The 72089-nt window shown below is 36.7% G+C and overlaps 7 protein-coding genes across 7 annotated transcripts; 1 reads left to right on the forward strand and 6 right to left on the reverse strand.

The window, feature by feature from the left end:
• Positions 1–4555: 4555 nt before the first annotated feature.
• On the reverse strand, positions 4556–5500 carry LOC119058838 (olfactory receptor 51A4-like). The gene has a single exon (XM_037158308.2). The coding sequence runs from the start codon at positions 5498–5500 to the stop codon at positions 4556–4558; it is 945 nt and encodes a 314-aa protein (XP_037014203.2).
• Positions 5501–22325: 16825 nt separating this feature from the next.
• Positions 22326–23279, reverse strand: LOC119055742 (olfactory receptor 51V1-like). Its single transcript, XM_037154014.2, has one exon. The coding sequence runs from the start codon at positions 23271–23273 to the stop codon at positions 22326–22328; it is 948 nt and encodes a 315-aa protein (XP_037009909.2). The 5' UTR covers positions 23274–23279.
• Positions 23280–30265: 6986 nt separating this feature from the next.
• LOC119055728 (olfactory receptor 51V1-like) lies at positions 30266–31321 on the reverse strand. The gene has a single exon (XM_037154000.2). The coding sequence runs from the start codon at positions 31319–31321 to the stop codon at positions 30266–30268; it is 1056 nt and encodes a 351-aa protein (XP_037009895.2).
• Positions 31322–35335: 4014 nt separating this feature from the next.
• Positions 35336–36286, forward strand: LOC119055741 (olfactory receptor 51V1-like). Its single transcript, XM_037154013.2, has one exon. It carries the CDS (start codon positions 35336–35338, stop codon positions 36284–36286), a length of 951 nt encoding a protein of 316 aa, XP_037009908.2.
• A 4537-nt stretch (positions 36287–40823) lies between these two features.
• LOC119055740 (olfactory receptor 52A4-like) lies at positions 40824–41738 on the reverse strand. The gene is given in 3 exon segments (XM_037154012.2): positions 40824–41060; positions 41062–41444; positions 41447–41738. Coding segments are annotated over 3 exon segments (912 nt in total).
• A 7579-nt stretch (positions 41739–49317) lies between these two features.
• LOC119055739 (olfactory receptor 52A5-like) lies at positions 49318–50344 on the reverse strand. Its single transcript, XM_037154011.2, has one exon. It carries the CDS (start codon positions 50272–50274, stop codon positions 49318–49320), a length of 957 nt encoding a protein of 318 aa, XP_037009906.2. The 5' UTR covers positions 50275–50344.
• Positions 50345–63698: 13354 nt separating this feature from the next.
• On the reverse strand, positions 63699–64673 carry LOC119055738 (olfactory receptor 52Z1P). The gene has a single exon (XM_037154010.2). The coding sequence runs from the start codon at positions 64668–64670 to the stop codon at positions 63699–63701; it is 972 nt and encodes a 323-aa protein (XP_037009905.2). The 5' UTR covers positions 64671–64673.
• Between the last annotated feature and the right edge of the window lie 7416 nt (positions 64674–72089).

The raw sequence follows: 72089 nt of genomic DNA on the forward strand, positions 1-72089 counted from the left end.
CAAGAGCTAAGTGAAGAAATTAAAGCAAAATAACTATGTAAAACTGTATAATTCCCTTTTTATGACATTTTTGTAAAAACTAAAACTATAGAGTTTGACATTTTTTAAAGTGGTTTCCAGGGCCTAGTGTTGGTGGGGAGAGTTCCTCAAAGCAGCTCATGGGACATTTTGGGAGTAATTTAATTTTGTGCATTTGGACCTTAGTGATGTTTACATGAAGGTATGCATTATTTGTTAAAACTCAGAACAGTGCATCTAAAAATTGTGTAATTTACTATATTTAAGTTATACTCCCCCCCCCAAAGCATAGATACAGAAAACAGACTGATGGTTGTCAGATGGGTTGGGAATCTGGCTAATTAAGGTGAAGGGATTAAGAAGTACAAATTAATATTTACCTGAAAGAACAGCAACAGCAAAAGAAAAAGAAAAACAGATAAGTAACTGTGAACTATGACTCCTATGATCTAGTAGCCTCCAGAGTAATCTCGGATGCAATATTTTGTCAAAGTGGAGGCAAAATCAGAACATGGATGTAAATAGTGTTAAGGGCTCCTTTGAAGGTGATAGGGGACTTAAGAGTTGGAAAATTTTAGTTTAAGGTAAATCGTTATAAGCTTAGTAAGTAATGTATATGTTAAAAGCTTTTGATTCAGGTCTTACAAACGAGGCCCATCCTGACTCCTGGGAATCAGTCGACCTCCTGGGGCACTGCTAAAGATCACCACCTGGGGACAAGTGGAGGCATCCAGACCTTTGTGTTCCAGTGAGAGACAAACGACTACCCACCCACCCACCCCTGGGAATAGCTAACTGCCCAGGGCAAGAAAACTGCAGTTTTTTAAATCTAATTTTCTCTGAATTTCAAACCCCCTCACTGCACTTTGTTCTCTGTTATAAAAATGCTGGCTTTGAAAGAAAATGTAAGATGGTCTGTTAAGGTATGAACCCACGATCTTCTCAGATCACTGGCCATCTGAATAAAGTGCCCATAAAGATTCAATCTCTGTCTCTGCTTATGGGGTTTGGTAGTGACAGGCAGCCTGAATGCCAGTGTGTTTTCCGGTTTCAAAGGGAGCACTGGTTTAGAAGTTTTGATTTAATGTGTGCCCCAATGGAGTGCCTACATGGATTCAAATTTTCTGAAAAATAATTGGCTTGCCCTCTATTTTATAATAGTTAAATCTGAGTAAAGACTTCCTCGGAAGTATTCACTTGGCATAATAGTTTTTTCTCCTTCTTCCCACCTCCACCCAGCTCCACCCCCTCCTTTCACTATGTCAATCCACATTCATTGTCTGTGTCCATGGGTTGTACATAAACATTCTTTGGTTGATCCCTTCACCATCTTTCATCCAGTCCCCTCTCCCCTCTGGCAGCTGTCAGTCTATTCTATGTACCTATGCTCCTGCTTTTATTTTGTTAGTTAGTTTATTGTGCTCATTAGATTCTACATATAAGGAAGAAGTTGAAATACTTTGAAATGACTAATCGGCAGTTTATAAAAGAATTTGTACAAATGTCCAACAATACATGAAAAAGATTCTTATGTGTATTAATAATTAATATAACAATGTATATTAAAGGAATAACAAGGTTTTGTCTAGCATGATAGAAACTAAGAGATTGGTAAGTGTGAAGGAAAAGCTGACATATTGTTACACCTCTGTGGATGTAAGTTTATGCAACAGCAATTTAAGTATATAAAATTAATATACTTTGGACTACCAAAGTATATTAATACCTTGGAATTAATAATTTAAGTTGAGGATCTCTTCAAAGAAATGCATATATAACTACACAAAATGATATGTAGTAAGATAGTACAATTGTTGATATTTGAGAAATATCAACAATCTAAAAATCAGAGACAGTTAATGTATCATATTACATTCCTATTATGCAAGATTAAATAGCTGTTTTAGAACACAGACATTTTGGGGTTTGTCATAGATATATACCTCTGATAAACTCATGAGAGAAAAACACAAGGTACAGAAGTACACAGGTCGATGTCATCTACTAAATTAATTACTTTAATGTATTTTATTTTCTATTCAAAAAGATAAATTCAGTTTTGTTATCACTGGGGGAATTAATTGGTTTCTCTGACCCTAATTACAGAGAGCATTTTTATGAATTTTAAATTTTGACATTAATGTACATATTTATATTAAATACTTTTAAGAAGTTAGTTTATTGCTAAAAAGCTGAACATTTTCTAAACAATCAATCCTACCATACATAGTTCTGGTTTATATGCTTTCACTTCAGCTTGGTTTTCATAAAATAAAGAAAAAAATTACTCAGGCCTGTATTTTAATACAATTAAAACTTTCTGGCCCTGGCTGGTGTAGCTCATCGGATTGAGTGCAGGCCTGCGAACCACACGTTTGTGGTTTGATTCCCAGTCAGGGCACATGCCTGGGTTGCAGGCCAGTTCCCAGCAGGGGACCCACAAGAGGCAACCATACATTGATATTCTCTCCCTCCCTTCTTCCCTTTCTCTCTAAAGATAAATAAATAAAATCTTAAAAAAAACTTTTAGTTTTTTTCTGTACCAAAGGATGCTCTAAGATACACAATATCTAAAATATGCTCTCTCCTTTCTCAAACCCCTTTTGGAGAAAATAAATTTAAGGTCCTTGGCTATGATAGTTTGGAACTCCCAGAGCTTTTACAATCTTGACAGAGCCTTTGAGGCACTTGGGAGACCTCTCTTATAGTTCAGGCACCATGAAAACTGCCATGCCCTTGGAGTCAACTCCTCTTTCTATGCTAAAAAGGGGAGTCCTGTGTCTTTCAGGGAAAATCAATTCTGTCAACAGATACACCTGAAAGTGCAAAGGTCATTCATCCTGCAGTGAGCAAAGTATTTAGGACATAAGTAATGTTAACAGCTACCATTGTAAACATAAATATATATATATATATATATATATATATATATATATATATATATATATATATATATATAATCTTATATTCTGGGGAAAAGTCAGATTTATCAGAATGTATGTGTTCTTTTTATATAAATGTGATGCTTTTATTTATTTTTTAAATTTATATATTTGTATTATATTTTTCCATTACCATTTAGTCCTCTTATATCCCCCTACTCCACAATTGCCACAAAAAAAATGTAACTTTTTAAACCAGAGCCTAATCATTTTTTATTGAGGAGATACAGGCAAATTATTTAGTATCGTTTAACTGTCTTCTTTTTTAAAAAATAGAGCTAATAATACACCTCCCTTGATTTAAGAAAGGCTAATTTTAATAATGTAATTAAAGTTTAGAGATTTAGATAGTTGTTAAATAACTCTTTTTCTTTCTTCAAGGATAAAGTATTTAAAAAATTTCCCTTGCTTATTGTAGTTACATTTTAACATGCAAAATCACATTGTTATAGGTACAAACCAATGTTATCTCTCAGTTGATATACTTATTAACTTATCCATTTATTCTTCAATATGTATTTATTGTACACAATCTTAGAGATATTTCATAAAGCCCTGAAGATGCAATGGCAAAGACAATAATGATCCTTTTTTTAAAAGATTTTATTTATTTAACTTTCAAGGGGAAGGGAAGGAGAGAGGGAGAGAAACATCATGGTTGCCTCTCGTGCATCCCCCACTGGGAACTGGCCTGCAACCCAGGCATGTGCCCTGTCTGGGAATCGAACCTCGATCCTTTGGTTAACAGGCCCGCACTCAATCCACTAAGCCACACCAGCCAGGGCCAATAATGATCCTTGACCGTCATTTAACAGTAGTTATATTAGCATGTAACAAGAGTTGTGATTGTGAAATGCATCTATGTCCATAAGCATTCATTCATTAATTGCAGATGACAATTAGAATTTACTCTGGCACTGAATACCAGAGATTCAGAATAAAACAACACACTGCCTTCTCACAACGGTTCTTAATTTACTGAGGATGATAGACATGAAAATGTAAGTAAAACAGTGTTTTATTATAATAAAACAAATTATCTATGGTGTAGTAGAAAGTGCCAATTCTACTAATATGTTAAAAACATTCATAATAAAAAACGTTCTGTGTAAGATTGGTGATGAAATTTGAAGTGAAGCAATTGGTAAAAACTTAGAGTAATGTGAAGGCTGGTATACTTGTGTAAAAATGTGTTGAGTCATCTAGTTTGAGAAATGGTGATCTGTAGCTGGAGCTGAGGTTGGAGAGAAGAGAAAGAATAAGAAAATAAAGAGCTTTCTAAAACATGTTAATAACTTGACCTTTACCATGTAATTAATTATAAATCATTTAACTACTTAAACTTAAGTATTGAAATAGAGAAGAAACATAAAAATCATTTCAGGATGATCTCTGAGGCAAAACTATGGATGATGAATTGGATTAAGACAATAGCCAAAATACTATCATCTTGACAGACAAGAAAAAAAATACTGAAACTTTCGCAAAACCATACTGTTAATTGATGACAAATTCCCAAGAGGAAAGCTGACAGATAAAAGGGGAACAGAGATTCAGGGCATCATTTTTGCTAAGGCCATACTTAACTATTTGAACTAGTTTTTCCTGCCCTTAAATATCTTGTGTACTGCAGACCTTATCTGTTTAGTTTTTAGGCTGTAAATTAAGGGGTTAAGAACAGGGGTCAAGAAGAGGAAGAGATTGGCCATGGTGACATGGAGAAGAGGAGATGCAAATGTACCAAACCTATGAATTAGAGCCAGCACAATAAGTGGCACATAAAAAATGCATACAGTGAAAATGTGGGAAACACAAGTGTTAAGTGCCTTGAACTGGCCATCTTCAGAAGCAATACCCAGCACTGTTCTCAAAATCAGGATGTATGAAATGACAATGAAGATAAAGTCAACTCCAAAGGAGCAGAGGACAAGGAACAACCCATAGATTATGTTGACTCTGACAGGGCCACAGGCCAGCTTCATAACATCAGGGTGGTAGCAGTAACAATGAGATAGAGTAACACCTTTGCAGAAGGACAATCGCTTAAGCAGGATTGGCAAGGGTGCCATTAATAGCACACCCCTAACCAAGGCTGCAAGCCCCATCCCAGTAATCCGAGGAGGGGTTAAGACCACAGTGTAGTGTAGTGGATTTCGAATAGCTACAAATCGATCAAATGCCATGGCCAGTAGGATGGCTGACTCCATGGACGAGAAGGTATGGATGAAGAACATCTGGGTTAGGCAAGAGTGGAACTCAATCTCTCTACGATTTAGGAGGAAGACATCGAGCACAGTAGGCAGAGTTGATAAAGACAGACCCACATCTGTGGCTGCCAGCATAGACAGAAAGATATACTGAGGCTCATGAAGACTAAATGTGGTTTTGATAACAAAGAGGATGGTGAAGTTCCCTAATAGGGCAATTATATACATGACACACAGTGGGATAGAGATCCATATCTGTACAGCTTCCAGTCCAGGAATGCCTATTAAAAGAAGAGTGGGTGGCTGGAACCAGCTATTGTTTATAAACCCCATAAAGATATTTCTTGAAATCCAGCCCAGGTCAGCTTCTAAATGTTCCTATTGAAAGAAAAACATACGTTTTAAAACAGAAGGACATAATGCATGTGACTCCCCTGGACAGTGCTAATCCTGGGCATCTTTAGGTCATGGACTGACCTTAAGAATAATTCCAAACCTATCTGAATAACTACCTAAAATTAAGGCAATAGGTAACTGCTTTTCAAATGTTAGAGCTAGTAGAGTTCTTTTGGCTTATAACACTAATCGTTGATCAAGTAACAATGAAAAGTATGAATATAATTTTGTTCTTATCCAGTATTTAGAAAATTTTTATTCTCAGAGCACTTTCTATTTCTTTATTTATGTTTGCATCTACTTTTATATTTAGTCACATTAGCTGAACCTCTAAAATAAGTTTCTGCACTTACTCCACGTCAACATCATGCCTATAAATATACAAGGATCTGGAAACCTGGACAATTTTCCTATTACATATGCACAGAAATAAAGCACAGGATATTACAATAACCCACATAAATCCCAAGGCATTAGAAAATTTATGTGATAGCATTTTTTAAAAATTAATTTCTAGGTTGTTTGATATGCTCTTTTTAAATAATATATTAATTTTTTCAAATACAAAAAAAAGATAAAATCAACAAAGTGGATGTTGTCATTACTTCTCAGCTGGTACTAGAATAGTATCAAATAATAACAATTAATTTCATAAATGCAATTCAAAATATCTTTATTCAGTATAGAAATATATGTAGGGAATAATAAATATCAATTTTCAGTAAATATCTTAAAATAGCATAATTGAAAGAAAGAGTATTAGAACTTAAGCTTCATAGAATAAGTAGAAAGATTATATATGATTAATTAAATATAGTTCAATTTAAATCTTCTATTTAAAATTGCAAGCAGAAACGAAATAGTGATGTAACTACATTTGAACATGAGTGATCGGGAAGAAAAGAATATAACTAACCTTATCTATAAAAACATGAAATCAAAACTCAATATCTACAAGGGGACAGTGACCAGAGGGGAGAGGGAATTTAAGGGGAAAAAAGGGGAGGGATTTGGAGGAACAAGTATGAAGGACACAACGACAATAACTAAGGGGGGTGGAAATGGGAGGGAGGTGGGGAGCACGAGGCGGGGGAGGCTGGGATGGAAGAAATACACAAAAAACCGTACTTGAAAAATAACTGAATAAAATTAAAAAATAAATTTAAAAAACTCAATATCTTTATAAAATCATAGTACTTAAAAATATGAGTATTTAAAAATACTTCCAAAAATAAGAACACAAAAAGAAGAATTAAAGATTAGTGAAATATTTCTTCTTAAGTAAACAGCTATAAACAGGGAAGATTAGAATAAAAGAGTAATGCTTTGCTCTCAGCCAAAATTGAAAATATGCAGTTTTGAAATTATATAAATGTAAAAAAGCAACACTATTTTTTCACAGATGTAAGTATATCTTTGAAGACTAAATCCCAGATGAGTCACAATGCATACATATCCATCTACTGATGTATAGACATAACTTGTTCAGTCATCTATTCAGATGGTCGTGGCAGTGAATGTCTTCTATAGTCAAAAAGATTTGTACATAGTATGCCTAGTAAAGAGTATTTTATAAACCATGTGTTTTTAGCTGAGTTACTGAGCTAGCCCCTCATAAGTAGTGCTCCTAATAAGGAAGCCAACTTCTTATGGACTTACTATGCTAAGCCTCATTTAATTTTTTTTAGCTGTTCATGTGGAGTATGAGAGTCACTCATGCTGAACAAAAAAAAATGAAGAACTATCATAGTTTATAATACACTGGGGCATCCAAATATACTCACATTCAGTCACTCAGCACACTGAATTCCATACAACTCTCTTATAAACATAACAATGTGACCTACCACAATGCACCATGTACTTCATACACAAATGCATACATTACAGATTTGTATATACACATATAACCAACTTTTCTCTCTTTGCTTTAACTATCTTCCAGAATATCTTGGAATTCATCCTCCTGTGCTTTATACATGTGACTTGTCTTTCCCTTATGTTTTTGGCACCAATCCAATCAGTACAACCACCAAAAGCATTAATGCCGCCATCAACACACCTGTAGCCACCCATGTAAAACTCAACTATATACTCAGTTCATATCATTGCCTATCATTTTTAATACTTTGTGGTCCTATATGCCTAGCCCTTTTCAATGAGAATGCCTTTGTATCAACTAACTTAATTTTTTTCTAATCATGCTCTACTCTAACCAGGTTGGTTGCTTAACACCACCATGTAATACTTAATTATTTCCATCTCAGAATATTTGTACCTCTCCTGATGTAATCTCAAATGTGATCATGCTTCATTTCAATTGATAGTAAGTAAATTCATTGATTAAAAACTGATTTACATCCAATATTTTATAAAATCTTTCTATGACTATTTCATATTAGAAAAATGCCTCCAGCTATTAAATCCCTATGGATTATATTACTTTTATCTTAACGATTGTCACTTACTACATATGGTTTGATATTATATCCAACTTTTACCTGAATGAGTTTTCCTTATCCAATTTGACTTTAAATGCCTTTAAGATTTGAATTTCACCCTTCACACAGTACATAGTAAAGAGAGTCTAATACTGTTTGGACATGGAGGAAACATAATAAATTTTGCCCAAGCAAGTAAATTACATAGTTAGAGATTCCCATTGTAGCATATAGTAGCTAACATTTAGCTACTAAATATTTAAAACTCACCAGTGATCAAGGCTTCCTTTTAAACTTTGATATAAAGATATTTCCATGGGATAATTCTCCCCACTGGGTTTATTTTAGAACTGAAGGGTAGATTTCACTAAATTTGAAAGGAAAGCAAGAAAGACATATATCAGATAGAGAATATGAACTCTAGTGTTTATCAATCTGTTCAATGTCCAGGTGTCCTTGTGTTGGGTTTCCACTATCTATGCTAGACTACCCATGCTAGCCAGAAAGATATTTTGCAGACTATTTCTGGAGAGCCAAAAGAAATTTAACTATTCTAATTAAGTATATCTTACTTTCAACCTCCTGAAAAATCTTTTTAAGACATATAATTTCTTCAGTCTTGCCCCAGAGTTCCAAACAAAGCTTTGGTTTCTTGTGTATGTACTGTGAATTCCCATCAGTTAACTGTGAACTCTGGAACACTTTTCTTGGCTCTTCAATTAAGCTTCTGTGCTCTCACCTTTTTCAATTCCTCGTTTTGTGTCCTTTCTACGGACACTGAGGTTCCATGATGGTCACTCTGAATCTATGGAAAATTGCTGTTAAACAACTCTTAAAGTTGATGTCACCTATCATTTTAAAGAAAACAGCTCCAACAGTTATTTTTATGTGTTGTGTAATCCCTCCGTGAAACCAGAACCCTCAGTATGGGTCGACAAGTGAGTTCAGCAGCACAGTTCTTCTCCTTTGGTTGCACCCTCCTTGTAATAGACAGAGAATGAGTGGTTTCTTTTAAGATGTTAGAAGCCTCTCAGAGAGGTACCTGTCCAGCACCAGAGTTATTTATTGCAACAGAGGATCTTCAATGGAAGGTGCCAGAGGGAGGTTATCAAGTATTCCCATGACATAGAGGTTTTAATGATCTACACATGGGATGTCACAAAACAAATTATTTGGAGGAAAGGACAATCCAAATTTGCTTTTCTCAACACTCCAGGGTCCTTGTAATTATTCACATATTCAAACATGAAACCAGTTGCATCATTACTATTCACCATAAGTATGTGATGAGCTCTCCTTTAAAAGTAATGTTTCCTAAGTGACCCTTAACTATCCAGATTTAGTTTTGACCATTTTAAAGGTAAATCATTTAAAAATGTAATTCTCTACATTCTTTTGCAGAAGCTTAATGCTGGGAACTATTTTTCTCATTACCATTGTGCATGTCCATTATTATATTGTATGACAATATTGTGATGCTGTAATTTTTTTGAGAGATATAGAATAATTTATGTTTGGTTGAGTTAGCATGGCCTCATTTTGTTTTTCTCCCCCATTTTTTTCTGTAAAGCTGTTCGCTATGAGCTATTCTCTATTTTAAAGACCTTATTAAGTTTTTGTTGTGCTTATAACTTTTTTCCTCTCAAAGTTTTTATCTTTATTTCTTTCTTTATTAGGAAGCCTAGAATAGTACTGAGTGTATAGAAGGTGTTCAGCATATACTTGATCAATGAAGAATAAGTGGTGCTGGGGACTTTTGTTTCTGGTCAAAATGGAGTAAGAGAGATTGAATTTATCTTCCAATCCAAAACAACCAAAATAATTAGATGAAATGTATAAAGCAATAGTTTTCAAGAAAATGTACATCTGGAAATGAAAGAACTATAATCCCTGAGAGAGAGAGAGAGAGCACAAGACATACAAAATAAATCCTGCAATTGCCTCAGCTTACTGCTTTGACAGTTTGCAGGCCATGGTAGCAGAAACCCAGACAGAACCCATGGACTCCCTGAGTGGAAAAGCAATGACTGAGAACCCAAGGAGACAGAAGATTGTAAAATTCACTGGAAAGAGTACTGAAGAAGAGAGAACCAACAACACAAAGAGAGAGTTTTGAAAGTTTACAGAGTTTCCCTACAAAGGTTCTGACACCAATTATAATGTGGGGGACAGGGAGGTTTCTCAACTGACATGGAGCAATTATCCAACAACTCAACTCAACTCTTGTGGAACACCTCCATTCTGCAGAGCTCTCCTGGCCAGCATGGATGAGAATAAGTCATTCTGGACACAATCTTGTTTTTCCAGCAGGAAAGCAGGTGGTGATTCTCTTTAGTGGGGAACGCCCTGAGCCCTTTTCCCAAATGGCTTTTATTGGGAATGGTATGTGTAGGTGGACACAGCATACCTACATAGCTCAACGATCAATGTCAAAAGACTATAGTCATTCAAAAACAGGTATTATCTATAGATAACAATTGAAGAAACACAGAGATTTGTCATAGGTCAGGGTCTATAAGACATGCTGATGCCAGATGGTCTTTAAGGCGTTTTTCATGAGATAAGGAGTTTACTCCTACTGCCTTGAACTTAAATATCCAGTTTGTATCAAAAGGGCTATGCTAGGCAGAGCATGCTTCAAGGAATAAAATGTACATTTCAAGCCTGATTCCCATGGGAACCCTCAGCTTTAGAGTCGGGTCATGCCTGCCCCCTGTGTTACCTGGTTTTCCAGGGAAACTTACTAGCCCCTTTCAGAGCTTGCTCTCATGGGGCTACAGTCTCCAAAATCACACAAAGTGGTTCCCAACAAATTCTGACACTTTCTACCTAAAAATAAAATTAGATTTCACAGATTAAGAGTCCAATCCCACAAGACCTTCTTGCACTTAAGGTTTCACTTGCAAGCTCAGGTGTTATCTGTGCTTTTGACCAACTGGATGCAGATTAGAGGTTCCCACAGTAATTCCCTCTCCCTTCACAGATTTAATGCAGACACCAATTTTACAAGTCCAGGTTGATGCTTGTGTTTCTGACTGATTGGTTATAAAGTAGAAGTTCCCATTATCTCTTCCTTGGATTCAGTTAATTTGCTTGAACAGCTCACAGAACTCAGGAAACCTGCTTACTCATTAGATTGCCAATTTATTCTAGAAGAAAAGAATATGACTCAACAGTCAGATGAATAGATACATACGTCAAGTCCCCAATCAAAGGAACTTTTCTCCTTGTGGGGCTTCGGGCCCCACACAGCAGCATATGGGAGTGTTCTGGTTCTCTAACCTGGGAGTTCTCCAAATCCCTTCTATTTGGGTTTTTATGGAAGCTTCATTACATAGGCATGACAGATTAAGACATTAATTGTTGGTAATTGATTCAATCTCTAGCCCCTCTCCCCGGAAATCAGGGGTAGAACTTAAAGTCCCATCTTCTGAATGCTTTAGATGCTTTCAGAAAGTCACCTTATTAACATAAACAAGAGTTTTACTGGAAAAAATAGTCTTGTTATGAATAACAAGCAACACTCATTTTACACTTATGACTGAAGTGATTTCAAGGAGCTGGGGACAAGAGTCCAAATATAACAGATGTTCCTGTTGTTCTTATCAGTCAGCAATATTTAAGGGTTTGGGAAGCTGTGAGGCAGAAGCCATGAGTAGAAATAAAATGAATGAAAAATATATTTGGCCATCTGAAAAACCAAATATATATATATATATAACCAAATTTATATATATATAAAACCAAATATATATATATATATACAAAATCACTATTGCAACTTCCTTCAAGTGTTTTCCAGACTACTGATTGTGCATATGAGTAAAACAACTGACTAGGTTGGAGCCAAAGTAAAAGCCAAAGAAATGACCATAAAAGTAAAGGAGAAATCAGACCCAATATTTACACATAGCCTTGAATAAGTGCATGGTTCCAGCCAGAATGAAATAACTCATAGTTCACAGGGTATTGGGCAGAAAATTTAGAAAGATAGAAGTCCCAGTAGTTGGTAGTATTAGTAATTGGTTTTAGGTTAAATGTTGTCTGGTCATGCCTGATGAATATTAAACAGGTAATTTAAATGTGTTATTGGAACAAAATTTAAGAATCTTTACAACAGGTTCTGGTTAAGATGGCAGCAGGTAAATGCAGTACTCAAATGCTCCTATGACCACATCAAAATTGTACAGTTATACTGTGGAACAACTATCTCTCAGAAGCCACATGCCACCTCGCTGAACAGTAGTCCTAAATCTAAGGATATAAAGATGAAGCCACACTGAGACTGGTAAAAGGAGCAGAGACAAGGAAGGGGCTTGTCCCACATCCATAAGTGGCAGGGAAAAAATCTGCAGGGATATATCTCCTGGTATAGAGAAAGCTATAGAACCAGTCTCTGAGGCAGCAATGGGACTTAGACTAAGGAGATGCAGCCTATCTCGTGGGGTTTCCGTGAGTCTGCAGCTGTAGAATAGAGGAGTTAATAAACACCTGGTATTCCATACTGGACAGTAGGTTACTGCTGAGTTTAGAAGGTGTCCTATGTTTATCAGGTTTTAGATTAGACACACTCCTGGTACAGAACAAAGTACCTGTGACTTTTTCCCTACCATATATATCCTTGTTGTGGCATGTGCCCAAGGCTATCGCCTAAACAGATCCAAGAGTGAACATGGAGGCACATCCTGTGCTTGTGAAATGACATTTATTATCTTATTGATTGAAATGTCTGTCTACCTGGCTAGATCATGTTCTTTTGGATCAACAAAGTGTTAGTTGAAGGGTGACTTATGACTCTTGAAATAGCTGATCTCTGTGAAGAAGAATTATTTCAGAATGTGAAAGTTGGGGTGTTTTTTAAAATGGGGATCAATAGAAGAAAAGGGCCTGGGATTTTGTTGTCTTAACTGTAGTAAGACTTTCTGTAAGTGAAGAGAGATCACTGAATTTTTATTTTTATTTATTTTTATTATTTTTTAGGTTATACTGCACGGTATTCTGTGTGATTTTCTGCTTGCTGACTAAATCTGTCTTTGGAACACCTGAGTTTGCTTCATTGCATTTAAAACAGTAAAGAGGTTAAGACACAAGGCTAGGTGTGTGGGTATAGAAGCCTGTTTCACAACACAGCAAGAACTGGAATGTCAGGAGGCTCTCTGGGAAGCTTCTACTTCTTGATTTTGTTAGAGTGAGGTTCTTATTTATCAGTTTGGGTCAGAATAGAGTTATGATGGTAAAGAAAATGGAAAGGATAAACTATGACATAAATTGAAAGCCAAAGGTATGAGAAAGATAAATGGTTGAGGAAAAGGAGGAAAAACCCAAAGGAGAACATTTAGTGAAACTTCCTTCTTGGTAAGTTACACTCATCACATTAGTGAAGATCTAATATCTTTCACTAGAAATTAAAGTCTAATACTTGTCATTCAAATTTTGCTTTCAATACAATAATTAGGAAGTGGAACTAAATAACAACAACACTGGAAATAATAATAATAAGAAGAAAAACAGCACTGGAAAAAGGGCACAGAACTTTGAAAATGTAATAGAAAGACAATACTATAATGGTATCTAGAAAACTAAAGGAGAAAGTTTAAAGAAGGAGTTGCTCACTGGTGGCAAATGAAACAGTGTGTTAAAGGCATGAGGTTTAGAGCAAGATGATCTGAGTTAATTTATTTAGATATTCTTTTATTTATTTTTAGAGAGAGGGGAATGAAGTGAAAAAGAAAAGGAGAGAAACATCAAGGTGTGGTTGCCTCTCACATGTCTCCTACTGGAGACCTGGCCCACAACCCAGACATGTGCCCTGACTGGGAATCAAACTGGCCACCCTTTGGTTTTCAGGCCGTGTTCAATCCACTGAGCTATGCCAGCCAGGGTGACAATCTGAGTTTGAATTTGTGCTTGATTAGATGCTAGCTGCGTGAACTTACACAGGTTATTCAACCTACTCATGCCATAGTTGCTGAATGTGTTAAATGGAGATCACACTAGCAGCCATTTTACTCAGTTATTATGATAAGTAAGTAAAATTTTGTGAGGATTAAATTATATAAACTGGTTAACACAGGATATAGCCCATAATAAATGCTAAAAAATTAGTGTAAAATATAAACAATATGTGGACTAAAATATGTTATTTAGATTGAAAAGCCCATATGAGTAAAGATGGGCACTATGATAAAACGTACTATGTGTTTGAGATACAGCTAAGGAAGAGATTTAATACCCAGAACTCTTCTTTTCTTCATTATCCTTTGAATCTAATACATAGACTTATAACAGAATTAAAATAAGCAGCCTAAATTTTTAGAATTTTTTTGTTTTGTCTATAGTTTGTGTGTGTGTGGGGTCATTGTGGGCATCAGGATTATGTTCATCTCATAAAATGTGTTTGAAAAGTGTTCGAAAGTATTGCCTCTTCATAAATTTTTTTGGAAGAGTGTGATAAGAACAGGTATCAAATCTTTTTTTCCACCCTGAACATGACTTACCTCATCTGCTTTCACTGTTAAGGTCATGTTTCTGTTTCTGATTTGGTCTGTTGTAAATGCTTCCCAGAGTAACTCCTGGTGGCTGCCTTCATTCCCATCAATCCATCTTGCTGTCTTTTAAACTATATTTACTCAATAAAAATGTATTATACTTAATATAAACTCATAGCCATCATGGAATTTGACTTACTGGTGAAAAATAATACAAAGCATGTAATTAGAAAATTTATAGGTGTGTTATTGGGAAACAGAGAATGAAAAACAAGTATACTGCCCATTAACAAGATTCCTTTGAAAAGATAAATATTAAATTTTGATTATATTATGTCTTCCTAAACTTTGGTAAATATTAGATACTCTATAAAAATTTTGGAATAAGAAATCAATTCTTAATATAGAACTAAACTAAGCCTAAAGCCTTTAGCTTCACTTTTGAAACTGAATTTTCAAAGTACAATCAACTTTCTGGTCATATTCCTCAGGTTTCTAAGATATCAATATGCTAGATGGCTTGATTTTTACAGTGACTTACATTTCTTAATTTAACTTTTTAACTACTGGATTGTTCTTTCCAGAGTTAGCTCTTCAGATGCCTAAATATTTTTATTGTCTTTCAACAGATCTAACAACAACACCTTCATGAACCTTTGCAACATCTCCCTAGTTAAAGGTAACGTCTTCTGTATTACATACATGTAATTGAATATCTCCTATCATTCTTATCCTGATTTGATCTGAGGTGTGCTATCATGTGTTCATGTTTCATGCCTTGCAATGGCAGGATATTCTTGAAATAGAGAATATCCAGTTTATATTTGATTTTTTCTTTAGCATAGTATTATACACAGAGTGAGCTTAAAGAAATGTTCTATAACTTATTTAATTTTTGCATGTGTTTGCAATCTTTTTTTGTTATTTTGTTATATAGTGAGTTTCCTTTTCTTTTTCTCCAGTTATAATATTCAAGTTTGAGCAAAAAAAAGGATAAAAAGGTAAGGTAAATACAAGAATTTGAACACAAGTAGGAAGAAATATACAAGAGGGAAAAGCAGAGTAGGCAAGAGAGAATTAAGAGAGGGTGCTGTGAATGCTGAATTAGAATGATGTTACATGAGCGCTTGCTTTGTACAGCAGTGGTTTAACTGGAGCACATGTGCGATGGAACCATGCATAGAGACAATGAGGTTCTAATGCACACATTAAGTGAATACAGCACTATGTCAGCCAGGACTATCTACACTTCTATTTCTCTTTTGTTCCAAGTTATTTTTATTTGATGATGAAAGGCTTCATATTAAAGGAATAATAACTGTTACTGATTCAGAGGTCTTGAGATCCTCAAACCACACCAGTAGTCTGAACATATTTTTGGCATTACAAGGAATAAAGTATGACTCACTGGAAATGACCAGTCAGACAAGGGGGGGGAAACTGTGATGTGCTAGAACTTACAGGGGACTTTCATGTATGATGAAAGCTGGTAAGTCAGTAAGTATAATGTATTGACTGTAGGTAGTGCCCACACCAAATACAAACCCATTAAATGTTGATTATTGCTATAGTTGTTACCATTATCATTACCAGTAGTATTAGTAATGTTGGCCCTATAATGTTGGTAACTTTCATATCAGTGAAGCCTACCTGATTTATTATCCTTGAATCATTACTGATTACCAATCTTTTCATACAAAAGTTAACTTTCAGGAACATCTATAAAGGACACATGAGCTAAATCAAAGGGAGTGGAATCAGGGGTGGGAGGTGGGGATGGATGGCTGGGGTGGGAGGAGAGCGGTGAGGGAGAAAAGTAAGACAACTGTACTTGAACAACAATAAAATTTTAAAATTAAAAGAAGAAAATTAACTTCATTGCAATGCCCAAATTTGCATTCAACCTGATGAAAATAACTTTGATTCTTCTCTTTCAATCTCTCTCTCACTCTTGCTCTCTCTCTCTAACTTGAGCTCTTCATTCAGGGTTCAATATCAGAGGACAGGGTACAAAATGACCACTTCAAACCATACCAACCTTAGAGACATATGGCACAACATGACTGGAATCCCAGGACTGGAAGGTGTACATACATGGATCTCCATCCCTATCTGTTCCACGTATATAGGTGCTTTTGTAGGCAACACCCTTTTATATTCCTGATCATTAAGCATAGTCTCCATGAACTCATATACCTTTTCCTCTCTGTGTTGTCCCTGGTAGGTATCTTTCTTTCCATAGTTACCACACCAAAATGCTAACCATCTTCTGGTTCTAAGATGAGGGTATTTCTTTGGTAGCTGTGTGTCCCAGATGTTTTTCCTCCACTTCGTTTTTGTGGCAGAGTCTCCACATTATTGACTATGGCATTTGACCTTTATGTAGCCATCTGTTACCCACTAAAATGTATATTACCATTCTAAACCTGTCAGTCTTTATAAAAATGGGTATTGCATCTCTGATTAGGAATTTTTTCATCTGATCCCCCTTGGTTTTTCTGGTTTATCAGCTTACATATTGTGGGAAGCATTACTTGTCACTCATATTGTGAACTTACGGATATTGCCAGGCTATCCTGAAATAGCATCAAACTCAATATCCACTAGTGAGTGATTTTACCCCTATTTCCACATGCCTGGATGTGGTGCTTATCATCATATCCTATGCACTTACACTCCATACTGTGTTTAGAATTCCTTCCCAAGAAGCTTGACTGAAGGCTTTGAGTTTTTGTGGCTCCCCTGTCTGTTTTATCCCAGCCTTGTTTTTATTCTTTGCTCACCGATTTGGGAACTAAAACATACTTCTTCATGTACATATTCTTGCAGTATTTATGTGGTGTTAACACCCACCTTCAGCCTCATAATTTATGGTGTTAAGACCAAGAATATTCAGGAGAAGTTTTTCTCTTTTCTTTGAGCAAGAATTTTTGATAATGTAGACTGAACAATTCAGTCTTCACTTTTTTGTGTGTATAGCTCCACTAATTGAAGGGTGTCTACAATTATATTAAGCATCTTAAATCATGCCAGCATTAGGAGAGAATAACAACAGTAAAATTTTAATTAAATGAGCCCTGGTTGATGTGGCTCAGGACTGAGCACTGTTCTGAGTACTAAAGGGTTGCCTGTTCAGTTCCCAGTAAGGGCACATACCTGTGTTTCAGGCCAGGTGCCTGGTGTGGGTATGTGAGAAGCAACCAATCAATGTATCTCTTACACATCAGTGTTTCTCTCCCTCTCTTTCTCCCTCCCTTCCTATCTCTCCAAAAATAACTAAATAACATCTTTATTTAAAGTTTAAGTAAATAAGATCATGAATAAAATCTTATTCTCTTTGTGATTTTCTTCAGGACAATATTAGACCAAGAACACCTTAGATTCTGTGTAACATTGAGTTTTGTTCAACAGCATAAAGTATAATTGATTTAATGCAATTATATATATTTTCATGCAATTAATCAGGAAATACTAGTTTTATGCATTAGAATACATTGTAAGCTCATTGTCTGCCCCCCCAATAAAAAAAGAATACATTGTAGGCTTGTGACTAAGATGGCAATCTCTAGGTCACAGTGCCAAAAATAAAAATCTCTGCTCCAATTCTAAGTATAAAATCTTAGCAAAATTATTCTATCTGTCAATCTTTTTAAAGTGAGAAAGTATATGATGTCTGAAATGTAATGTGTTCAATAAATGCTAGTAATCACTTGTAAATATAGTAATAAAATTTAGTTTGCATACTTTCAGGGCCATGTTAAATTGGAAATTTATTTAAATGTGGTAAAGTAGAAAAAAACCTAAATTATGCCAAAAGAATGTTAGCATTACTCTATTAGTGAAAAGTTGTCAAAATTGGGACACATTACCATAAAGAAAAAGTTAGTTAGAACCCATCAGAATACATATATATATATATATATATATATACACACACACACACACACACAAATTCCATACATATTCTATATATTTAAATACTATATATACATATATATATTATATATATATATGCCAAGATACTTTGCCTTCTTAAATTTATTTATTTATTTTTTTCAATAGAGTCCTAATGTCATTATATCATTACATGCTTCTGTTAGAGGGTATCAGCTAGAACAAGTGTAGGGATGAAGGAGGCTGGGATGCAGAGAATGTTCCTTTTATACACAAGAGAGGAGTAGTGGACCCCTTTCAGCATGAGATGGGGAGGAGAAACACAGATGGAAGGGAAGAATAAAGAAGTTATGATCTTCAAAGATCCCAGTTTCAGCTGCACACTCTCAGGCCCTCATTCAAAATGTCAGGGCCTGAAAAGATAGAAGCCCGATGTGTTGTACTGGGAAGCTAAAAGCAGAGGGAGATTAACACCCTATTTTCTGCATAAATATCTGAGAAAAATGCCCTTGTAAGGTATTTCATGCCAATTTGAAGAATAGAAATTACCATGTGGCTCGTTCAGTCAGAAAAGTGTTTCCTTTTTCCTCCACAAGGCAGAAAATGGGTTTAGGAGTTCTTATGATAGCACTATAAAAAACACAAATATCATGGCCAATGCTGAGTAGTGTAGTTGCTAAGACAGTTGCTTTGGGTAGGGAAAAATGATACCATAGACAAGGGCCATAAAAATGAAAGAGAAAATGAGTCAGGTTTCGGGGCTTAAGGAGTGAACACCAACAGTAAGGGTGGGTCACTAAGTGGATTCAAGAGAAAATAATGAGTCCATATCCAGCAGAGGGTGCAGGCTCAGTGGAGGTAAGGTAAGTTTCATTCAATCTAGTCAGCCAAGCGTTACAGATTTAGACCAGGATCTTATCCAATTCCTCAGGGACAAGTGGCTTCCCCTTTAATGAAGGTGGTAAGAAACTTGGATGAGGTGGGAGTGAGCAGCAGAGACTCAAGGAGAAAAGAAACAGTCTATCAGAGGATATCAATTTCCAATTAATAGAAAAGTTGTTGAAATAAATTGGGTTACACTACAGTAAAGATACTTTTTAAACCAAACTTTAATTGATTTTTTAAGTGGAAGGTTGGATATTCAGGCCACTATTGACAAAGATAGGGTCTCTTGGAACAAGATAATGCTGAAAACGAAAACAAAAACAAAACTCATCACATCTGAATTTTCAAGTATGGAGTACAAAACCTATTACAGAAGATTCTGATATATTGTAATACTGGCCGAGAGAAGAATGGCCTATTAAATAATTGCTTCAACCGGTAATCATTTGAAAAACATGTTTGCATCAATCTGTGATTTAAAATCCTTCACTCCCACCGTGACCACCAGCACCAACAGAAACACACAGGATGATGGGGAATTAACCATAACATAAAATAAAAGAGTAATAGCAACAGCAAAAATCTTTGAAGCCAATGTTTTCCCCTAATTTAAAATCCATTTCCCTCAACTTTCTTATCTTCACAATTATATGACTATGATTTACCTCATAAATTTGCTCTGAGAGTTAATAGGAAGAATCAGTACTGAGTGCTTCCATGGTGACTGATGTATAATAGGCATCTATAAATGTAAACTAAGCACTATTTATGACTGTTACTATTACTGTGATAATTGTATTATTAATTGTAAAGATATAAACATTAAAATAAACAATGCCAATTTTGAGGAAATACATTGACATTCATAAGCTGTGTATGCTTATAACAGCTTTATTCAAAATCAAAATTATTTACCACTAAAATGCCCATCAATTGGTGAATAAATAAATTTGTAGTATGCGAGACAAGGTAGGATTTAACAATGAACTGTGAATACAGACAACAAAAATGAATGTCAAAAGCATTATTGCAAGGGAAGACTCCAGATAAAAAAGATTACATTATGATTTAATTTATATGATTTACTCTTTTTTTTGGTATCTGCCAATTATGTTTTTTATTTTTAAATTACAGTGACATACAATATTAGATTCAGATGTACAACTCTGTGATTAGACATTTATATAACTTATGAAATAATCAACCCCAAAATTTAGTACCCATCTAGTTATTATTATAGTTAGTATAATATTATTGACTATATTTCCTATTCTGTACTTTACAGCCCATGTTCAGTGACTATTCTGTTACTACCAAGTTGTACTTCTAAATCCCTTCACCTTTTACAGCCATTTCCCCAATGCCCTCCCATCTGGCCACCATCAAAATGTTCTTTGCATTTACAAGGTGGGGAAAAAGTAGGTTTTCAGTTCTGAGTATGCAAAACACAGAGTTTATTCTTATCTTATTATTTATTAATGATTTTATTATTATCCATACAAACAACTGCAAACTTCCTTTTGCCTCACCTTGTGTAACTCTGTTTCTGCTCTGCTTGTTTTGTTTTTGTTATTTTTAACAAAAATATGTTTTTGTAACATGCTTTTGTTACATTGCACATGTAAGTGAAATCATCTGGCATTTGTCTCTCTCTGACTTATTTTAACTCTGCATAATGCCCTCTAGGTTCATCTAAGTTGTTGCGGAGAGCAAACCTTTTTTCTTTTTTTAAAAATTTATTTATTTATTTTTTAAATTATTTTTCAACTACAGTATTCTGTCTTTTACACCCATCCCAGCCCAACCCCTGTGACCCCCACATCCCTCCCCTTTCCACCCCCCCCTTAGTTGTTGTCCATGTGTCCTTTTCTTTTTTAAAAGATTTTATTTATTCATTTTTAGAGAGAAGGGAAGAGAAGGAGAAAGACAGGGAGAGAAACATCAATGTGTGGTTGCCTCTCCCATGCCCAGTACTGGGGACCTGCAACCCAGGCATGTGCCTCAACTGGGAACCAAACTGTAGACCTCTTGGTTCACAGCCCATGTTCAGTCCACTGAGCCACACCATCCAGGGCTATATGATTCAGTCTTAAAGACAAACTATATGACAAAAATTACACTGTTGTCTGTATCCATGAAGGGTTTTTTTTTATCAATCCTTCCACCCCACATACCCCTGGAGCTGTCTGCTCTCTATCTATGAGCCTGCCTCTATTTTGCTGTTAGTGCAGTTTGTTCATTAGATTCCGCATATGAGTGAAATCCTTTAGTGCTTGTATTTCTATGACTAGCTTACTTAACTTGAGACTAAGCTTTAAATGAGAAATGGGCTCATAATAAATATTTTAAAGTGGTTTTCAAATGATAATTGCTATTGGTATTATTATGTAAATAAACAAACTGACCACAAAAGTATGTTTTTTTTCTACTCTGGCAAATACTGGTTGTCTACTCCAGTTCAGTTACTATTCATATAACACAAGTGATGAAAGAGTGTTTGAGTGGTGGGCAAATAGGATCACATTAGCTTTTTGTTGTTAGTTTGTTCCACTGCTTTATAAATCATCCAAAGAGTCCAGTCTCCCTGTGATGCTTACTTACTCCATTACATTATCATGTGGCAAAACTGGATAAACAATGGGTGATAGCTAAACAATAAACAAGGATGTTGCCTAGAGTAGTAAAAATGGACTAAGATAATCACTGATACTGTAGTAATTACCTGAAAGACATTAACGTGTAAAATTTACATTTTCCATATTGAATGAATCCAAAACTATCCTCACTCAAGTGGCCATAGCACAACATGCCTGATACATGAATATGATTCTCAGCTTACTATATACATATATGTATATAATGATTTATACAATTGATTACAATATAACCCATGCCAATGTCACTGAATTATGACGGCTGCAGAAAAAAGTGAAAGTATTTGCAACATAGAAAACTTTGTCCAAATAGAAGTCATTAAATTTATTTTTATTTATACACTGATTCTTACCCTTTTGATCTTCACTTGTTGACTTTCAAATATATGCACGTTTGATCTCAACACATTTCTTTCAAGTAAAACAGTCTCTGGATTCTCCTTCGTATTTGCTGGGTCTTGATGCTGTAAATAATGGGGTTCATCAAGGGAGGGAAAAGGATATAGATGTTGCCCATGAACACATGAACCAAAGGTGAGAGGTGCTTCCCAAAGCGATGCACCATAGTCAAACCAATAATTGGGATGTAGAAAACGGAAACAGCACAGATGTGTGATACACAGGTCTGCAAGGACTTGAGTCTCTCCTCCTGTGATGCAATAGCAAGGACTGCATGCAAGATCATGACATAGGACACAAGTATGAGCACTGAGTCCAAGAGCAGGTTGCTGATCACCAGGGCCAGACCATAGATGCTGTTGAAGCGGATATCTGAGCAGGCCATTCGAATTAAGTCTTGGTGCAAGCAGAAAGAGTGAGAAAGGATGTGAGGACGGCAATAATTTAAGAACTTTAGGCGAATGATGACTGGAGGTATGAGTAAAGTACTTCTACATAAGATTGCCACCCCAATTTTCATGATTTTGTCATTAGTCAGGATGGAGGAGTAGCGCAATGGGTGGCAAATGGCAATGTAGCGATCAAAAGCCATAGCTAGGAGGACAGAGGACTCCATAAAGGACAAACCGTGGATAAAATAGGACTGGGCAATGCAGGCATCCAGGCTGATCTCTTGAACAAACCCCCACAAGCTCCCGAGCACCGTGTGCACTGTGGACAGCCCCATGCCCAGGTCAGTGAGGGCCAGCAAGGCCAGCAGGTAGAACATAGGCTGGTGTAGACTTGGCTCGGTCCGGATCACATGCAGCACCAGGCAGTTCCCTGAGAGAACCACAGCATAGATGATGGAAAAAGGGATGGAGAACCAGAGATAGTTGACTTCTAGGCCAGGGAAACCAGTGAGAACAAATCTAGAACTATTGTGTTTTGAGATGAAGATAGCAGACATTAAGAGAGAACTGAAATATTTTGAGAGATGTGGCAAATTAGATTGCTTTATGATTCTCTAATTTCTAGTAATGTTTGTATGATTTTGAAAATAAAACAAATAATATAAAATAAAATAAAATTTCCTTTAGTTTTATAAACCCGGAAAAATAGAGACCTGATTCTTTATCTTTTAGGGTAAAAATACCTTCTTTAGATACACATTTTTCCACTTCTGGTGACAAGCAGTAGAAAAAAGCCTGGAGAATAAGGAGTTTTATGCAGAAACAATAATCTCAATGTGCATGTGGGATTTAGATTTGGGGCTGGGCTTCTGGGAATGTCTATTTATTTCTAGAGGAAGATAATGTGTGATCACAGGTGTTTACTGCTTTTATGGCTGGTAGGATCCTCAAGAAAGTGTGAAGTGGGTAATTTTTCTCTTGAGTACCATAGCTCTTCTTTTCACTATCCCCAAAGGGTTATAACACCCCAAATGAAATTGACTGGTTAATTCAATCTAACTTTGCAGACCTAAAATTTAGGTAAGAGGAATTTAACAAAGTAGAATCAGAAATTTTTTTGTACATCTCACATTGCCCTTCTCTAAATGATTTACCCTAGTACAATTGTTTTAATTACACTTTTTCTTCTCTATATTCCATGCTTTTCTTCTCCATTTTCATCCATGTTTTAATATCTTGTACAGACTTCTACTTTTTCCAATCCTCACAACAACTTAACTCATTGTTTTCTATATTATATAAATGGCATATATTTTTTAAACTGGAAAATAGTAGACCAATATTTGATCTTAGGTAACAGCTTGAAATGCAATGACCAGATCATATGATGAATAGTTAACTTTTTAATATAGTGTCAACCTGTATTTTAAAATAACTGTATTATTTGACACTCTGACTAGTAGTATATGAGAATTAAAGTTCTCCTTATCTTGGCCAATATTCGGTATGGTCAATATTTGGTATTTTTTTATGTTTGTTTTATTTCGCTTTGCTATATTAATAGGCAAGTAGTGATATATCATTGTTTTAAATTTGTACTTCCCTTATGACAAATACTTTAATACATTTTTCATATGCTTATTTGTCATATATCCATCTTCTTGGTGAAGTACCTGCAATAATAATTTTCTTTTTTCTGGTGAGGTTATTTCCTTCTCAGTGAGGTTGGAGAGTTCTTTAGATATTTTAATTACAAAACCCTTAACAAGTAAATAATTTGCAAGTTGTTATTTTCAGCTTGTAAGTTATCCTTTCTTTCTCTTAACTGTGACCCCCAAAAAGCAAAAGTTTAATTTTTAAAAATAATTTGACAGAGTGCAATTCATATTTTTTAAGTATTGTGCTATTTTTTTATATCTATAAACATTGTCAAATGCAAGATCACAAGATTTTCTCATGTGTTTTCTTCTAGAAGTTTTACATTTTCCCTTTAGGTCAATTATCCATTTTGAGTTAATTTTTATATAAGAGAGGGAACCCTCCCAAAAAAGGAATCATCTTCTGGAGGGTGGGCCCCTTGTAGTGCAGGCTTCCCCTGCTAGATTAGTGTTTTAGGAACTCATCTGTATCAGCATACTAGCTGGCATTATTGTGAGAGACTGTGTTTGGCTTCAGTGAATATTTTTTTAAGATTTTTTAATGAGTTGGCCCCTTTTATGATGGGCGATTTATGAGTGCACCTGCCCACACCTTGCTGTTTGGCAGTTTTTGTTCAAAACCAGCATCACCCTTAAGCCTCACCCTTTCTACTCATTTGATCCTGCCCTGAGCAACTTTCTGTTGCTGTTGTTTTCCTGGATGAAAAAGTCCTCAAAGGGAAACAGTTTGCAAATGCAGAAGAGGTGAAAAAAATAATTGCAGAAGCACTAAGAGTTGATCAAAATCGATGAGTTCAAAAACTATTTTGAGCAGTGGAAAAATGTCTCAGTAGGTTTAATGCATCAAATGGAGAGTATACTTAAAAGGTAAATGAAGTTTAAACATGTAAGAATACATACACAATTTTCTATAAATAAATTCCATTTTGTGGTTCCCTCCTTATAAGGTACCAAGATTATTTTTAAAAGGCTATCCTTTCTCAGTAGAATTATTTTTACACTTTTGCCAAAAATTAGTTGCATATGTTGATGTGGTCTGCCTGAGCTGTCTATTCTGTTCTGTTAACCTACATGTTTCTACTTTCACAAATACTGCCTTGTTTCTGTGTCTTTAAAAGTCTTGAATTGAGTAGAATGAGTCCTTCAAAATTGTTTTTTTTCCCACACTTGTTTTGGCTACTCTAGTTCATTTACCTTTGCATATAAATGTTAGAATACTCATCAATATGTGTATAAAGGTTGCTGAGGTATTCATTAAGACATGGCTGAATCTAAAAATAAAATTGATGAGGATTGACATAATTTCCAACCCATGAAAATAAAATATTTTCTAATTTATTTGCATGTTCTTTGATTTTTCCATTGGAATTATGGAGTTTTCCTAGTCCAGATTTTGAATAATTTTTTTCATATTTAATTCTAAATAGTTGACTTTTCATGCAATTATAATGGTATATTTAATTTCAAAACCAAATTGTTAGATTTCTGCCTTTAGTTATGATATGTAAATACTTTAGAAGTTATCTCTCCCATTTTTACAACAAAAATAAAAACTAAACAAATGAAGACTAATGACTTTACTTGAACCCATCAGAGAATTAAAGTTATAGGGTAAATCACCACCTAGAATTACAGAGAGAAAATTAAATAAAGAGAATGTCAACACACACTAGTTTATCTAGAACAGAGGATGAGGGAGCCATAAATTGGGAAGAATGTTTAAGCAGAATTTTTAATAAATTTCTGAGTACTCAGTATGGAATAAGATAAGAGTAAGAAGCTTTTGGAGACTAATATTGTGGTGGGATGCTATAGACAAGAAAAGTCCAAATGTGTACAGAACTTCTATTTGAGTCAAACTGACAACAGTTGTGAGGAAGCACAATCTCAACAGATTGAGAAAATGCTCTGGAGAATGGCAGTTTTGTAGTCCATTTATATATTATGATTGAAAGAGGAAGCATTAGGGGTGGTTTCATAAAATTTATTGGTAATAGATGAGTTAGGTGGGAGAAAGTAAAGTGGCAAAATCTCTGAGACTGGATAAAGAGTAGAATGAAGAGATGCCTGTTGCGTTATATTAGTGGGTATAGGATGGTTAACAATGAACATTTACAGCATATAGAGAAGGCATGCTCTAGAACAAGGTAAGGATGTGGGCAACTCTGGTGCACTGGTGGTAGGAAGTTGGGCCTTGAGGGATCTGGAGAAAAAGGGGTTACTCTGATATTCCAAAGGTACATATAAAGGTGGATATAAAAAGACAATAGACAGGCTCAGGTAAGGTAAAGATTGACCTTTGTCAAGGAATATACCAGCCTAGGACAGGACCACTTGCCATGACTCATTTTTAGTTGAGAAGTTTTAATTTTAGACCATCCTGTGTGGTTGCTTTGTATCTCTGCGTTTGTAAGGCCTTCAAGGTAGGCCTCTCTGAGCTTGTCAGGGTTAGTGTGTAGCATTTTTTTTGTCCACATTACTTTTATAAACTCTACCTTCAAAGACTCACCGCGCACCCAAGAAAATAATTCTAACAGTGAAAATCCAAGAAAAAATAATCTTCTGTATCTAGCAGGTAGAGGGTAAAGATAACTATTTTGAAATACATGAGTATTTTCAGTGTGCTGTCCGTAATAAAGCCTCCTCTCCAGTGACAAAGACTTTCCCAGAGCCTTCCTTAGTTAGAAGACAGAAGGGGAGTTACTCAGCTTCAGACCCTCTAGCCTTCCTGTGTCACTTTAATAGGGAGGAGGAAGCAAATAAACACAACTGAATGTCACAACCTGAAACTCACTAAAAGATAGAGATTTATTGTAAGGTTATAAAAAGGTTTCCCTCCTTCCAGTTATTATTTTCTGTCCCTTAAGTAGCCAGAATATCAGAAAACACACTGTGTACCTGAACAATGTTATTAATTAACTTTATCTAATTGGTATAACTGATATTTATTTTTAATTATATTTCATCAATTATGCTATTACAGTTGTCTTGATTTTCCCCCCTTTCCCCCCCTCTACCCAGTTCTCTTGGTCAATTCTCCCACCATTTTTCATGTTCATGGGTCATGCATATAAGTTCTTTGGCTACTCCATTTCCTATACTGTACTTTACATATGTACAGTATAAGAATTGCTTTACTTTGTCAGACCCTCAGAGTCTTGTTCTGCATAGGTGCAGCTCACAGATTAAGCGAACTCTGATGTAAATTTCCATAGCACTTTACCTGGAAACTTTATTCTTCTCCATTTCCCTGTCCTGAAAATTACAGCTACCACTGTTATTTCATATACCAATCCCTCCTCCTTGTACCTGGCACAGCTGAAGCTCTGTTTGTATTCTGCTTCTCTATGCAGTATATGGGAAATTTTATGCAAGGAGAAATTGGGTAATAATGTACATTTCACCTCATGTATTTCTCTTTATGAAAGACCAATATTTCAAAATGTAAAACATATGTTACCCATTGTCTGAAAATATTTTCTTCATATAATTGTGTATAATTTTATAGTTACAGGTACTTTTGGAATAACTGTGGATGTTCTCTGCAGTGAAAATTATGGGCCACAGTGTGTTGCGTTAATTTTTGTGTACTGTTATATTTTTAAATTTAGAAAAGTGAATTGTTTTTAAAAAATTAAATAACAAAATATGTGCCTTTTATATTTCCATTGCAGTGCTTTTTATTTTTTGTGTAGGTTACATTTTGGCAAAATGTGGAACTGTGGACCATATGCTGCCTGCCTCTAGTTGTTTTTGCAAGTTTTGTAAGTTAAGAAAGCTTTCTTCATGTATAAAGGGGTTATAACACAAATCACAAAGAAAATACATGACAGAGACCATACACAGACTAAAATATTTACTATCAAACCCATTACTCAAAATGTTTCTTGGAAATGTTGATACTTAAGATTAGAAATAAAGAGTTTTGCAGGTATTAGAAGATATCTCATCAGTTGTAGCTGTGAGGAACCATAAAACATTTTTACAAAATTAACATCCACTACATCTTTTTTGATTTGAACAAATTTTGAATTTTTAAATAGAAGGACTCCAAAGTTAGTAACAAACCCACATTTTTCCTAAGTAAGGTTCTTTATCTAGTCTTCTATCTCTATTATACATGTTCTGATAAAGGTTAGAATTTAAGAGTTATTAACTTGTATATTTATGTATTTGATATCAGTCTGCTTGTCTCATACCTATCTATGTGCCTGAATATATTTTATATTTATGGCAAAATAGGACTGCTTCTTTAGAATACATGCTATACAATTCGAATATACATGCTCTAATATCATGAGACTAATAATTCAGAGTTTTTAGTATAGAAGAGGAGAAATGGCTGTAAATAAAAATTAGAATATTTGGAGAAGTCCTTTAAGAAAATTAAATGGTTACCAAGTTTGGTTGCAGAAATCCAGGGACATAGTTCTACAAAGGAATCAAGATCTGCCTAATGTAGTAGCATATATAGAATTATTTTTTCTAATCTGGAGATAAGAATGATGAAGATTATATATTGCTAGAGATAAAAAGACGGCATCTTCTCCCTTTGAAGGTCCTCATAAATGAAAGTTCCACAAGGTCTTCAGTAATACTAAGCTTTATTACTTTCCCAAATGGTTAGTCATCTGACATCACATTAATTATCAAACAATATATATTCTTCAGCAGAATAAAATGCCCCTGCTGAAATTTTTTTGACTTGTCAATACTTGTCAAATCCAGAAAAGATAAGAGAAGATTCAATGAAGCACATATATGAAGCATTCATTCTGAACAGTACAATACATCAATAACTCTAAGACAGGAATTATGTTTGTGAGGGTTGTAGCCATTTATAGATATGTAAAATATAGTGATAAAATTTCCTCTGAAGCAAGAAACAGAGATGTCTGTTGATGAATTAGTGAGAATGGAAGGGTGATGATGATTTGGAATGGCTCTTAAGTGAAGTGTTAACCATTCTGAAAATATCATTTAAGGTTAGAGACCATTTGTAACTCCTGCGATTAACAAGGCAACTATTCAAATGGTGATAAAATTGTGCTTCTGTTGATGAATAATATCTGTACTCGAGTAATTTTCTTGTAGCTATTTCTTGCAAGATGATTGTTTCTAGACAGAAATGAGAGACATGTGATGAGTGACTGTGCTCTCAAAACTTCCAACACTATATTTGATATTATATACAATGGGTTTTATTTCCATTCATGAATCTATAAATCTTTTAATGAATGGCATATCATATAACATCTTAATGTTCAATTACCTTATGCATAATTTAAATAAACATCCCTTTCCTCTCCCTGCCCAAAGGTTTCTATGTCTAAACAACTCACTCCTTTTTAATTCAAAGTGTTTCACTTCTTTCTGTCTGCTGCATAGAATTCCATTGTGTATATGTACCACAATTTTTTGATCCATTCATTTACTGACGGGCACCTAGGTTGCTTCCAGCTCTTGGCTATTGTAAATTGTGCTTCTATGAACATTGTGGTGCATAGGTTCTTTGAAATTGATATTTTGGGACTGGAAAGCATTATGCTGAGTGAAATAAGCCAGGGGTTGAAAGACAAATACCATACGATCTCACCTTTAACAGGAAGCTAAACAACAAAACAGACAAGCAAGCAAAATAAAAACAAATACACTGAAATAGAGAACAGGGGAACAGCGACCAGAGGGGAGAGGGGAGGGAATTTAAGGGGGAAAAATGGGAGGGATTTAGAGGAACAAGTATGAAGGACACAAGGAAATTAACTAAGGGGGGTGGAAATGGGAGGGAGGTGGGGTGCATGGGGGAGGGGTAGGCTGGGATGAGAGAGATAAACAGAAAACTGTACTTGAAAAATTACAAAATAAAAATTTAAAAACAAAGTGTTTCACTTCTACATGGAGAACCACTTCTTAATCCTGCCACGAATCTGTGGGGTCTTCACACTGTAGATGATGGGGTTCAGCAGGGGTGGGAAGATAATGTAGATGTTTCCCATGAGAACGTGAATCACAGGAGAGAGATGCTTCCCGAAGCGGTGCACCATAGTCAAACCGATAACTGGAATATAGAAAACCAGGACAGCCGAGATGTGGGAGATACAGGTCTGCAAGGGCTTGAGCATCTCCTCTCCAGATGCAATAGCCAAGACAGAGTGCAGGATCAGAATGTAGGACACAAGAATTAATATGGAATCAAGCAAAAGTGTACAAATCACCAGAGCCAAGGCATACAAACTGTTGAAGCGGGTGTCAGAACATGCTAGTCTCAGCAGGTCTTGGTGAAGACAGAAAGAGTGGGAGAGGACATGCAGATGGCAGTAGTGAAAAAACTTTAGGCGAGTCGCAGGAGCAATGATGAATATGAAACTCCTAACTAAAATACCCAGTATAATTTTGATGACCCTGGCATTGGTTAATATGGATGTGTACCTCAGAGGATTATAGATTGCCGTAAAACGATCAAAGGCCATGGCGAGAAGGACTCCAGACTCTGTGAATGATAATCCATGAATGAAGTAAATCTGTGCGATGCAGGCATCCAGGCTGACTTCCTGGCTGAGCCCCCACAGGATCCCCAGTACTGTGTGCACTGTGGACAGTCCCATGCACAGGTCAGTGAGGGCCAGCATGGCCAGGAAGTAGAACATGGGCTGGTGCAGGCTTGGCTCAGTCCGGATCACGTGCAGCACCAGGCAGTTCCCTGAGAGAACCATAGCATAGATGGAGAAGAAGGGGATGGATAGCCAGGGATATTCCCTTTCCAGACCTGGAAAGCCTGTTAGAAGAAACATGGAGGAATTGGTGTCATGAGCAGAAAGAGGAGGCATGGATAACTTGAGATGCTTTTTCTGTGAGTCTGAAATTATATCCATTTGGTAGGTCACATTCAAACAACCTATTTTTTCATACAGGAGCAAGGTGAGTAAAAGGGAGATACCATGCAGCATAGAATTCTTTAAATCATATTAAAAAGTCACAGTTGCTGTTCACATTCATCATCCAAGAGCATTGCAACACTTAAAAATCTCACGCTATTTCTACTTGGTAGAACATTGAGGGTAGAAAAAATATCTAACTTATTGGCCTTTTCTCAAGCAATTTTAAACTCTGAAAGGATTTGATTCCCAAAATGAATATTAATCCTTCAGTGTCATTATAAAAAGTCACTACCTTCACCTTCACAGGACCCTTTCATTCATCCTGTAATTCAGTCTGTCTCCTCTCTCCAGCAATCCCTGGTCCTTGCAAAACTTCAAAGATATAGTTGTTTCTCTGTTCCCAGGAGAGTAGATAGTATCTTTTTAAGTCCTTGCACAAGAAAGAGCCAGAGGGCTATGATTTATAATATTCAGAAGGAGGCTAATGGGTATAAATTGACCTCAGGTCCCCAGGGACATTCTATTTACATTTCAAAGAGAATGATGAAAACAGCTATGCCTGACTGCAATCTGGAATTATCCAAGATCAGTGAATTTATTTTATTCAGCAAACACATAGTCCATTTGACATTTTGGACTCTTTAAGTACTCTTTTAGGCATTTTTGAGTTACAGGTAATTTAAGCCTCACACCAAGGCTGAGCCATAGGTGGTATACCAGAGGGGAGGTGGAAGAGGAAAATGGGGGGAAGGGAAGAAGGGTTTTCAGGAACAACTACAAAGGACTCAAGGACAAAACCAAGGAAGGGTGAAATCAGGGGAAGGAGGGGGGATGGCTGGAGGAGGAGTGGTGTGGGGGTAAATGAAGACAACTGTACTTGAACAACAATAAAAGAATTAAAAATAAATTAAAAAAATAACTATGAGACAGTTACACAATAGAATACTATTGTATTGTGTAAATACTATAGAGAATTGTTGTTAAATTCCTAAGTGTTTAATTCTGCTTAGCAGAACCTACATTTTCCCATCTATCCCCTGCTTTCCAAAAATATACATCATGCCACTTTGCTTTATGAAAGACTTATATTAGTATGGTAATGGTAATTTCTAGTACAGAAACCAACTAACCTTATTTAATTACAATGAAAAAGGTCATAAAAATATTTAGAACAATAACAATACCATTATAGCTATGTAATAAGGGAAAGTTTCCAAGTACATATCTCTAGGTCAGTTTATCCATAGAAATACAATGTGAGTCACTTCTGTAGGTCTAAATGCTCTGAATAAAAAGAAACCAGTGACTAGTGTAATATTTCATTAACCTAATATAGTTTATTGTCAGCAACTAGTCAATATAAACATTATTTAAAGAAACATTTTAAATCATTTTCCACACTACATTCTTGATCCAATTTGCATTTTCTTTTCTTTTTTTTAAAGAATTCTTATGAGCTTATTTGAGTCAAACTAACAACAATTGCTGGGAAGCAAATTCTATCTATCTATCTATCATTTATCTATCTCTATAAAAATATATAAGATATATTTTATTGTTGTTTAAATAGAGTTGTCTCTATTTTCCCAAGACCACTTTACCCCACTCCACCTACCCCCACCTCCCACCCTCCATCCTTCCCTACTTTGGCTTTGTTCATGGGTCCTTTATACATGTTCCTTGACCACCCTTCCCCTTCTTCCCTCCATTATCCCCTCCCCCACTCTGGTTAATGTCAGTTTGTTCTTTATTTCAATGCCTCTGGTTATATTTTGCTTCATTATTTGTTTTGGTAACTGGGTTCCACTTATAAGTGAGATTATACACCTGGCTTATTTCACTTAATATAATGCTCTCCACTTCCATCCATGCTGTTGTGAAGGGTAGGAGCTCCTTCTTTCTTTCTGCTGCATAGTATTCCATTGTGTAAATGTACCATAGTTTTCCATCCACTCAATTACAGAAGGACAGTTAGGTTAATTCCAGCACTTGGCTATTATAAATCATACTGCTATGAACATTGGGGTGCATATGTTCTTTTGAATTGGCGTTTGAGGATGCTTAGGATAAAATCCTAGCAGTGAAATTGCTGGGTCAAAGGCAAGTTCCATTTTTAGTTTTTTGAGGAAATTCCATACTGTTTTCCACAGTAGTTGCACCAGTCTGCATTCCCACCAACAGTATACTAGGATTCCCTTTTCTCCACAACCTCACCAGCACTTACTGTTTGTTAATTTGTTTATAATGGCCATTCTGACTGGTGTAAAGTAAGTATCTCATTGTAGATTTAATTTGCATCTCTGATGGCTCATGATGCTGAGTATTGTTTCATATGTCTCTGGGCCCTCTGTATGTCCTGCTTGGAGAAGTTTCTGTTCAGGTCCCTGGCCCATTATTAAATTGGGCTTCTTGTTTTTCTGGAGTGGTTGAGTTCCCAATTTGAACTTATCACATTTCATGTACTCAATAGCTATTTGTGGCTTATGGCTACCTTTTTAAGTATTGCAATTCTGACCTCAGGCTTTCATCTCTGAAATGGAAATAATAGCGATTTGTTTTTATTAATGTGTTTCTCTACATCTTCATTATTCTAAATGCTTTATTTATATAGTCATCTAATTTAATTTTCAGGACAACCCTATGAAACTGGTAACATATTAACCCCATTTTAGATGAGAAAACTGATATATGCTTAAGTGTCTTGCTGAAGTTCACAATTCTCAAAGGCTTTGAAGAATGGTTTCTATGTCAGAAAGTTGACTCTATGGGCACATTTTTTATTGCTATGCTCTACTGACTCTGAAAATAAAGATATGATCTTCAAATAATTCTAGCAATTAAATTAGATAGCAAAAATACTCTAACTCTGAGTTTTAATGATACTAAAATTCCTAGCACACAGTAAATTTAAGAAACCTCAATAATATTGTTATGAAAACAGAGATTCTGAATTCAAGCAGCTTATAAAGTTTATCAACTTTATACAAAACTATATGACTTATAAACAGTGTTTTATATTTGCCAGCACATGAACTCTGAATATCTAAGCAGAGGATTCAAATAAAGGGAGAGAGATAAAATAAGGCAGAAATGAAGAGAAATAAAATGAAATTTTATGTTAATAACAATAATCTACTTTATATAGGGCATACCTGCTGCCCTTTAAATAAAAATTAAAGGCCAGTCTGGGAGGAAACAAGCTACCAAAGGTTTCTGAAACAATCTGTCCAACACTCATTTTCAAACCCCCTGGGACGAAGAAATTATTTTTATAAACTTGTGCTTGTACGAACATTGAAAACGTGTTGGAGTGGAAAGTCTGCGTTGCAGGCGCTACCCATGGCTTTTCCCTCATTTTTCCAAAGGGGCACAGGTTGCTGCATCCCTCAGCACAGCCTGTCCCAGGCTCCAGCATTCACTTCACTGACTGTCGCACTCTTGCACCTGCTCAAATCTTGCTTCTCTGAGGATCTCAATGCCACGGTGTCTGAAACAGGAGAGTGATCTCCATTTTCAAAATTGGAAAGAACATCTCTGCCGCAAATGGCAGTTGCACTTTATTAAGCCTTCAAACACAGATGTCAGAATGGACCACATGGTTAGTAATTGATTTTTATAAACTACTTAGTGTTTTATATAATAAGCAGGGGCTAGCTAATCTTACACCCTACAACAGTGGCTAATTCATTTCACTAGGTTTTAAGTGTGAATAACCTGAATGTGCTTTCTTTTTCTGCTTTGTATTCTTAAGCCTCATTATTACAACTTCACAAGCCAAACATTTATTTTTTTCTGCTGCCTGTAATAGGAAGTCTTGAAGCAGAAAGTGATGGTGATGTTGTAACCAGGGACATGAATTCCTCTCATGAGACCAAAGTTCTGATAACCAGGCAGTTTCATACGTAGGCATAAATTAATTTGATCAGTGTTTTGGAGCAAATTTACCTTTAAAAAGCATGAGCAATGTGCTAATGTAATCATTTTAATTATAGCTGTTACTTCAGACTTTATATTAAGGCAGTGAAAATATATATATATATATAAATCTTTCACAGTCTGAGAGGCTTCTCTCTTTACAGACCAATGTTTGTGCAACCTGATTTCAAAGTCAGTAACTCTACCTTTCTTCTTACTGGTTTTCCTGGCCTGGAAAGAGACTATCCCTGGCTCTCTATCCCCTTCTCCTGTATCTATGCTATGATAATTTCAGGGAACTGCCTGGTGCTACATGTGATCCGAACTGAGCCAAGCCTGCACCAGCCCATGTTCTACTTCCTGGCCATGCTGGCCCTCACTGACCTGTGCATGGGACTGTCCACAGTGCACACAGTGTTGGGGATCCTGTGGGGGCTCAGTCGGCAGATTGATTTGGATGCTTGCATTGCTCAGACCTTCTTTGTTCATGGCTTATCATGCATGGAATCTGGAGTTCTTCTTGCAATGGCTTTTGATCGCTTTACAGCAATCTGCAATCCTCTGAGATACACATCCATCCTCACCAATACCAGAATCATCAATGTTGGTGTGGCTATTCTAGGTAGGAGTTTCCTATTCATTATTGTTCCCATTGTCCGCCTAAAGTTCTTCCATTACTGCCGCCCCCACGTCCTCTCCCACTCTTTCTGCCTCCACCAGGACCTACTCCGGCTGGCCTGCTCTGACATCCGCTTCAACAGCTTCTATGCTTTAGCCCTGGTCATTTGCACTTTGTTTTTGGATTCGGTGCTCATTCTCATCTCCTACATCTTGATTCTGCATTCCGTCTTGGCCATTGCATCCCAGGAAGAACGACTCAAGTCCTTGCAGACCTGTGTCTCCCACACCTGTGCTGTCCTGGTTTTCTATATTCCGATCATTGGTCTGACCATGGTGCACCGTTTCGGGAAGCATCTCTCACCTGTGGTCCATGTCCTCATGGGCAACATCTATATCCTTTTTCCACCCTTGATGAACCCCATTATCTACAGTGTCAAGACCCAACAGATTCGTAGCAGAATCCAGAGATGGTTCACTAAACAGAGTACTAGAGGTTAATGTGTTTTAGAAAAGGGGTGATGGTATTTGGAAAAGGAGTGACTAATAATGATTTGCAGCAGAAATAATAAATTTATATGTAATTCTTAAAAGGTTAAAGGCATATTTATAGTCATTTTCTAATTTAGTTTTTCAAAGCCAGATAAATAGCCAGAGAGAATGTTCCTGATCTTATTTCCTTATTTTAAAGTTAAATATAATGTGTACTAAAGTGAATTATGTTCCATAAGGTACCAGTGAGCATTTACCAGGAAATGATTTAACTTTTAGTACCACCCATGCTCTTCAAATTCTAGTTCAAAGTGTGATTTTGTTGCTGCATGTAACTGTTACATGTCTATACTTATATCATAAACAACTGTTACATGTTATTGTGCTGTGTCACAGACTGACTGTTGAGTCATTCATACCTCTCTACCTTTCATTAAGCAAAAGTGTCCAGAAAGTTCATTCTGTCTCATTTAATAGAATGCATTGTATAGGTAGATTAGATATCAGAGTTTAATACAGAAGGTTTGGTGAACATGACACTGAGACAGCTATTACCTCTCTACATATCCTACTCCATATGTCCCTACACATATGCCAGCATTGTAGTGAATGCAGAAGAGTTTAAGATGCTTATGAGACTTGTCAATTGATTCTAATCATGGCATACAGGGGGCTTTAAAGGCAGTTTGAGAAACTTCTTTATTTTTAGGAGAGGTTGCTGAAGAACAGAAATATAAAGTAAAACATTAATACCTAGACTGAGGATAGAAATGTGGCTTTGAGATTCTTTTGAACATATGTCTTATGTCTAAGTCTCATCTTCAATACTGGGAACAACAAGGAATTCAATTCAGTCATTAAATGCAAGTGTGCATTTCCTTGGTCCTTGCTTTTTAAAAAAAATGATCTCCTCCCAAAATAAAAAAAAAATGGTATTAGCCTCAAGATTTCTTTTTCTCAGTTGAATATTGTCACTTATGCACAGCTATACACTAGCCATGGCTGGGGTAGCAGAGTTATCAGCAGAACCTGACTGTACTTAAGTTTGTACATTGGAAGAAGCCAATTATCCTATATTTCCACTAATAATTTTCTAAGAAATATAAAAGTATTCCATTTTGAAAATTAATATTGGATTTGTTACCTTTTAGTTAGTCTTTTATTGTTTTGTTATTGGAAAACTAATAATTAGTTTTTATTTTTAATTAAAAGACCCCAGGTTTATATTTGTGCCCTGTGCCTTTCCAAAGTGGCCATTCATCACCCATGACATCCCTGCAGCTCAGGCCTCTTTAACAGCTCTGCCTCTGCTGGTTTGCTTTCCCTCAATTACTTTCTTTCTATTGAGCTTCCTATGATGGTACTTCTTTATTTCAGAATGGCTTCTCCTTGCATCAGTCCTGTCTCTTTCCCTATAGCCCATTGCCTAAAGACCCTGCTTGCAAATCACTGGTACCTGATCTAGTTACAGTGGAGAAGTTTGCAATGTATTCCTCCTCTTTCTTGGGGAGGGCAGGCCACAGAAACCTCTATATTAAATTATGACATTAATAGATGATGACATAAATGATCTTTATAACATATACATTAAGCAAGATGTTTTATGTACATCAGATTTGTAAGAATAACTGTCTGAATTAGTTCAAGGCAGTAGTATTGTCCTCATTTTGTACAACAGCGTAATAGGATTGGGGACTTTAAATTTCAGGTAAATTTATTCTTTTCTCTATAAGTATTTCTAAGAAAATAAGTTTGCCAATAATCAAGGTTTTATAAAATCTCATAAGTGTCCCCTCAATTTCTTTACAAACTGAATGGAACACACAGGAGACTGAAATGAGCCCAAGTAAATAACAGTGAAAAGGAAGGATTATTTATAAAAGTGATTTATGTACGTTAGTGTCAAAATACTGTGCTTACACACTCACATTTTATTTTATTTATAACTAAACTGATAACTTATAATTAGAAATTAACAAATCAGTTCATTGTATGCATATGAGTATATGTTTATATGCATATTTGTGTTAATATATTGTGTATATTATTGATCTTTATTATTTGCAGATTCTGTGCTTGTGAGTTCATATTCAAAACCACAAAATTAGTACTGACAGCATTTGTACCATCATTACTGAACATGAGCAGAACAGCAAAAAACTGGGGTTGCCCAGGGCACATTTTCCCAGATGAGGCTGGACAAGGTGATGCTCCGCTTTCTTGTATTGGTTCTTACACTGTACAAATGTATCTTCTGTGTGATCTGGTCAATGTTAAGTTTTTCTTATTTTGTGCTGTATGTTGGTGATTTCAAACAAATGGCCCCAAGCATAGTGCTGAACGGCTGTCTAGTGTTTTTAAACATAAGGCTGTGATATAACCTACGGAGAATATACATGTGTTAGAAAAGCTTCCTTTAGGCATGAGTTACAGGGTTAGGGTTTGTAAGTTCAATGTTAATTAATCTAAAATATTGTGCACCCAGAAAAAGAAGATTTTTACTCATCTATGTCCGAGGTTACTCTGATAAGTACTAAAGTGTGTATATATATATATATATATATATATATATATATATATATAGTGTGTGTGTGTGTGTGTGTGTGTGTGTGTGTGATGAAACTATGGAAAACATGGAAAAGTGGGTAAATATGTGGGTTTATGACATGATGGGCAATTAAGTGAAGTACAGTGTACAGCACTGTTGTGAAGGGGAAATCCAGATAACCCAGGATCGGGAAAGCATTGAGCCTTTCTCAGATAGTCTTTGATTGTAATGAAATACTGCATGTAATTTTCATAAGAAATAAATACTAAATGTGTTTAATACATAGTAAAATGTGTCTTTAAATAGAAACACATGCACAAATACTTATGTATTAACTGGCTGATGAGAATATGACTAGAGGCTCAAAGGAACTTAATGCTGTATTACTCCAGAGGAGAAATGGTTTAGAATTTACTAATACAGTGTTTGCAGTGGCTTCACAGAACCTAACTAGCAATTAATGAGGTTAGACTCTGTCTCTGTCTCTCTCTCTCTCTCTGTCTGTCTCTGCGTGTGTGCGTATATATATATAATACAAATAGAGTATATATATATATTCTATTAACATATACAGTGAAAAAGAAGAAAATTTTACGTTTTGTAATAGTATGGATGGACTTGGAGACCATTATGCTAAGTGAAATAAACCAACCAGAGAAAGACAAATCCCATGATTCCACTCATATGTGGAATCTAATGAGCAAACTGATCTAACAAGCAAAACACAGACAGACTCATAGATGGAGAGCAGATGACAGCTTGTGGGGAGGGGAGGTTAGGAGGTGGGGGGATTGAACAAAAAGGAAAAAGGACTGATGGACATGGATGACAATGTGGTGATTGCTGGGGACTAAATGGTAATGGAAAAAATACAATAAAGATTAATTTTTAGAAATGCTTACATAACAATAAAAATATATGTGCATATATACATATATACACTAAACCATTTATTATATTATTGATATGTTTGAAAAGTTTATTTAGAGAAACAACCAATTTCCTTATGATGTTTCCATAATATTTAATATTTGACATTTCAAAACATAAAGGAGTCCGAAAGTTGTAATTTAGAGTTGTTTGCATCATATCTGTGGATGAAAAAAATGTTTCAGAACAATATTGATGACATGATTTGATTTTTATTTAAGTAATTCTACCTATATTCAGGTATAATAAACCCTGAATATCACACTCAACTCTAATGAAAGAGCGGGAATAGAGGACAGAAGAAGGTATTTTATTGTATGAGTTTTATACAATGAAAGATATTGTTTTAAGTATATATAGAGGTATTCAAAGGAAAGTGTTCTATAAATTTTTCATTTAATATGGTATAATTTTAACTTTTTAATTGATTTTTCATATGTATGAGCATCACAACTTCATATACATCAAAGATTATATGTAAATTTTGTGATTGGCAACATTTTCTAGACATAACAAATTATAAAAATAATGTAAATAATAAAGTTTTGTGTATGAAACCCAAATTATTATTCTGTCAATAAGAGTAGGAAAGAGAGAATAGAGGCAAAAAGTTTAAAATATATTAGTCACATTCTGAAGCAATAAAAACTCAGCAATAAAAAGTCAGTGGGATTTCAGAGGACAGAGACAGCTGACTTTCTAAAGCCATGGTCGCCAAGAGCGGTCTGCTATTTCTGAGGATAAAGCAGGAATTCAAGGAAGAGAATTTTCCTGGCAGAAGGCCCATTCTAAAGGTCAGAGAAACAGACATTTTCAAATTTTGGCAAGGTATCAGGAGAAAAAAAGGAGGCAACAGAAAGATCTAAATCCTGGTAAGAAAGGAGGAATGGAGAATTAATACTGAAAATGTCTTAGTTTTCACATAAGACAATTGCTGAACTCTGAAACTTTACATAAAGGGAGGTCAAAAAAGTAAGCAGATGACATCTGGAAAATAAATAGGGAGTTTTTCACAGTCTTTCCTTGCTCAACACACAAGGATTATAGTCTAGGGCGTGGATTAGACACCTAGTCCACAGTTAAAAGCCCTAAAAGAAAAGCCTTAGGTGCAAGACTGCCACTGGCCAATAAAAGGTTGGATAATGTGATATGTATATATGATAGGATATAAGATCCAGAACTGTGAGTAAAAAATGAGAAAAAAGCAAGGAAATAGAATTGGAAGAAGACACATATATGGGGAATACATCTATTAAATGCCTTAAGACATGCCTCTTTCTGGGGCAAGTGAAAGACAGTAATAAATAAATATTTGTATACAGGAGAAAATGATCAAAATGAAGTCAGGACTGCCCACAATAAAAACCCCAAAGAGACAATAGAATTTATGAATGTAAACATCTTCAGTGGCAAGCTTCACAAGGGCCATGTGTTGTGAAGTTTAAGTGTGAGGTATTAACTTTGATTGACGAAGTTTTAGATGCCACTTTATGAGAAATAGGCATGATATTACCAGAATGGAAAGCCACGATGCCACCCCAACTTGAATATGAGTGACTATTTGTTGTGTGAATGTGGTAGCATACTTCAGAGGATAACAGACCGCTATGTAGTGGTCCAGAGATATAGCCAGCAGGACTCCTGCTGCAATACCTTGAAATGTGTGGATGAGCCACATCTGGAAAAGAAAGCATCAAAATAGATCTCTGCCAGGTGTAACCCAAAATTTCCAAGCATCTTGGGGACAATGCTGGTGCCAAGTGCAATTTCTCTGGCTCCCAGCATGGCCAAGAAGATAGATAAAGGCTCAAGGAGACTGAGTTCCAATTTGATAATGAGCCAAAGTAGAGAATTTCCCACCAAAGCAATGAAGTACATAACACAGAATGGAGTCCCAACCCAACTCTGCATAGTTTCCAGGCCAGGGATCCCAATAAGGGTGACCACAGAAGGCATGAACTTGGTGCCATCTGTAACGGGCATGGCAGATCAGTGTCATTCCTGACAAGGAAGCAAAGTTTGGTAAACTGTGATTCTCTGTACTCATCTCAGTCAGTCACACAAATATTGAACAGCAGGATTATGAGAATCAACTTCATCAGCTTATACAACATTCTCTTTAAAATGCATGAGATGATGGATGTTGGCCCCACAGAAAGCTTCATCAGAACACATACACATTAGCAAAACCATTCACCCACACTCATGATATCCACAGTTGGAGAATGGAGTATTTGATGGCCCAGGCAGATGATAGGACCAACGTGACCAGGCTGCTTACTGGTGTTCTTCCTGCTCTCTACCCAACCCCAGCCCATTTTCTCTTTCTTCTTCTAACCTGTTTGTGGAAATCAGAAGGATAAAATGGAACAGTACTTTAGAACGAGAAACACCAAAATCCATAATGCATCGAGGCCCATTTTCCTCTCCTTTCCACTTCCTGTCTTCTTTTCATCCTCCACTCACTTTAGACTAGCAGGGCTGGGTATTTCTACAGAACACACTAACACTTCTTTGATAAACTACTGATTGAAGACTCTTTCTAGGATTGTGACCCCTCCAATAAAACTACTTCCCATCTTGAATTTCCTTCCCACCAAGAGATTTTGAAATATGATGTGATGCAGGACCCAGACTCCATCGCAATAGACACTGGCAGCTGCATAATTTTGTGTACTACCATGGTGATTCTGTTACCGAACAAGAGGTCCGAGGGAGGGGTAATACAATATTTGGCCCACCTACAGATGCCCAAAACTGCTATACAACAGGGGCCCCTCCCCCCAAAAAACAAAATACTAAAATCTACTGGGCTCTTCTGTCCGCCGCCAATTGGAAAGACATCTCTCAATGCCAGAGATTTGTGAAAAGGAAACAAAATGTTTATTTAATGCTATTCAGGCCTAACACCTCCACTAAAATAGCAAAGTCCTTTAGGGTATACACCTACACCCGCACAGCTCTCCCTTCTCCCACTGTCCCAACTCCGGGTACCGTAAATCAGGAAAAGAGCACACGTCTGTGTTACAGGCCGCTGGCACCATCAGCTGTGTCACTGTGCAGGCAGGATCTCCAGTTAATCCAAAGTACTGTGGTACCCTCTCATGGTCCACTGGCAAGAGTTCTTTGTACCCAGTTCCAGTCAAAGTCTCTCTTGCTTTCCAGGCCACACGGCCAAAGGGGGCACCCCAAAGCCACGTGGGCCTCTTCTACCAAAGCTGCAGGGGTCCGCACTCCACCAAAAGCATGTGGCTGTCTTCTTCACCTTGCTGCAGAGATCTCAATTCTGGCGAAGCTGCGTGGTTTTCCCTTTCACCTGGGCAGTTATCCCCTCATGTCCTGGAGCCCATCTTTTCCAAGCTCCCACACAGGTACCTCTCACTCAGGAGTTCAGCCCCTAGTTAACATCCTGGGTCCCAGCCACTCCCTTCTCCCCTGGCTCCAAACTCAGCCACAGCTATTTAACATATATATGAAACCAGTTAAAGGTTATAGATATGTTAAATAACCATTCCAGAGGTTAGCTGCAAAACTATTGCTATGCAAAACAGCTTTCAATGACCCTGGTTCTATTCATCCCTTCCCCCTGGGGGTAGGGGAGTAAGGACATCCTATATGTCTCTCCAATATTCCTATACACTTTGAATTCTGGACACCATTCCAAATCTTTTATTTGGGCCCCCCCCCTTGGCTGCACCCTGTATCAATTCTGATTCAGGAAACAAGTCTTATATATAAATTTCTCACTTAGATAAGCAACCGTGGCTCCTCGCCCAGTATCTTTTCCACACAATAAAGTGAGGACAGTTTGAAAATATCAGTTAATAAAATCAAAAGGCATAAAGAGTACCTGGGGTAGGTAAAGAGAGACCTTGGTTGTTTCACCAGGAGAGCAATGAGGAAGATGTTGAAGTGTTTTTGGAAGGTTAGGTAAATGAAGTTGGAAGCAGAAAGTTCTAATTTCTTATCTTCTGCAAAATCTGAACAAATTAAAAATATAAGGGAGTGGATTCTTTGAGAATTGTCCAAGATGTTGAATGGAGAATAATTAATTGACAGACACAAGTATAAGTGACTTGGAAAGCAGCAGAGACAGAAAGAAAAGACTCCAGAAAACTCATTGCAATACAAAGTTTGTTGTTGTGAACATGTCACACTGATACAGGGTTCAGCCAGAGGGCCCCCCAAAAAAAGATTTGGAAAGGTGTCCAGAGTTCAAGGTGTATGGAAATATTGGAGAGACATATTGGGATGTCCTCACCCCCCCCCTCCCAGGGGAAAGGGATGAATGGAGCCAGGCCATTGAGAGCTGTTTTGCATAGCAACAGTTTTGGAGTTAACCTCTGGAGGAATGGTTATTTAACATATCTATAACCTTTAACTGGTTTCATAGATATGTTAATTAGCAGTGGCCAAGTTTGGAGCCAGGGAGAAGGAACTAGCAGGGACTGAGGATGGAACTGGGAGGACTCAAAATGGTAACGAGGGGCTGTGCTCCTGAGTGAGAAGGCCTGTGTGAGAGCTTGAAAAAGACTAGCTCCAGGACATGAAGGGTCCCCGCTTGGCCAGATGGGAGAGAGCCACGCGGTTTCAGCAGAGTGAGGACCCCCTCTTGGTGAGGTGAAAGAGGGAGCCACGTGGTTTTGGCAGGGTGCAGACCCCCTCTTTCCCAGTTGAAAGGGAAGAACCACGCAGCTTTTCCAGAATGGAGACCCCTGCAGCCAGGTGAAGAAGACAGCCACATGCTGGAGTGCGGACTCCTGCAGCTTTGGTAGAAGAGGCCCACGCGGCTTTGGGGTGCCCAGTTTGGCCGCGTGGCCTGGAAAAGCAGGAGAGACTTTGACTGGAACTGGGTACAAAGGACTCTTGCCAGTGGACCATGAGAGGGTACCACAGTACTTTGGATTAACTCGAGATCCTGCACGGTGACACAGCTGACGGTGCCAGCGGCCTGCAACACAGACGTGTGCTCTTTTCCTGATTTACGGTACCCGGAGTTGGGACAGTGGGAGAAGGGAGTGCTGTGTGGGTGTAGGTGTATACCCTAAAGGACTTTGATATTTTAGTGGTGGCATTAGGCCTGAGTAGCATTAAATAAACATTTTGTTTCCTTTTCACAAATCTCTGGCATTAAGAGATGTCTTTCCAATTGGCGGCGGACAGAAGGGCCCAGTAGATTTTAGTATTTTGTTTTTGGGAGGGGCCCCTGTTGTATAGCAGTTTTGGGCATCCCTAAGTGGGCCAAATATTGTATTGCCCCTCCCTCAGACCTCCTCTGGTTCGGTAACAACACTTTCCAGCAATGAATACAAACAGCAAACTATAGTTCAGTTTTAGCACTGACAAGAGTATGCACCTAAAAATGTATTTTTTAAAGTGAGAACAGAGATGCTGCCTAAGTGATTAGTTGTGTAAATCTAAATCAAAAACTTCTAACCATTTTTTGTGTTGTTACTCTAGGTACTTTGAAACATTTCTCTATAAATGAAGTCATCATCTCCAAATACTATTCTGAGTTATTCACTGGCCCCCAACATTATTCATAAATTTTAAATTTGGAATGTTTTAGAGATTATTGTACTAAATCGCTCTCTCAAAACAGAATTCTTTAGCATAGTTTCTTAGCCTCTGAGTTGATGTATATTAATGCCTTTTCTTACCTTGTGTCTAATTATTGTATAACTCTCTTAGAAAGACCTTATACTGAGCTAACACCATCTTCTGTAACCACCACCTCCCTTTTTGAGTTATACAGCTTCAGACACAAAGTATAAAGACTCACATCAGTCATGATACTCTGTTTTTCAAATAGAACATGTTCAGGTCAACTGAACTTGTCCAATAACATTACAAATTGACTTTAACCTCTTCATCTTCTAAAGCATATTCTTCAATTTATTGGACTGTTCTCTAATTATATTTGCTACAAGTTCAAATTCAGACTCTATCAGAAATAAATTTATACTCTTTACTTTTATGACTTGGAATTTGGTTTCTGGGGCTTTACTTGTGTTTTTGTTACTGAACAAGAGGTCCGAGGGAGGGGTAATACAATATTTGGCCCACCTAGGGATGCCCAAAACTGCTATACAACAGAGGCCCCTCCCAAAAACAAAATACTAAAATCTACTGGGCTCTTCTGTCCGCCGCCAATTGGAAAGACATCTCTCAATGCCAGAGATTTGTGAAAAGGAAACAAAATGTTTATTTAATGTTATTCAGGCCTAACACCTCCACTAAAATAGCAAAGTCCTTTAGGGTATACACCTACACCCGCACAGCTCTCCCTTCTCCCACTGTCCCAACTCCGGGTACCGTAAATCAGGAAAAGAGCACACGTCTGTGTTGCAGGCCGCTGGCACCATCAGCTGTGTCACCGTGCAGGCAGGATCTCCAGTTAATCCAAAGTACTGTGGTACCCTCTCATGGTCCACTGGCAAGAGTTCTTTGTACCCAGTTCCAGTCAAAGTCTCTCTTGCTTTCCAGGCCATGTGGCCAAAGAGGACACCCCAAAGCCGCGTGGGCCACTTCTACCAAAGCTGCAGGAGTCCGCACTCCACCAAAAGCATGTGGCTTTCTTCTTCACCTGGCTGCAGGGATCTCAATTCTGGCAAAGCTGCGTGGTTTTTCCCTTTCACCTGGGCAGTTATCCCCTCATGTCCTGGAGCCAGTCTTTTCCAAGCTCCCACACACCAGCCCTTCCACTCAGGGGCACAGCCCCTAGTTACATCTTGGGTCCAATCCACTCCTTTCTCCCTGGCTCCAAACGTGGCCACAGCTATTTAACATATCTATGAAACCAGTTAAAGGTTATAGATATGTTAAATAACCATTCCAGAGGTTAGCTGCAAAACTGTTGCTATGCAAAACAGCTCTCAATGGCCTGGCTCCATTTGTCTCTTCCCCCTGGGGGGAGGTGTGAGGACATCTTATATGTCTCTCCAATATTCCTATACACTTGGAATTCTGGACACTATTCCAAATCTTTATTTGGGGGCCCCCCGTGGCTGCACCCTGTATCATTTTCACTTCAAGATATATTTTTATCTCCACTTGAGCTAGTACACATTTCTGACTATTTACTCATTATCTAGGAACAGCAGTGGGAAGTGACTGGCATAGCAGAAGGTTGTTCTTCGCTGGTCCCAGGTATGGAAGATTTGTTTTCTAATGTAATTTTCCCTGATTACCAAACTTCATTACTCTTAAAAATCTTAACAGATATTTTTTACTCCCCAGGACAAAAAGGAGGTTTAGGGCAGGAAGAACTCAAGTCATTTTTTAGGGCAATCCCACTTAATTCCCAGGGGGCCTGACATATCATGTGTGACCAGAAGATGGCAGTATTGAAACATCTAGCACAATTGTGTCTCACAGAACCATCTTCTGTTTCAGATATCAAAAAATAGTTGCTCAATTATTACACATTGTTATAGGTCTTTTTAATTAATAGGAGGCTTAAATAACCTCACTACTAACCCATAATAATTTTAGAACTTATATTCCTCTAATAAAAATATTTTTCATTTTCTAGTATATATTTTAATGTCTTTTTTATTTGTCTTCCCTCTTACACCAGGAGGTAAATGAAACCATGTACTCTGAAGCATATAAAATGTGTTTCTTTTTTCATTTCTTGATACACCTAGGTAGATTTTTTAAATGTAGGTGTTTTTCTCATTTCATTTATGTATTTTGGTACATTTTGTATTTTATACTGTGAAATATGGTTCTTCCTTTCATACAATATTAATTTGTTTTTATCATACTTTGTTTTGTTCTCATTCAGGAATATCACATACTTATCATTTCCATTCTGTGTTACTTACATATAATAACCTCTCAGAAAGAATTTATATATTTGACATTTTTTCTCTTGCTGGAATGATGTCCTCATCAATTATTCAGTATGCCCTATCGATGCTACAACATCTGAAATATCTCATGCTCTAATACATAATTAACTTAGATTAAGTGCTTATTGTTTCATTATACACCTTTTCTGTCATACCCACTAACATTATTTTGTTCTTTCCCATAAGTTTTACTTCACATACTACAGGTTTACCTAATTTATATGAAAAGCCAAGGGCATATGATTCAAATTTATTTCTGCTTCATTCAACAAAACCTATTGTCCAAAATTATTCTCTACCTCTGTATATTGAATGGTAGTGTCCCTTCCTTCTTCTCCATTGGGATGTTTTCTTGGATTAGTTCTTCCTCATCAGGGAATCTGTCTAAAATTAGAAAGCCAAGTATCTCTCTCTGTCTCCTTTGTTATTTAAAAAAAATCATCTTATTGGTTCTCAGTTTTAAAGGTTTAACCAAAAAAATTTAAAACTGATCTCTGTTGATGCAGCATGTAGAAAGAAAATGAAGGTGTATGGGTAGAGGGCTAGCAAAGAGTGAAGAAAAGTCTAAAGTCCCTGTTTTAGCAGTTGGTTCCTCATATTCCAGTTTTGTATTTGGCTTATACTTTATTTCAAAATTACATACTGAGTCATTCAAGTCACCATCTTTGTTTACCTAACACTGGAATAAACTTTGTAGTATACATAATTTTTGTATGGCAATATTAAATACAACCTCAAAACTTCCAGATTCATTGCTTTTTGAATACCGTTAACCGATACCATGAAGATGTTGACCTTGTTTGTTATTTAATGTAATTTTATAGAGCTTCTAAGAAGTCTCAGGAATTGTTTTACATGTTATCAATAAGAATGGAAATAAAATAAAGTTTCATACTTAGGATAATTGCAGTAGGCAATTACTGAATGCAATGAAATTAATTTTTATATTTATTTCATTCTAAACTTCAACCTCCAAATTTGGATAAGATTCACTGGGTAATGTCATTCGAATATGTACCACTTTAAGAATACTTTCTATTTAAGTACTAATCACATTTTCGTTTTCCAAAAAATAAAGTATTTTAAATACCGTAATTTTTGTAAGTATTTTACTACATTATTTCCTATATAAATTCATCACTATTTATTATCTATGGGATTCAACATACATGTTTTTTGTTGCTGATATCAGTATTGCATTATTTTCATATTCATCAGTTTTTAAGAGAAAATAGGTAAAAAATAAGCAATTCAAAATATGTCACATTATAGATTCACAAGCAGATGTTAGAAAATGAGATATGTCCACAATTATAGCTATGGGTTGGGTTAGCAGTTTGAAAATATTGATGTGTGACATGGTCCTTGAAAAATTACTTAGTATTATCTTGCTTTCTGCAATTTTGTTTTTACGGAGAGCTAAAGGCTGCCAGAGAAGAACTTCTAACTTCAAACAGACCAAACACAGAAGAATAATTAATTATAAATAGAAAACAATTTTAAAACTCAGCATAAGAGTTTTTTTTATCATATATGAGTGATCAGACAAGGTTAAGTATTTTATGATTTCTTAAGTACTTCCATCAATGATGAATATCTAAAATTTAAAGATTGTTTTAGGAGGTAGATATGTGTCAAAGATACAACTTTTCACCATATCCATGTCGCTACTTTGAACCAACCTAAAATCCCTGTACAAAGAGGAACTACTCATCAAAACGTTTTTTGAAGAGAATTAGTTTCAGGACATGATCCCGGATTTGTCTGGTCTTCACTCCATAGACAATAGGATTAAGAAAAGGTGGGACTAAAAGGTAAAGATTTGATAGAAGAATATGAACATATGGTGGTATGTGAGAGCCAAACCTATGTGTGAAGAAAGAGAAGAAGGCAAGGACATAGAACTGGAGGAAGACACATATGTGGGTAACACATGTATTGAAAGCTTTGAATCGTGCTTCTTTCTGGGGTAGTTGAAAGACAGTGATAAAGATTAGAACATAGGACAAAGTGATAAAAATTATGTCAAACCCTAAGATGGAGAAGGCAACAAATAGACCATATATTTTGTTGATTCGGACATCTTCTGAAGCCAGTTTCACAATGGCCAAGTGCTCACAGTAAGAGTGGGAGATGATGGTAGTGCGGAAGAGTTTAAGACGACATTTGATGAGCATTATGCATGGTGCTATAAGAATGGCAGCCCTGAGCGTCACCCCAACTCCGATGCGAGTCAAGAGTTGTTGGGAGAAGACGATGGCATGTCTCAGAGGGTGGCAGATGGCAACATAGCGATCGAGGGCCATTGCCAATAAGACACCTGATTCAATTCCTTGGAATGAGTGAATAAGCCACATTTGTAGAAGGCAGGCTTCAAAGTATATCTTTGAGAAATGAAACCAGAAAATGCCTAACATCTTGGGAAGGATACAGGTGCTAAGTGCAAGGTCTGTGGCTCCCAACATAGCCAAAAAAATGTACATGGGTTTGTGGAGGCTGGTTTCATATTTGATTATAAGTAAAATTAGGGCATTCCCAATCACAGCAATGAGGTACATGATACAGAATGGAATCCCAATCCAACACTGCACTGATTCCAAGCCAGGAATCCCAATGAGTGTCAGTACAGACGGCATGAAGACTGAGCCATTGAACTTGAGCATGGTGATCCGATCAGTAGAATCAAGTAGCAGTACAGTTGTTTTAATCTTCTGTTCCCTGTGAAGACTTCATGAATGGAAAATAAGAATAAATTAATTTATTCTTAATTTGGTAAAATATACTTCAGTTATTTAAAAAATATACCATCTTATCTTTTCTATCCAAACTACTCCTCTCTAACTTTTTTCTTAATCTTTAACAGTCCACTATCAGGTTCTATATTTTTTGTGTCTTAAATATTTCCAATAAGCAAAATTAAATGGATTGGATGGCTTCACTCTGGTCCATGACTGCTGGACCAAACCAATTTCCTTTAATTTTTGTTTGCTAAACATATGTGCTTTTTTTGTGACCTGCCAATAGGAAGTGTGAAAAAACAGTTAATACAGAGTAAAAATATTTCAAAAACTAGATTCCACCTAGGCTAGACATACAAGTTAGTGAGGGTTTACAGTGGCAGTAGATCATTCTGCTTGATTAAACTCATAAGCCTTATTTACCAGAATATTTTTCAGTTTTGCTGTTCACTAACGTTTTCTCAGTTTACTGCCTTCAGAGTGCGTTCCCTCTCCCATAAATTCTACCAAAATACTTTCAACCTAATTTTTCAAACTTGTTGTTTTTCCCAAAACCCAACCATATATCTTGCACCTTTTTTCTACTTATTCTCTGAGAAGATAAATTATTTTTTTATTTTTTTATTTAATTATTTTTCAAGTCCAGTTTTCTGTCTATTTCTCCCATCCCAGCCCACCCCGCCCCATGCTCCCCACCTCTCTCCCATTTCCACCCCCCTTAGTTATTGTCCCTGTGTCCTTTATACTTGTTGCTCTAAATCCCTCCCCTTTTTCCCCTTAAATTCCCTCCCCTCTCCCCTCTGGTTGCTGTCCCCCTTTCACTGTTCTCCATTTCAGTGTATTTGTTTTTATTTTTCTTGCTTGTTTGTTTTGTTGTTTAGCTTCCTGTTAAATGTGAGATCATATGGTATTTGTCTTTCAACACCTGGCTTATTTAACTCAGCATATTGCTTTCCAGTAAATACACATTAATTATTCACCAGCTGCCAAGAAGCAATTGGGGAACAAAGATAAGGTTATTTATTTTATAGTTATAAAGTATTTACATTGTGCTGAATAATTTTATTTTTCTTACCTTATGATATTGACATCATTACCCTATTATATTAATAAAAAACTAAGACTTGTTGTTATAGATAAGCCTACTTGGATATAATTGTATGGTACACTAGTCCAGAAAAAACAAATAAGAAAAGAACTGTGTCCTTTGAGATTTTAGAATTGTAATTCAGTGAAGGTTATGAAATATATATCAGTGTACAAGTAAATAAGGCTGGGTTGTAAAAATATATACTACTAAAGATTTTAATCAGTCTGTGCTTTTTTAGATTATGAAGAAAACTACCTCTGCATCACCTAATTCATCAAATAAGTATAATAGATACATTATACTGTGTTTATTAGATGCTACATGCCTGATAAATGACCACATTTGCAGAATCATATCATCTATACACCAACAAACAATCTCTGTGATTTGGTTCAAAAATGTATGCTACTGCTTTTATGAGGAATATTCATTTTAGAAATTAAACATGACCAAGTGAATAATATTAGACCTAGAAAAATTTTTGGAGAATAACAAGAAAGTTCAAGCTTTACAGAAATATATATATAGTGAGTAATCAGAGAATATTGGACAAAATGAGAGAGAGGAAAATTTTAGCAAGATAAAATACAAAGGCATGTCTTCATTCTAAAAGACCAAACATCCTATGAACAAAGTAGTTACTTCCCTCTCTTGATATATTAACATTTCCATCTTCACCAGGCCTCACTGATATTCTTCTAGGGCAGTTTCTTAATCTCGGCACAATAGATCAGATAACTATTTTGATATGGGGGTTATTCTTTATATTCTAGGAGGCTTAGCAAAATTCCTGTTTCCTGCACATTAAGTACCATGTGCCATTTTGCCTTTTGAAAATCCAGTCTGCAAGCATCTTGATGAGTGGGTTGAAGGGCATGAAACTAAGTATGAGGAGATCAAGTTGGAAAGATATTGGTGATAATACATATGAGATGTTTTGAAGTGATGTGGCAAAATCAGAAGGATATCAAGGAAGCAGTATCTATGACACTCACTGATTTGATGTAGGCAAACTGAGAAAGATGAGGCTAAAAAAGACTATGTTCTCAGCATGGGAGTAACATCACTGGATGCTGAAGAATATGGTGAAAGCAATTCTCTGTGTACAGATATCTATATATCTCTGTATATCATCTATCTATTTACCTGCATCTCTGTATCTATCTGTCTATGTATCTATCTATGATCTATCTATCCATCATCTGTTGAGGGAGGAAACCTATCTTAAACCCTTGAAATTCATAGACCTGGAAAACAATCATGGGTCTCACTCATGTACCTAGTAAATCCGGAACCATTAGTACAACTTACAACTTTAATTCTGATTCAGGATGTGTCCCAGAATCTAAAAGATTTAAGAAATTTAGGGCATAAGCCCACTCTCCCTATAATCTTAGATCTCATCTCTGTATAAAATCTCTGACACTTGCCCTTCAATCTGTTCTGGAAGCCTCCAGTGACAGAGAATTCTGTTTTCTGAGAGTTTGCCACATTGCAGAACAGCCCCATGTCTGATAGGTCTTCTTTCTATTGAGCCTCTAGTAACCTCCCACTTAATTTCTCAGTAGGTCTTCACTCCATGTTCCATGTTCCAGTGATAGACATCAGTCATAGGTCATGGTCATTAATGCACAGATCTAAGTCAGTCATGAGATTTTAAACTCTGGATGCCCCTCTTTAGCTCTGCATGCTCTTCAGTTAGTTTATGTGTCTTAATTATCTTTAATGCTAAAATACAGTTAATGGATAAAAATATAACACTATATGACTGAGAGGGTTAAATACATAGTTTATCTAAAATATTTAGAAAGATACTTAGAATGTGTTGAAATAGCAATTAATTCAGATAATAATCCACAGACATTTATCTTCTCTTTTTCATAAATGACCTCAGATATTTGATGAGCATTTCACCTGAATGTCTTGAAGGGTGTTATTTCCCCTGAGTGATTTCCAGCCTAAACATGTATAATTGTCTGACCTTTTAACAAATAAACTTTTTTATTCATTTACTGGCCAAAATATTATTATCTAGAAGTTATCATATTTGTCAATGCACTTTAACATGTTTACCTAATGTGTCATTAACTGACTTAGAAATATTCTGAAGAGGATGAAACAAATCTTTCTGGTGCTTAACCACTTAACCACCATAAGAGTTTAAAGACTTTTTTTAAAAAACCTCCCAGCATCATATTGGATCGGATAGGATATGTTCTTTTTGAAACCAATCCTCCATTTCCCCAAATCTAGTGTAGAATTGCAACCCCGAAGACTTACCAGGGACTATCTGTTGTAATACATGTAGAAGTCATAGAGTGGAAATCATTTTGATGTTTCAGATAGTGAGGGATGACTGTTTTGTATTGTAAGATGCACCCAGGGGCTTAGTTCTCACCACTCCCTAGTGAGCTTTTAGGTTCATCTTGGACAGAGGCGAAAAAAGGCACAACATAGTTCAGAACATAGATTTGTTGCCTAATAATGGTTCTGTATATTAAAAAATTCTGAAACTGTCTTTTCTCTTTGGGACTGGGAACCAATATAAACCTACTTTTAAATATTCCTTAGAGATGAAAGTGCCCAAAGGCAACACAAAACAGGTCCATGACACATTTTCAAAAATAATGAGCCAATACAAGAATATAAAAACATCTTGAGCCATGATGGTAAGGCAACAAAAGGAATCTTTCTGTGTTCTCATTCCAGTTGAAGAAGCACTTTCTTATTTAGGTTCCTAAAAGGAGCTGACTTTGGAAAGTCATCTCAGAGCATCAATCCATTCACTTTCTAAGCTTCTCTTACATGACATTTGGAGACAATTTTTTTCTTTATTCAAATTTCCCTGGTCATATTTATATTTTTGGTGAGATAATGATCAGAAAATTTTCTAACACTCACAATATCTACATCAGCTGCCCAGATGGGAACTATTATTTATTTAGTTGGACAAAAGGGGGTGTTGTGCCTTACAAACAAGATTTTAAGCTTTTGTATCAAGAAGAGTAAACAAGTCTCTCATTAATTAAGTTTTACAGGAAGGATTACTTACATTCTCTTGAGGTATGATGGCCTTATCTGTAGTTACACCGTTTTTGTCCTGTATCACTGGGTCTAGCCCTGCTTAGTAGACCTGTTCTTTTGGCATTGACAAAAAATTACCTTTGACTCCATTTTGTCACTCAACTGTGATAAAATTATATTCATTCTAGAAAAACTATTGATATAAACTTAAGGATAGTTACATCCTGAAGCCAGCTCAAAGCAGGCAAGGAGAGATGGCTGTCTTCATCTCTTCCCAGTTCTGCATTCAGTGATTTCATGTTGGTTGATTAAAATCAGCCATAGCTGGAGTACTTACACAAAGAAAATGAATAAACAATGTTCATCAAATTGACACCACCCACCAAATGGACTCCAGATAAAATAAACTCTTTTCAGTGAAAATAAGATGAATTTTTAGAGTGAATGTAAAGTAGACTGTGATGAGTTCCTCAGTTTTTGAAATTTGTAGCTATGTAGATAGAGTATAACTAACAATTAGACATGCTTAATAATTCTCAAGATACTTTTGAAATATGTGAAACATGTTTGAACCTCAATGCATCAAAATGTTATTGAATTTTACAGACAAAAAATTCTTAGATACTATTTAGTTAAACCTGTCAGAACAATGGGAGAATAAGGTATTTTAGAAAAGATGTGACTCCTTATCTTGGTGGTTCCTTAGTACTTCTAGTATTAAACAGAAATAATGTATTCATCTGTAAAATGCAATAGGAAATAAAGAGAGCAAATTTTTAGAAGAGGCTCTTATTTCTGCACATTATTTAGAGAAAACGAGAAACAAATCATTTCATTTTAAAAAGTAACCAAGTTAGAAATGGATGTTTAATAGCTTTTACTGTGAATGGGTGATAAAATTCACCAAGTGAGTAGAAATAAGTTTCAATGAAATATAAAAAATATGAAATAGAATTGTCTGGCCATGCCTATATTAATCGTGTAATTGTCCTAATTAAGATGGGGACATTTACCATGTCGAGAGAGGGATTAAGAAAAAACATTTGGTCAGAATCCTGTCTGCCATGTAGAAGAGGAGACTCCAATATTTCCATGCAATGACATTTCATTCAGACATTAAAAATAAAGTTCTAATTTATGTTACAATACAGATGAACTTTAAAAACTTGATGCTCTTTGAAATAAGCCAGATTTAACAGGCCATGTGTTATATGATTCCACTTACATGAAATGTCCAGAATAGTCATATATATTGGGCAGAGGTGTTTAGTGATTACTGCAGACTGGAGACAGAAAAGAATGGGAAGTGACTGCTAATGGGATGGAATATTTATATTGGGATGATGAAATATTTTGGAATTATATATTAGTGATAGTTATACAATTTTATATATTAACTTATATTTATATCTTTAGTCAGAATGAATATATATATGCACACATGTATTGTACCATCTCATTGTTTGTGTATTGTTTATTAATTTTCTCAAAATTATACTTTTATTGAAGTTACAAAATATATTTTTCAAGCCATTTTATGTTCAAGTATTTATCCTATAATTGTCCTAGTCCAATTTTGTTGGGGCAATAGAAAATCTTGGGCATCACTTTGTCCTTGAAATTTCCCATTTTTTCCCTTCTCCATTTGTAAGTCTCAGTTTAGAATTAGTTCTCATATTTTGAAGATCACAATGACTAAATAAACTGGATTTTTCACTAGATAGTTTATGGAATATTTGCTATTGAATATGGTAGTAATACTTTCTAGTTTCACATTCTGTTTCTGTTTCAGTCTTATATCCCTACATATTTTCAGGACTACCGCGAGAACCAGAAGTTGTTAAACACATTTTAAACTTCCCCAAATTAGCTTAGAATTAGAGTGGAACACTCAAAACTGTCTGCTGTCTGTGTCTGTATAACCTACTAGATAAGCATATATTTTTTTTTACAGAGGAACTTTAGCAATCAATTTGATGATAGAGAAAACTTAACTTTAAGTTTGCTTAAGCAGAATGCTCTCCTCAGGAGAAAAAAAGTGAATTCCATTCTTCTAATTAATAGATATGAATTACGGAAAACCTATACTACTCCTGAGAAGATATGTTGCCTTAATTAGATATACACAACACACATATGTCTTTTTTATAGAGAAAAACTTTCCAGTGACACATTTGTAGTTTTCAGAATAAAGTTAACAAACTTACACAGTGTGCATGACTACTCTTCATTTCTTCTATATAAATTTTTTTATGTAAGTGTAGTTGGTATACAGTCTTTGAGTAGTTATATTAGTTTCAGGTGTTCAATATAATGATTTGACATTTTTTTATTCCTTACTATGTGGTCACTCCACTAATTCTAGTAATCATTTGTCACTGGCAAAACTTGCCACAATACTATTAGACTATATTCCCCTTCTCTTCTTTCACCCCTATCCCCTTCCCCCTCCCCTGACAACCATCCTTTGGTCTTTGTTTCTATGAATCTGGGTTTTTTTTCTTTTTTTAAATTTTATTTAGTTATTTTTCAAGTACAGTTTTTTTGTCTATTTCTCCCATCCCAGCCTCCCCTGCCCCTTGCTTCCCACCTCCCTCCCATTTCCACCCCCCTTAGTTCTCGTCCCTGTGTCCTTCCTATTTGTTCCTCCAAATCCCTCCCCCTTTTTCCCCTTAACTTCCCTTCCCTCTCCCCTCTGGTCACTGTCCCCTTGTTCTCTATTTCAGTGTCTTTGTTTTTTTTTTCTGCTTGCTTGTTTGATTTGTTGTTTAGCTTCCTGTTAAAGGTGAGATCATATGGTATTTGTCTTTCAACACCTGGCCTATTTCACTCAGCATAAAGCTTTCCAGTTCCATCCATGTTGTTGCAAAGGGTAGTAGCTCCTTCTTTCTCTCTGCTGCATAGAATTCTGTTGTGTATATGTACCACAATTTTTGGATCCATTCATTTACTGATGGGCACCTAGGTTGCTTCCAACTCTTGGCTATTGTAAATTGTGCTACTATGGACATTGTGGTGCATAGGTTCTCTGAAATTGATGTTTTAGGATTCTTGGGATATAATCCTAGCAGTGGAATTGTTGGGTCAAAAGGCAGGTTGATTTTTATTTTTCTGAGAAAATTCCATACTGCAATCCCACCAACAGTGAACTAAGGGCCCCTTTTTCCCACAACCTCTCCAACATTTGTTGTTTGTTGCTTTGTTTATGATAGCCATCCTGACTGGTGTAAAGTGGACAACCCCAAAGGGTTTTTGTTGTTGTTGTGTCTTTATCTGGTTTTGGGATTAGGATGATGCTGGCCTCATAAAAAGAGTTTGGGAGTCTTCCCTCATTTTGGATTTTTTGGAATAGTCTGTGAAGAATAAGGGTTAGCTCTTCCTTAAATGTTTTGTAGAATTCTCCTGCAAAACCATCTGGTCTGGGGCTTTTGTGTGTCGGGAGTTTTTTGATTACTGCTTCAATTTCACCAGCCATTATTGGTCTATTCAGGCTTTCTGCTTCTTCTTCATTCAGTTTTGGAAAATTATATTTTTCTAGAAATGTGTTCATTTTTCCTAGGTTTTCAAATTTCTTGGCATACAGTTCTTCATAGTAATTTCTTACAATCCTTTGTATTTCTGTGGTATCAGTTGTAATCTCTCTCTTTCATTTCTGATTGTGTTTATTTGAGTCCTCTCTCCTTTTTTCTTGATGAACCTGCTTAAGGGCTTGTCAATTTTGTTTCTCTTTTCAAGGAGCTAGTTCCTAGATTCATTGATCCTTAGAATTGTGCTTCATTCTCTATGTCATTGAATTCTGCTTTAATCTTGGTTATTTCATTTCTTCTACTTGCTCTGGGCTGTCTTTGTTGTTGTTCCTTGAGTTCTTGTAGGTGTAGGGTTAGGTTGTTTATTTGAAATGTTTCTTTTTTTTTTTTTTTAGATAGGACTGTATCCCTATAAACTTCCCTCTCAGGACTGCCTTCACTGTGTCCCATAAGTACGGACTGTTGTGAGTTCATTTTCATTTGTTTCCAGAAACTTTCTGATCTCTTCCCTAATTTCATTCTTGACCCATTCATTGTTTAATAGCATGCTATTCAAGTCTATTTTATCTGGTATGAGTATTGCTACCCTGTTTTTTTTCCCCTGTCCATTTGCTTGGAGGAAAAAAAATACTTGTTTCGAGCCCTTCACTTTCAGTGTATGTAGGTCTTTTGTTCTGAGGTGGGTCTCTTGATGGCAGCATATGTGTGGGTCATGCTTTCTTATCCATTCAGCTATTTTATGTCATTTGATTGGAGCATTTAATGCATTTGTGTTTAATATTATTATTGATAGGTACTTATTCATTGACATTTTTCATATCTATGTTCTTCTCTCTCTCTCTCTCTTTTCCTTCTTTTTCTTGAAGCGGTCCCTTTAGCACCTCTTGCAGAGCTGGTTTGGTGGAATTATATTCTTTTAGACTTCTTTTGTCTTGGAAGCTCCTTATTTGGCCTTCCATTTTAATTGAGAGCATTGCTGGGTAGAGTAAAATTGGTTGCAGGCCTCTGACTTTCATTACTTGGAGTATTTCTTGCCATTCTCTTTTGGCTCGGAGCATTTGCATTGAGAAATCAGCTGCTAGCTTTATTGGGGCTCCCTTGTATGTTACTTCCTTTTTCTCCCTTGCTGCCTTTAAGATTCTCTCTTTGCCTTGGAATTTTGCCTTTTTAATTAGGATGTGTCTTAAAGTGGGCCTATTTGGGTTTCTCTTGATTGGGACTCTGTGTTTCCTTAATTTGTGTGTCTTTTTCTCTCATCAAATTTGGGAAGTTTTCCATTATTACTTTTTCAAACAGTTTTTTTATCCCTTGCTCTTCTTCTTTTTCTGGCATCCCTATTAAACAGACATTGTTATATTTCATATTGTTTTGCAGTTCCCTTACCACCTGTTCATTCTTCTCGAGTCTCCTTTCTTTTTCTTGCTCTACCTGGGAGTTTTTTTCCACCTTGTCCTCCAGCTCACTGATTTGATCCTCTGTTTTATTCAGCCTGCTTGTAACTCCTTCTAATGTGTTTTTTATTTCTGAGATTTTTATTGTTCATTTCTTCTGGCTTTTGTTTATAGTTTCTATTTCCTTTTTCATGCTGATGTAGTTCTCACTCAGTTCCTTGCAGTTTTCTGTGAGCTCCTTGAGCATCTTCATAACCATTAATTTGAATTCTATACCTGATAGTTTGGTTACCTCCATTTCATTTAGTTTTTTTAGTGTGCAGTCTTCCATTCCTGTTGATTGCAAGTTCATTTTTTGGCTCCCCATTTTAGATGGTTCTAAATCCATCTAAATCCATGGTTCTCCCTTCTTCCTCCAGAGGCAAGAGGGGGTCCTCACTCTGCCAAAAGCACGTGGTTCTCTCCCAATGGCTTTCATGTCTGGGTTTAAATCCCCATGCCAATCTTCCTCTGTACCCCCATTTCTGACTCCTCCCATAGTCAGTTACACCTGCCAGCATTCCCGTATTATTCTAAGTTTACTGGGCTTCCATCATGAGTCTGGGCAGCTATGGCCCCATGTCCTGGAGCCACTCTTCTCTAAGCTCCCACCCAGGCACTATAACTCAGGGGACCTGCCCCCCAGTTCCATCTTGAGGGGAAGTGACTTCCATCCCCTGGCTCCAAGCCTGGCCACAGCTATTTAACATATCCTAGTGACCTGCCAAAGGCTATAGATATATTAAATGACCATGCAATGGATTAGCTGCAAGGCTGTGGCTGTACAAAACAGCCCTGTATATTCCTGCTCCATGTGTCCCCTCCCCCAACTCACACCTGTGGGGGAAGGGGTGAGGACATCTTATATGTCTCTCCAATATTTCCTTATACACCTTGAGTTCTAGACCCAATTTTGAATTTTTTGGGGGGGCTCCCTCTTGGCTGCACCTGTTATCACTCTCTTCTCCAGGTATTACCCCAATTTCTCTGGTGCCAGTGTCCACAGTCCCAGAGGATGTATATTGCCTCTGTATGTCTCCCACTTTGTGTCTACTTCCCCCAGCCACTTCTAGCACCCAGATTCCTCCTAGTGCTGGGCTGCCCTCCCTGTTCCAGTAGGGGAGGGAGCTGGTGATCTAACTCTCCTCCCCATATCCTGCAGCAGGCACACAGCCAGGGGCTGCAGCAGCCTTAGTCCCAGTGCAGATCCCAAGGACTCTCAGCCCAGCACTCTCTTGTCACTGTCTGTTTTTCAATGTTCTCTGAAATTTTTTTGCCTCCAAACTTCATATAAGCTGGGATTCCATTGGTTGTTCACTCTCTTCCTCAGAAGATTGGCTAGGTGTTCCAACTGGGCACAAGAACTGGGCTCCACTCCCACCTACCTCGCCACCATCTTCCTGTGTCTGAAATATGTTTATTTCTTTGCAATGATCTTTTTTGCCTTTGTTAGTCTCTTTTACTGTTGATGCTAATACAGTTGTCCCGAATTTCCCCTTTGCCCATCTCTTCATATCTTCCCCCATTCCCATAGTATGTCCCCACACTGTTGTCCACATTCATTGGTCATTCATACATGTTCTTTGACTAACCCCTTCACTTCTTTCAACTAGTCTCCACCTCCGCCCTCCCCTCTTACAGCTGTCAGTCTACTGCATATTTCTGTGCCTCTGATCTTGATACAGGGTGCAGCCAAAGGGGGGGCCCAAAAAAAGATTTGGAATGGTGTCCAGAATTCAAAGTATATAGGAATATTGGAGAGACATATAAGATGTCCTCACCCCCCCCCCAGGGGGAAGGGACGAATGGAGCAGGGCCATTGAGAGCTGTTTTGCATAGCAATAGTTTTGCAGCTAACCTCTATAACCTTTAACTGGTTTCATAGATATGTTAAATAGCAGTGGCCAAGTTTGGAGCTGGGGAGAAGGTAGTGGCTGGGACTGAGGATGGTAATGAGGGGCTGCGCTCCTGAGTGAGGGTGCCTGTGTGAGAGTTTGGAAAAGATGGGCTCCAGGACATGAGGCGAGAACTGCCCAGGTGAAAGGGAAAACCACACAGCTTTGCCAGAATGGAGGTCCCTGCAGCCAGGTGAAGAAGAAAGCCACATGCTTTTGGTGGAGTGAGAAACCCTGCAGCTTTGGTAGAAGAGGCCCATGTGGCTTTGGGGTGCCCCCTTTGGCTGCGGGGCCTGGAAAGCAAGAGAGACTTTGACTGGAACTGGGTACAAAGAGTTCTTGCCAGTGGACCATGAGAGGGTACCACAGTACTTCGGATTAACTCGAGAGATCCTGCCTGCATGGTGACACAGCTGATGGTGCCAGCGGCCTGCAACACAGACGTGTGCTCTTTTCCTGATTTACGGTACCCGGAGTTGGGACAGTGGGAGAAGGGAGCTGTGTGGGTGTAGGAGTATACCCTAAAGGACTTTGCTATTTTAGTGGAGGTGTTAGGCCTGAATAGCATTAAATAAACATTTTGTTTCCTTTTCACAAATCTCTGGCATTGAGAGATGTCTTTCCAATTGGTGGAGGACAGAAGAGCCCAGTAGATTTTAGTATTTTGTTTTTGGGAGGGGCTCCTGTTGTATAGCAGTTTTGGGCATCCCTAGGTGGGCCAAATATTGTATTACCCCTCCCTCGGGCCTCTTGTTCGGTAACAATCTGACACCTATATTTGAGGTGTCAAAGGAATCAAGGCAGTTTAGAGACAAGTTCATAGATAATTACACTTGGTCTGATTAGAGTCTTTTTAATGCAATATTCTGTGTAAGCATCCTGTTTAATGTTCCATTGACTTTTATTTTTGTGTCCTGGGTATGAAAGTTTTCAATCCTTTGGTCCTATAGTGAAGTCTCTATTAATATCAGGATGCTCTTTGATGATTTGTGCCTCCATTCCCAATATGTAGAATAAAAGTATTAGCTATTAAGTTATCTGTGTGGTTTCAGGTGGGTTAATTTAATGTTGGATATTACTTTAATTCAGTATTATTCATTTACTTAATAAATATATACTGTACAGGGTGGGGCAAATAGGTTTTTAGGTTTTGTATGGAAAATAAAACAAAAACGAACAAATGACAATATAAGCATAAACTGTGTTTCATGTACTTACAACTCTAAACTTACTTTTGTGGTGCCCTGTGTGTTTATCCCATACATTATACTGTATAAGATGTCATGCATAAATTATTTGATTTAAAATTTTTTTATTTTATTGTTGTTCAGATAAAGGTGTCTGCATTCCCCCCACTTCTCCCCCACCCCAGCCACCCCTACCTCCTTCTCCTAGTTCCACCTCCTCCTTGGTTTTGTCCATGTGTCCTTTATAGATGTTCCTGAAATTCCTTCCCCACATGCCCCCCATAATGGGGAGAAATTATTTGATTTTACAGCTCACTTTTTAACTTAAGAAATAAATGCTGAGAAAAATAACTGAAATCTGAAGGCCTCATTCTATTGGTTCAGTGATCAACTGAGAGCAATAAGAATGTTTCTATTTAAGCAGAATTTCAACTGTCTATAAAAAATTGAGTGACTCACCACTCCCACTTCCTAGCTTTATACATGAGAAGTTAATCTGGGTTAAACCTTGAAATACATTTCTTTTCTCAGTTATCTTCATGTATTTTGGGGACTAAATTAAAAGGCATACTTATAGGGTATCTCGAAGAATTGAGAATACCACTAATTTATTTTTATTGTATTTTAATTAATTTAGGGTGGTATTGGTTAATAAGATACTATAGGTTTCAACTGTAATTCTACAATGCACCTTCTCTACAGTGCATCATGTGCCCACCACCCAAAGTCAAATCATCTTCTGTCACCATATATTTGACCTCCATGCCCTTTACTACCCCCAATCCTTCTTCCCTCTAGTAGCCACTATACTGTGTCTGAGTTTTGAGATTTTATTCCTTGTTCATTTCTTGCTTTCAGCTTTATATCCCACATATGAATGGAACTTTGTGGTTCTTAACTTTTTGTGTCTTGTTCCACTTTGCATGATATTCTCAAGATCCATCGATGTTGTCACAAATGTCGGTATTTAATCTTTTCTTATGGCTGAGTAGTATTTTATTGCATATATGTACCCCCTCTTCTTTTTCCAATCATACATTGAAGGACATTTCAGTTGCTTCCATGTGAATAATGTTGCAATGAACATAGGAGTGCATATATTTTTGTGAATAAATGAAATAAAGGGGGCATATATATGCAGAATGAGGTGTACTGAGTCACAAGGTAATAACTCAATTTTTTATGTATTCTTTATTTTAAAAACATGTGCTGATGCGGGAGAAAAGAAAAATCACTCGGTCTTTAATCTGTTTGGTCTTCACCCCATAGATAATGGGGTTGAGCATAGGGGGCACCACCACATAGAGATTGGCAACTAGAATGTGGATGTGATGAGAGATGGTTTTGCCCCCAAAGCGGTGGACAAAAAATGAAAAGAAGGCTGGAGCATAGAACATAAGTATGACACAAATGTGTGAACCGCATGTGCTAAGGGCCTTGTTTCTGGCTGCCCAAGAAGGTCTCTGAAACACTGTGAGAAGGATCATTGTGTAGGAAATAATGATGAGCACTACATCCAGTCCTGTAGAGATCAGAGCCATAGTCAGGCCATAGATGATGTTGACATTGATATTGTCACATGCCAATCTAGCAATGCCCATGTGCTCACAGTAGGAATGGGGAATGATGTTTCTCCCACAATATGTAAGTCGATATACCAGGAAAATAAATGGAAAGCATATGATAAAGCTCCTGACCACAGCTGCTATGCCGATTTTTCCAATGGCTGAGGAGGTTAGGATTGTGGTATATCTCAGTGGGTAACAGATGGCCACATAGCGGTCAAATGCCATGGCCAGGAGAATAGCAGATTCTGCCACAAAGATGAAATGTATGAAGAACATCTGTGATGTACAGCTACCAAAGGATATAGTAACAGAATGGAACCAGAAGATTGCTAGCATCTTGGGGGCTGTTGCTGTGGAGAGCAGGACATCTGCAAAGGCCAGCATGGAAAGAAAGAGATACATGGGCTCATGGAGACTGCTCTGGGTCATGATTAAAAAGATTAGGAAGCTATTGCCTATGACAGCCACAATGTATGTGAAACAGATAGGGATGGAGATCCAAATGTGTGCCTCTTCCAGTCCTGGAACTCCTGTCAGGACATACCACATATCCTGGGGATTAGTGTGATTGTAAAGAGAAGGCCCCATCTGTGGCTGCATACTCCAGACCAAGTACCTTCAATGACAGACCACAGAGCTGACTGAGGATACTGGAACATCGCCTCAGGCTGAGTGATATCTGATCATATAGTTTCCCCAATATATTCTTCCCTATAAAAGAATAATGAGATGGATTAACTGGCCTAAAATTCCACTCTGACTCCTTCAGTGAAAGGAATAAATATTGTATTCTATAAAAATGTTAACATTTCATGAATTCTTAATAAGTGTTATAATACTCTATATTAATGTTAAATCTTCACAATGGCCTGTTGAAAATACTGTTACGATAATCTGTGACATAGATACTGTTATTATTCCTACAGATGACAAAAAGGATATGTCCCATAGACTCATTTAGCCATTTGCTGTTCTCAGTGGATTTGAAGTCAGGCAGGGTAAATTTGAAAGCTATGATCTTAATGACCATCCAATACTAGCTACAAAAAGAAAACTAGATATAAAAATGTCGTCAAAACTTTTACTGATCACATTTCTGAGTAAAACAGACAGACGTGAAGTTGGATTATACTGCCTATGGAAGAGGGAGGGACTGGAAGTTGACAAAATATATTTCAAGCAATATTTTAAATATGCCTTCTTCAACATTGGTTGATCACTGACTTGATGCTGAGCCCTGTGCTAGACATTGAGGACACAAAGGTGAATTAAATTGATCCCTGCCTGCCAGTCCCTTAAAATTGTGGGATTAACATTAAAAACTATTTTTACTGCCAAACTGAGTTGGGTTCTTGACCCAACTTAGCATGTGGTGAAGGAAAATCATTCTGATCCACCTGGGTCACCGATGGAAAATGAGACAATATACTTTGTATCTCCAAAGGCCACCACAGCAGCAAATAACTTAATATTTTCATATTACATAGCAGGAGTCCATAGTCCTTCAATAAAATGGGTGGAAGGTAATCTATTGGTTGCTATTTTCTATAGTTCTCAAAGAATATGGATAGAAGTAAGAGAATTGCTGGGTTAAAAGTCAAGCTAGGAGACCTAATATTAGGGCAGGCTGTACGTGTGTGTGGGTGTGGGTGTGTACAGAAACATATAGATATAAACACAGGTAGAGACACAGATACAAAATAAATGGTTGACAAGTGGCTCCCATCCTCTCACAGTCCCTGTTCTCAAATAAGAGCTAGTTAGAGCCCTGGCTGGTGTAGCTCAGTGGATTGAGCGCGGGCCTGCGAACCAGACAATCGCGGTTCGATTCCCAGTCAGGGCACAAGCCAGGGTTGCAGGCCGGTTCCGTGCAGGCCACTTCCCAGCAGGGGATGCATGAAAGGCAACCATACACTGATGTTTCTCTCCCTCTCTCCTTCCCTTCCCCTCTAAAGATAAATAAATGAAATCTTTAAAAAAAATAAATAAAAAAAATAACAGCTAGTTAAATTTCTCATTTTTTAAGGTGGTATACAGGCTTCAGGAATGGCTGCCACTTCATCTCTTGGTTCTACTGCAGTTCAGTGTAGCAATCATTGTACAGTATTGTTTTACTATCTTTGGTTTTATTTTTATTAAGCTTTCAATATCTTAATCCCTCATTTTATATGCTTGAAATGTTTGGACTCTATTTTTTGAGTTCTGTGTTAGAATATATAATGCTCAAATGGTCAGACCATTATGCTTTTATGTTGGGATGTAATTTTTTAAAATAATTTAATAACATGTTGATATGTATGAGTCTAGGAATCTACTTTCATTACATAGATCAACTGTTTAACCATTTAACATACAGCTACAATTAATTGTTTAAAATGTTAATGGGTTTTTGATGCTTTGGGCAGTGAGAGAAAAGATCATTCTGGAGTACACCCACACCAATCCATGACAGAGTCTCATATGTGAATGTAGTGTGACTATGAAGGTGGGGCTTACAGTGAGTGAGGCTTCATAAGGACATTAGAAAGGGAGAAGGAAGAGTCTAAGTGATGGAAAGAAACACAGAAATGGAGATGAGAGGGAGGAAAAGAAATTTTGCAAGTTTTCTTTAAATTCTACTCATGATATTCTGAGATATCAGTGATCTGTTTTATTCGTTTTTTTTCCTTGACTATAGCATAATCACTTGTAATGATCTAACTTGTAAGTGTGGATTTCTTTGTGGCATTATTTTATAATATTACTGATGGAATATTCTGACTGAACCATTAACATATAAATGGGGCAGTGTGTGGTAATACAGATAGTGTGATTCAATTCTACATAGAATTGAAGTCAAATACTGTCTAAGTCACATTCTGGATTTTAGACTCTGTGCCACTACACAGAGATTGAAATGGTTCAAGGTATCCATAAGGGCCATGACTTATTTTCTTACACCACGCCCATCATTCCAATTGATAATTTTTACCCCAAAACAATCATTTTACTTTTATAAGGTACAGTTTAACATAGTGATGGATGCTTGGGCTTAGAAATAGAGTGTCCTTGCCCCATGACTAATGAAACACCTTTGTTATATAGAGAAGGGAGTTAAAAATCTCTGAGTTTCAGCTTCTTCATATGCACCTAGAACAACACCTGATATATAATGAATATTCAGTAAATTCTATGGAAAAAATCATGCATATATATGTATATGTATGTGTGTAATCTTTAATAAACTTTTAAATAACTGAGCCTTTTTTCACTACTGGAATGTAAGTTCAAAGCATCTAAACACAACATTCAGATCTGCATGTCAAAGAAAAATGACCACTGCATTAACATATTCTAAAAGGAAAAATGCACACATTTGTGCTCTTTGCAGAGGACCCATTTAATAAGAGAGAACAAAGAGATACTGCAATTGCAGGTCAAATTCAGAGATAAAGTCACATCCAGTACATCATAGATCAAGCATAAGGGAAATGCAAAATGATTCAGTTCCAGGAAAATGAGCAAATTCTGTTCTACAGTTTACTGCTTTATTTTCTCTGGTTTCTTTTCTATATGTCTTCACTAAGCATAACTCATTTTACTTACCTATATTTTCTAGGATCCTCTAGGTATTTAACTGGTTGAGTGGAGAGAAAAAAATAAAATCAAGGAGATGTCCAAAACACAAATAGGAATGTGGAACTCTCTATTTATACCTCCTTTTAGGTATCTCTCAGGTCCAACGTCTTCAGCCCCTAGAGGATTGAATTTTATTTCCCTTATGGACAGAGGTGTTTATGGCCCATAGAGCTATTTCTGGTGCATAGCCTGCAGGGAGAAGCACCCCTGCTTTCTCTCCCTCTACAACACATCCGGTTGTTCCCCTAGCTAGCACTCTCAGACACCCAAGTTAACACATACAGCTAACTATCCAGGTTCCCTTTACATGTCAGAGATTAGTGCTACTGCAGTAATGACACTCTGTGCCCTTTGGAATGAGGCATTTTGGAATATAAGCCGTCAATGCCACATGTGGAAGAATTATGTACTTCTTAGAAGACTCCTACAACTGAGTTCTGTCATATTTACTTTGAAATTTTCAAGCTCCTTACCTTCTCCTCTCTTCCATTGGTCACATACTCAGTTGTAGCCACTCCGTGTTCCCTGCATTTCAAATGCTTTTCATCCAAAAGTATTAAGAGCAAAAATGACATTTAATTTGAATAGTTTCTCTAGAGATTTTGAATTTGAAAAAGAAAAAGCACTTATCTTCCCACTTATCCTTGGAAAACAAATGAAAGGAACTGAAGTATAGTAGAGGAAAAGAGATTGAGGGAGAAGAGTGAAAACTTAGGTGACAGTAGAAATTGGTCTCTGTGTCTGATTTTCTGATGGTGACCAGAAATAAAAAGAATGGGATCCACAGGTGGAGACTGCAGGCTCTACTTATAATTTATTCTGATACTTTCAAATCTAGGGACTCTACAGCCCTGATTGTTTCATTCCTTTGAAGAGGTATGCTTTATTTTTTGATTGGAAGGTTTTGGTAGATAATGATTTGAGAAACATATTTTCTTCTAGAAATAGTTATATTTTCCTTTTTTTGATAAAACATCTTTGGTGGATAATATTTCAAATACATATAATAAGCAAGTAGGCAGTAAACTGTTACTAGTTTAAAACTCATTTCCAGTAACATTCTATACAGGTAGATTAACTATTATCTATGACTTTCAATATATTTAGTCTCTCTCACAGATGTCTCTAGTCCATTTTCTAAAATCCTGGGTCACATTTTATAGGAACATAATTTTTCAGATTTTAGAAAAGTTACATGTTCATATTCATGATATTAGGTAACAATATTATTAGGGTCTTGGTCAGTTCCTCTTAATCAAGTAGATTTATATTATTTCAAAAAACATAATATTTAAGTACACAGAACAAATATCTTCATGACAGTGTAAATCAGTGTGGCAGACTCCAGCCAGCAGTATGTTGGGAATAGCCCTTCCTGGTTTCAGAAGTTATAACCCCACCATGGCTAAGGCTGAGTAAGTGACCCTCAGATCATAAGCCACTAAGGAAACAAAGCTTATCTCCCTGTCAGCAGTGCCACCTCTGCCCCTTTTACTTTACCCTGTCTGGCCCCAGGTGCATGATGAGTTAGCCAATGATGGATAAGATTCCTCAAGGGAGGGATTACCTAAAACAGGCACAATCATGGGGAGCCCTCACAGAAGGATTGGGGGCTACAGCAAAAGGGGGTGATAGACCCTTGCCCTTCAGTTTTGACATAGCCTGAGTCCTCATTCTGTCTGCAAGAAGTCTCCTAATCTCTTGGCTGCCTTACTCCCTGACTTAAGCCTCAAACAATGCCAGAGGACAGTGCAGCCCTGTGCTGGAAAGAGTGGGTTCCCAGGTTACCCCGGGTGATCAGGCTTAAGAAAAAATACATAAAATCCTGTGAAACCTGCTTTGATAAGAATACTCTCCATTAAATGATAAGGGTCTGAGCAGAAAATGAGTTTGTTTCCCATAGTTTTGTAGCCCTTTAGCGAACAGACCCTGATTCAGAATAAGTCCTAGTAGTTCTTTGTATGTTATCTATGGTTTGATCCTTATTGCCTGACAATGATTAATGAAATATAATCAGGAATACAGCTTTGAATATAAATACAGCTAATGAATATAAACAGGAATACAGCTTTACCTGTATTCCTGTGCAAAATGAACCTAATAAAAGCCCATTGAGGAAAAGGCTCTTGGCCCTTCTCCTTTGAGAGATGGGCCACCTTTCCTCCCCAAGCAGATCCTATCTTGGTAGACTTATTCTCATCCATGGTGGCTGGGGGGATTCTGTGGGAAGAGCCCCCCCACAGCAGAGTCCACCTGTTGTGACTGAAGATGAGAACAAATGCACAGGCTTCAGCAATCCCATGGAGAAAAGGGGACCACATAGCGACTCTCAAGGGGAGAGCACCTCTGAGTGCCTCAGCCACTCTCTGAAGAGGAAAGTGCCCCAATACTTGCAAAGACAAACTTTTATTGTTTTTCTTGGGTCTTACATCAAAGAAGGATTTATTATCTATTACATAGAATATTATTGTCTACATTTTAAGTAAAATCAAGGAAATGAAAATAACACATGTAGAAGGGAAAGGCAGTGAGCTTATTAGCTCTGTCCTTGGGAAGATTTACATAGGCTTTGGGAATTACCTTGAAGATAGACAACATGCATTTACTATTTCAGACCAGGGTGAGTGAATTTTAGCAAGAGCAAGCCATAGCAGTCTGCATGCATTTTCTAGGCCTGATTCCCACGGGAAAACTCGGTTTGAAGGTCTAGCTCCTGCCCACCACCTCACTTCTGTAGGTTCCCCATACAGAGCTGAACCACATTTGCCAGACCAAAACAAACTGGTCAGTCCCCTATACATCAGGTTTTGTCATTGCTTTAGGTCATACCGTACAGCTAAAGTTTCAGTTTTCAAAGTTCTATGGATTTCAAAATAATGAATAAAAGGCTGTGGCTCTGTAACTAACATAATAATAGAAATTTCTTGGGCCGTGGCTTTCTTTTCTGTAAACTGAGGATGTTGAACTGCTTGGGATTTTTCCTTTAAACGTGTGTTAACATTTAAGTTTCTCTAAGTTAACCCTACATAGCTGTTTTATGGGCAAGATAGATTCCGGAATGCTAGTAGTACATAAGCCAAAAACTGGGAGATAGAAAGTCTAATGAAAGCCATTACCTTACTAGAGGGTCTAAATAGAGAAAGACTAGAAAGGCAGCCTCTGTGCTCCACCTAACTCATCCCACCCTCCCTCTCCCTGAACCCCTGAAAACAACTGAACTGCACACTATTTTTATAATTTTGCTTTTTCTTGAGTGGGGTATAGTTACAATCATGTAAATAGATGTAGCCATTTCAGAATGGCTCCTTTCACTTAGCAATATGAATTTAAGGTTCTTCCATGTGTTTTCACTACTTGGTATATCTGTCTTCAATAAAAAAATATTACATTAATGTAATTTATAAATAATTCCTTTTAGTTGCTTCAAGTTTTTGCCATTGTCAATAAAGTTGTTACTAGCATTCATGTGCATATGTGTGTGTGGACATAAGTTTTCAACTCATTTAAGTAAAATATCTAGGAGTGCATGCAGTTGCTGGATTACATGGCTGAGCTAGGTTTGGTTTCTCAATACACTGCAACACTCTTTTCCAGAGTGTCTATACTATTCTGCATTCCCACCACCAATGAATAAGCATCCTTATTGCTCCACATCCTCACCAGCATTTGCCATTGTCAGTGTTTTAAATTTTAGCCATTCTAACAAGTGTGTAGTAATATCTCATTAGTGTTTTAGGTTCCAATTTCTTAATGACAAATGATACTGAGCATATTTTCATGTGATTGTTGTTATTTGTATATCTTCTTTGGTAATATGTCTGTCCAGATATTTTGTTCATTTTGTCAAATGAGTTGTTTATTTTATTATTGTTGAGCTTTAAAAGTTCTCTGTGTGTTTTGGATTCAAGTCCTTTATGAGATAAGTATTTTGCAAATATTTTATCCAGTCTATAGCTTGTCTTTTTATTCTTTTAACTTACTATAAAATTTTATAAATGTGTGTGTGTATACACACATACACACAATGTTTTTTTTGTTCCTTGGTGTATATTTTCAGTTGGTACTGTGTCCTTTGTTCTGGGAAAAGTCTTATCTAATTTCCTAATAAAATCTAATTCTAATACATTTCTCATATATTTTTGTCTTCTCTGTCTTTGTAGAACTTTTATTAGTGAGATGTTAGTGTTCTTGGATTGACCCCATGTATATTTTCTCCCAGTCCCATATTTAACCTTTAGTTATTTTGTTCTACTTTTTAAAATCTACCTATCCCTTGAGATGTTTATTTTCCTTTCATTTCTCATACTGTTTTTTACTTTCAAATAATCTTTGTGTTATTTATTTGCATGCTTAATAGTATCCTCTTCCTGTATCAAGGAAACAATATGACTGGGTATTTTG

This window comes from Artibeus jamaicensis, unplaced genomic scaffold (genome assembly GCF_021234435.1).
Source record: "Artibeus jamaicensis isolate MK-2021 breed Jamaican fruit bat unplaced genomic scaffold, CSHL_Jam_final contig_69, whole genome shotgun sequence".
Lineage (NCBI taxonomy): Eukaryota > Metazoa > Chordata > Mammalia > Chiroptera > Phyllostomidae > Artibeus > Artibeus jamaicensis.

Bases quoted from the DNA above. Each gene is read 5' to 3' on its own strand.
- LOC119058838 (XM_037158308.2), bottom strand. From the start codon at position 5,500: ATGGGGTTTATAAACAATAGCTGGTTCCAGCCACCCACTCTTCTTTTA.
- LOC119055742 (XM_037154014.2), bottom strand. From the start codon at position 23,273: ATGTCTGCTATCTTCATCTCAAAACACAATAGTTCTAGATTTGTTCTC.
- LOC119055728 (XM_037154000.2), bottom strand. From the start codon at position 31,321: ATGCTGCATGGTATCTCCCTTTTACTCACCTTGCTCCTGTATGAAAAA.
- LOC119055741 (XM_037154013.2), top strand. From the start codon at position 35,336: ATGTTTGTGCAACCTGATTTCAAAGTCAGTAACTCTACCTTTCTTCTT.
- LOC119055739 (XM_037154011.2), bottom strand. From the start codon at position 50,274: ATGCTCAAGTTCAATGGCTCAGTCTTCATGCCGTCTGTACTGACACTC.
- LOC119055738 (XM_037154010.2), bottom strand. From the start codon at position 64,670: ATGCAGCCACAGATGGGGCCTTCTCTTTACAATCACACTAATCCCCAG.